Source organism: Amblyomma americanum, chromosome 9 (assembly GCF_052857255.1).
Source record: "Amblyomma americanum isolate KBUSLIRL-KWMA chromosome 9, ASM5285725v1, whole genome shotgun sequence".
In the NCBI taxonomy this organism is placed as follows: domain Eukaryota; kingdom Metazoa; phylum Arthropoda; class Arachnida; order Ixodida; family Ixodidae; genus Amblyomma; species Amblyomma americanum.
The window spans coordinates 139175652-139231471 of record NC_135505.1 but is presented as its reverse complement, the minus strand read 5'-3'; the positions used below and the strand labels follow the sequence as shown (position 1 = coordinate 139231471).

General features: G+C 45.4%; 1 protein-coding gene across 1 annotated transcript; it reads left to right on the top strand.

Annotated features, from left to right (window-relative positions):
* The first annotated feature begins 1378 nt into the window (after nt 1–1378).
* On the top strand, nt 1379–43310 carry Adss (adenylosuccinate synthetase). The gene is made up of 13 exons (XM_077637709.1): nt 1379–1901; nt 16207–16309; nt 17185–17295; nt 17908–17965; nt 19857–19902; nt 21656–21717; nt 24168–24249; nt 26259–26382; nt 31374–31528; nt 32570–32694; nt 33345–33442; nt 37487–37636; nt 40155–43310. The coding sequence occupies exons 1-13, from the start codon at nt 1704–1706 to the stop codon at nt 40205–40207; spliced, it is 1365 nt and encodes a 454-aa protein (XP_077493835.1). The 5' UTR covers nt 1379–1703; the 3' UTR covers nt 40208–43310.
* Nucleotides 43311–55820: the final 12510 nt, after the last annotated feature.

Here is a 55820-nt window from a genome sequence, read left to right as displayed (position 1 = left end):
CGCCCAGCGTGCTACAGCATGCAGTGGCAGCGCTCGCAAGTGATGTATGGCCTCCAAGATTTGGCGACTGACTAAGGATTAACCAAATGTAGCAATTTGAGCACTGCACGGTCACAGAAAATGGGATTTTTATCAGCTTTCGTCAATAAAATTTCTTGATTGACAATTTTTGGGATCCTAACAACCGCTTCGTGACGGTACTCTCGTAAAGAAATCTTCGTAAGAGACTACGTATCGTAGCGTCCAATTAAAACAGTTCAGAGGACTGGCAGAACGGAATATGATGAAACCGATCGCGGAGACAATGCCGGAAAGACTATCGTAGTACCCAATGGGCACTGAAACTCCCTTGGATGTCCTGTGGATGTTTGGGACGTCTATGGGACGTCCAAGATAGTTCCAGTGCCCATTGGGTAGAAGCAGCGCCCGCAGCAAAGCTCGCCGTGTCTGTTACTTGTCGCACTGGCGTTAAAAAGCGCGCGTTAAAGTAGCCGGCGGCGTCGCCCAAAATCCGGCAGCTGTGGACGCAGGCGACGGGCGATAAAATTTATCATGAGAGCAACGTAAAGGGAGAATAAAAAACAAAACGGCGTCTCGTTCCTTCACACTGCAGCGGTCTGATGGACTGCGGCCGTCCGATTGCTCTGCCACAGCGCGATGCCCTCGAACACTAGGATGTCCTACTCGACAACTGCCATTGCACGCTGTCTTCTGTAGCGACCGTCAACAGCAGAACAGCCCAACGCCACACTAGAAATTTATCAAGCGTGACAAGCACACACGAGAGAGCGAGGGCATAGTGACGGACATAGTGTGCTTTCCTTCCTCCATGGCGAGGGCTAAAGTGAGGGTGAGACAACAGCGCCGCAGTCGCTCTGCTGCTTTTGCGGCCGATAGTACGTCACCACGTCATATTCGCCTACTACAGCTAAACAATATACAATGGAATTTGCTTCTCAAAGGTCGTTTGGTTTCTTCTTTTTTAACAAGTGAACAACGGCTGAGACGGCTCTGACCTCAAAGCTGAGTGTAAGTCACGCCAGGTATGAAGACAAACTACAGCGCAGTTGTATCTGACTACGGTAGAAAACGTGTGGCACCGACAACGGCACACGTCGAGCACATATAAATAGGTGCGCATATGCGTCTTCTATCTCTTGTTGTCCTCTTCGCGCCTTTCATGTCGAAGCAATGTCTATTCTTTATCGCATAGGGGCTTACATGTCTTTGTTATGCGCGCTTAGAGTGTATTCAATCCGTGGTGTCCCGTTTGTCTGTTTCGTGCGTTGGCAGTGAAAGCTGTACCATTGTTAACAAAGCTAACATTCGAAACCCGCGCCTATTTTTCTTGTCACATGGCTTGAGTGATGATTGCGATGCGGTTTCTAGTAGGTTAGCAGGCCAGTGGGAGGAAAAAGTTCGACGTTGGTGTTACACGTTGAATGCGAATATGGGAACAATGTTCAGAATATTTGTTTTAAGCGGAGTTAGTACAGGTGTACAGTAGGCTACCAAAACACTTTCATAGTCGCATCAGACACGGACACGTGACTGCGGACGCTACGAAAATGCGACTCGTGTCCGCTTTTCATCCGGCCAACATCCACGCCACTTGCCATCTTTGCCAGGCGGCTTGTGCGGTGCGGTCGGCTGCTAGCTAGGCCCCATACAAGCAGCGGTGAGCTGCTGCAGTGACGACGGTCATGTCGAATTACATAAACAACTACGGCTGCGCAAACGGCATCAACGGCAACAGCATGATACCTCACAGCATGTCCTGGTCTCCGGCTGAGCCCAAGAGCCGGGCCACCGTCGTCCTAGGCGCACAGTGGGGAGACGAAGGCAAGGGTAAAATCGTCGATCTCCTGGCCAGCGAAACACAGATCGTGTGCCGGTGTCAGGTGAGCTCACATTCACGTCGTGTTTCCCACTTGTCGTAACCACGTTCAGCTGCGCACGTGTCGCGCGGTATGTTTTCGCGATCGTTTAAATGTGCCTGCGGCGTGAATTATTTCACTTTTTTCGTTTTGGGCGCCGAAGCCGCCGGCTCTCGGGAGCTCGTCGCGCGCTTTTCACCGGTGAAGGCAGAAACCAAAGCCACAGTGACAGTCCGTCCGTTTTTGTCAGTCACTGTTTGTGGCCGGACAAAACCTGTCTCATTCTGTGGTTTCTGTACTTTATTCAAGCTTGCTTCGACTAGAATCGAGGGTTGAGGATGTTCGCTTGGCGCGCGTGCCGCCGCGCAACTTGCTGGGAAGCCCTCCCGTTCGGAGGTCGTTTTTTTTTTTTTGGCGCTCGAACTTTACTTGACCGTTAGCGGTTGAGCGTTTCGGTCACAGGTAATCCATGAAATGGCTTGTTAGTCGTTAGTGAAAGGAAACGTGTGTTCCTGCCAATTTTCCTTGCCCAAAATCGCCCGGCGGTCGAGTAAACGGCTGTAGCAGCTCGTGACATCAGGGGGTCTTCACGTGACCTTGATTTCGCTGAGCGCCTGTTTGCTGGCTCGCTCGCGAAGGCGCGATGAGTGCACCGGCTTTCTGTGCTTGGGGCTGTTATCGAGTTTCTGCGGCCGGGTTGCTTGCTCGTCGCTCAAGCCGTTCGTTTTTGCTTCTCTCGAGGCAAAAGCGCGGGAACTTCAGCGTGTCAAGCCGCGGGCATCTAGATAGATGCTCATGCTTTGGACAACATACGGAATGCGCGCAGTGTTCGTTGATAAGGCGGCGACGTTTCTCGTGACTGCGCGATAGGGAAGCGATAGATTGTCGGGCACTATGCGCCACATTTGTGCTCGAAGTAGCTAGGATTTGTTTTTGAAAGTCGCGAGCGGAAGTTTGTCCGTGAAGGACCTTTGCGTGGTTCGAAAGTTGGGGCGTGACAGTTCGCGAACCTTCTTGGAGTGTCTTCGAGGTATTGGCTGGTATTGTTGGTAGGCAGACGTCATTAATGAAGTGTTAAACACGCCTTGTCTGTGGCTTTGTTAACTTGCACCTTAATACCTTTGTGAATTTGCCCCTACGCCTGTGACATATCTGTAGCAATTCTTATGCCCTAGATGCAAGTTACCTGTGTAAGCTTAGAGTTCGTCATTTCCGACGTGTAGTTGTTTGACCTCCAAAGAAGTAAAGTAAAATAGGTGCCAGGAAGAAGCAGATTGAAGCACAAATCTGTAGCATTAGGAAGTATGGTAGCTTGCCAAATACTGGTGAAACATACATGCCATCTACATCCGCCTTCAAATGTCAGCAGTTTGTTAATACAGCAGGTGCTTGGCGTAGAAATTGCATCCGGTTTCTGATACTCGGCATAAATTTTTTTTATTATTGGCACTACAGTTGTGTTGTGAGGATTTTTGGGAAACACTTATATGAACAGGGAGGTTAAAGCCAGGGACACAGGGAACGTCGAAAAGTAATCTATGGTTGTAAAGAGGATGCTGTTGGGTCTGGTCGCCAAAATAATATGGCTAGCCTGGTTATTATTTTCAGTTATTGTGTAGGAGAAAAAATAGTATGTTATACATGTGGAAGGGTGTTATGTTTTGTTGAATCAATTTTTCCAATTTCTTGAAAGTGGTCTTGAAATGTCAGCTACCCGCTGCGGTGGTGTCTGTGTTTGGCCGTGAATCCCGACGGCATTTCGATGGGGGTGAAATTAAGACATGTGTGACCTCTGTGATGTCAGCTCATTTTAAAGAACCCTGGGTGGTCAAGCTCAGTCCGAAGCCCTCCACTATGGAGTCCATCAAAGCTCACCTGTAGCTTCGAAGCATTAAACCCCCGCATATCGCCACAAAATGGGAGGTGATCTCTCTGTAGCATGCACTCACATTACCTCAGCTTACCAAAGTTGTATGTGCGTGTCTCGGACTAATTTCGCTTCACAGGCTGACATTCTCATGCCCATGCAGTGTTACTTTACGAAGGTCAGTCCCTTGGAGCTTGCATACAGTTTCAGGATGTCAAGATCCACATTCCATTAAATGTAGAGCGGTGAACTGCGGCTGACAGGTGGTCAAGTTATGGGCGGTACTGTTATGACAGCACGGCCGAACTGATAGAGCAACGGTCTGTTTCAGGCTAATGCATTGTGATGGGAAATTAAAAAAAAAATAACAGGTAATGTCAAGCGATGGGCGTTATTTTGTGTTTTTGTTATTGTTTCAATCACTTGCCTGACCTTCTGCTGTGTGTACCTTATAAGACCACAAGAAGTAGTACTTGGGTTTGATTCCTTATTAACATAAAAGGAAATGTGAATGTTTTTCTTTTTTCTTTGTCATTAAACTGGAGTTTTTTCCCCGTTAGAGTTTTTCAGTTTCTTCTGCCATTGAAGATGGTCACTGTGCACTACATTTTTGTGTCTGCATAGGGTCATTTCACACCAAACATCCCAGACGTGCTCGACCACGTCCGATTTGTAAAAAAAAATTCATGGAAGCTTATCGCAATGTGTGTAATCTAAGCGTAAAATATTTTTGCTGAAAAAATTAGCGTTGCGACGTGAACGCAATTTGGATGTCTTGAAAAGGCACGAAAGCAGGCACTACTCGATAATTTATAAAAAATCCAAATTTTTTAATGACATTTGCACAGATTCTGGCTTTCAGATCACACATTTTTGTGTAGTATATTTATTTTTTTAGAGAGAAATTAAAACGTGAAAGTTATACTGTTTTGAGATTTAAAAAATATTTCAACTCACTCTCGAGAATTAGGAAATAGCCTTTTTGCTTTTGCTGCCCTAGATGTCTGTTACCTCTAAAAAAATCTTACAGCTAATGAAACTGAATGCATTGAAAAGGAAAAATACTGAAGTTCCAGGAAAATGAATTGAGTTGTTAACATTTCACCGTGAGTTGATCCAAGTAAAAATACAAACGATGGGGAGTTCAGTAGAACAAATTATTGCATTTTATTTCCAAAGTTTTAATCCTGATGACTTTTGCGAAAAGTGAGAAAATTTTTTTTTTTTTTGAAGTGGAATCCTTGCGCCGTAAGTTGCGTCGCCTCTTAAAGCTTCTTCACCGCAGAGCACGGCACCTAGCATGACACGACATACATGGCCAGATAACCACCACTACTGTCTGCCCTCGTTCTCAGTCGTGCATCTTTAGGGCTGGAGCTAAAGCAGGTATCGCATGACATTTGGCCATTGGTATGCGAATATAAGCGAGATCGTTTTTTGAAGTTCGAGCGGACCCGATTTGGCGCCAGGCAGCCGAGAGCTGAAGGGTATTCAATATGCTGTCTCGCGTGGATCATGAGGGCACGACTAGCCGAATAAGATCACGCGTAAGATCCGAATAAGATCACGCAGAGCGCGCGCGTCGGGAGTGCACGTGACAGAGCGAAGTCCGCTCCTATGCTTCAAGTAACGCGAGACACGTTGGCTGCTCGCCCGTAGGTGCCTCCATCTCGAGTGACCGAACATACCGCGGGCATGAACACACTGAGCAACAATCTCACTGGTGCATATGACGCCTCACACTCTCCCCCCCCACCTATGTGGCCTCGGCTGATGTGGGAAAGCCAGCTTAAAGGAGTATAGACACCCAATCTTGGTGGCATGTTTTCTTCTCTAGAATGATGTGGGAGACACTACTACACATGAATCATCATGTGGTGTTCATCTACGACCGCTAAATTAGTTACTATCGAGTTTTTTTTTTGTCATTTTGTTTCGGTTTCAACAGCCGAACGCCGGCTGTGACGTCAGAGTGCTTTTGTGTCATGTGAGGCATGGAAAAACGTCTGTATAATTGCTGCTTCATCGCTTTAATTTACTGAGTGCTGAAGGCAGCCTTCCTCAAGAGCCGGAATGGCAACGAATGTGGAAGCAGCGATTATATTGCAGTTTTTTCATGTTTCACGTGACGTGTAGGCACATGTTGACGTCACAGGCCTTATCCGGCTGTTTAAACCAAAACAGCCTGAGAAAGAAATGCGATTATAAATTATTCAGCAGTCGTAGGAGAATACCAGGTGGTAATTCATGTGTAATAATGCCTTGCGCATCATTACAAACAAGAAAACACGTTTCGAAAAGTTAGGTGTCTATGCTCCTTTAAAAAAATTTTCAGATGCGTTGAGTTAAGATTAATAAATAGAACTGCGATCCTGGGCTTGCATTCAGTGTTAATGGCCATCAATTTTGCAACATAATCTTGCTCCATGCAACAAAAAAGGTGATTAATTAATTTTACATAATTATTTTTAATTGCAATCTGGCACAGACAGAATGCCCGTCTTAATATAAACCTACCCGCACAGACCACCTGCGTTGACGTATCTTTCATGGCTGAAAAAAAAATGTGTCAGTGTTTGGGGGAGGAACAGCTGCCATAGGTCAGTTGACAGAGCATGTTACGCGAGATGCAGATGTGTATGTTTCCAGCGGCATGTGTGTGTTTTTTCTGCTACTTTGTGTTGAATTAATGATCTTTCACTTTAAAAAGATAATTACAACTATTAATGTATGCCAGCAATCAATGATACAAAAAAAAACTATCTTATGCTCTCCTTGGTTTCAGTTTAATCTGCCAAACATTCACTTTCTTGTGTCAAAACGTGCTTTTGGCTGCTCCAGAGTGACTTCAGGCAGTCACATTGCTGTATACAGACTAGCTACTCCGAAGTGACTTCAGTCAATCACAGCACTGTGCACAGACTAGCTGCTTCAAAGTGACTTCAGCCAATCACATTTCTGTATACAAACTAGCTACTCCAAAGTGACTTAAGCCAATCACAGCACTGTGCACAGACTAGCTGCTCCAAAGTGACTTCAGCCAATCACATTGCTGTATACAGACTAGCTACTCCTAAGTGACTTCAGCCAATCACATTACTGTATACAGACTAGCTACTGCAAAGTGACTTCAGCCAATCACATTGCTGTATACAGACTAGCTACTCCAAAAAGTGACTTCAGCCAATCATATTGCTGTATACAGACTGGCTGCTCCAAAGTGACTTCAGCCTATCACATTGCCGTATACAGACTGGCTACTCCAAAGTGACTTCAGCCTGTCACATTGCCGTATACAGACTAGCTACTCCAAAGTGACTTCAGCCAATCACAGCACTGTGCACAGACTAGCTACTCCAAAGTGACTTCAGCGAATCAATCACTGTATGCAGACTGTCCATGAGCATGCGTTTGAAAGTGTTTTTTACGGAATACAGCACTCTAATGAGCAATTGTTTGCATGGTGCACGCCTGTGTCGGGCCAGCAGAGTTAAGGTAGAATTTTGAATTAGGGCTTTACGGGGCATGAATCGAGAGTCACTGAGTCAGAAGAATTGCACCGCTAGCAAAACGTGTTTCAGGGCACCTTTCCAGCAGCTATTAAAGAAATGCAGATCTCTGATGCTACCTGCCTCGTGTTGTGTGCAGTGCACGATGAATCTAGACTTTGGCGACGCTATACAGGGTGTTTTTTCACCTAATACTTTCTGCAGTTTTCAAAAATAGGTTTTTTGAGTTAGAAGAGCTCTTTTTCCAGCATAGCGTTGTCAGCAGTGTAATACGTCAAAAGCAGCTAAGATGTGCTGACTAGCAGGATGATGAACTGATATTCAATAGTTACCTTTTTAACTATTATTGTTAGGCTCCTTAATTATTCATTCTGTTTTAATTAAGATGGTCAAGCAGAAAAATAGTGAAGTGCTACGGATAGTTCAAGTGTAGCAGAAATAAGCCTTCCGCACGGATGGCATCGAATGAAGCTTTTTCTCGGTTTGCTGCGACAGTTTCTAGCTGGTCGGCATTCTTGCACCACATGCGGTTTTGCATCTCTTCCCAGCCAGCTGCGTTTATCAACAAAAACATTGCGTTATCACGGATGCTCTTCCACTCTTGCCGTCCAGATAGGCAACAGCTGTCTGCAAGCATTCAAAGCATTGCTCTCGCAGCCATGCATTTTGCTTATGTCTGCCGTGGGGGAGGGGTGTTTGCCAAGCTCTTTTCTGTTCCCCCACTTGGAACCTTTCCAGAGCAGTGTGGAAACGTCCTGCACGTGTGTCTGGCACAAACGGGGTCGTGGGCTCCGTTTGTTGCATGCTCTGTGCCGTGTCACGGATTTGAGCGCACGCGCTTTGTTGAGCTTTGCATCTGTGCCGTGGGGTTGGGTAATTGTGTCCTTTTGCAGCTTGGTTGGTCAGCTCAATTCGGCCCTTACTGGCACGGAATTTTGGCAATGCAAAGACGTTTGCTCTGGTCGCTGTGTTTTGCAGTTCAACACTTTTGTACTGTTGCTGCTATGTAGCTGGTAGTTAGCACAGTAGTTGAGGTGCAAAATAATATAGTTAAGCCTCATTTATTCCCAGCTTGCAAGAAGCAGTCTCAGAGCAGTCTCAGAGCAGTCTCAGACCTGTCAGAGCATAGTCAACCATAACCACTGCTCTGGAATGCACCTGAAGGTTTAGGTTGTGCAGTGTTGAGAGCAGATCTTCAATCTAAGCTACAGGAAATTTTATCTCTCCGCATCTGATTGCAAGGCAGCCGCACTATTTTACAGAAACTTTTATGCACTACAGAGTGAAAAAGTATAAGGCTGTAAATATATTTTAAGTACTCTATTTCTTTTTAAATCTGGCTGTGCAATAGGAATAGTTATCAGCAGAGTGGTTCTTTTTCTTGATGTTTGCACGACTAATTTAAATTGATTTTACCGTTTCGAACTACCTCAATTCGCATTTAAATTTCATTCATTTTTGAAATTGGAAGGAAAAGCTCAAGGCCGGTGTGTCCTCTTAAAAGGCTTATACTTAGCTTCTGCCGGCCTCCTGCATGACATTTTTCTTAACCATAGATTAATTGTGGATGCAAGTTAAGTTTTGAGAATTAATACTCATGATTTGTAAAACACTGCACCAGGACTTCAGCCGCGCCAAAAGTCTGGTTACCTCAGTCTTGCCCAAGTTTCTCCTGCCTCATTATCTGACTCTAGTGCTTTTAATTTATTTGCTCAGTGCATCGCATGAAACTGCATGCTGCAGTCCTGGTATAGTGCTCGCAATGAACTGCATTGGTCATCCTGTCCTCGCTAGCGAAAAGTACAATATGATTTGGTAAGAATTGTACATTTCTCGCTTCACCTTTGTCTGGAACTTTCTGCTGAGTACATAACCATCCTTTGCTTACCTCATCTCTTAAAGAATAATTATTATTCACAATTATTTTTATTGCTGTGTGCAGGGCATTTGAGCTTGACGCAAGGAAATGTGTTTTTGTCATTCAGCGATTAACTGTTTGCCAAACAGTTAACTGCCTCCTTGGGACCTTAGTGCTTTTGCAGCAACGTCAGAATGGTGCATTGACGTGCGACCTGTTGTTGCGGGTGACAGGCGTCCATTGTCTGTCTATTGTTAAGCACAGTGCATTCCTGACCTGTCAGATTTGGTGACTTGAAAAATTTTGCACATAGTTGCTGTTGAGCGTTTCTCTTTATCGGGTATTCTTTTCTATTTTTGAGCTGATGCCCGACGGTTGCTTTGGTCTGGTCTAGTTTGTTCATTTTTGCTTTCCAAGGCTGCTTTGTGAGGAATGATGAATTAGTTGGATGTTGTTTACTGTACGTGCTTCTGATTTTCCCGCAATTTTTTTTTGCAAAAGTTCATTTCCTCTTAGGATTTATGCTTTGAGGCCCTTTCTTGAAAACACTTGAAATAGGAATTGCCTTACTTTTGGTGGAGCCTTTTGTTAATGCGTCTCATTTGAAACGTGCTGCTGCTTGCGGCTGGTTGTGTGAGGAGGTCCTTCTAGCTTTGCTTATGTCACAGGAACGTTTCATCTGCTGAGTTCTTGCGAGGGCTCCTCTGAATGTATGCTCCGAATGCCTTCAAACGTGCAATCACCAATGCAGTCTCAGTTGTGAAGTGTCCAGTGACGCAGTTAGGGGATTCCCGGCCAGATTGCAGTGGCTGCAACCGCTTTGTTATCAGGCAGTGTTACAACTCATTGTTACTGCCTCTTGCATTATCGTCCGAGTGCCCTGCTCTCGAGACCAGACAATGGAAAACCATTTGTGTTGTGTAGTGATGCTTGTATCAGAAGATCACCTGTCCAGATGGCACGTGCCAAGAAACTGTCGTATTTGTGAGATTGCAGTCGGGGTCTGAGTCTTTTGCAACCATCTGGACATCGTAAACAGGATGTGGTATTCTTGCCTAGTTAACTTGGTCGTTGTTTGTTGGAGAGCTTCTCTTGTGAAGGCCTAGCAGATGTTCTGTGGTAAAAAGATTGGTCCTGTTTATTTATAGTGCATTAATAAGAGGTCCTGCTGAGAATTATAATCTTAATAATCTCCATAACGTCGCACTTTCTTTGACAAATCTGACATTAGATGTCATGTGGCTTTCTTGTTCCTGATGATAACATTAATGTCTTTGCTGGTATGATTATTATTAAAGTCATAAATTGTTGGTTTGCTTGCAGTTAATGCATTCATTCAAGATAGAAGTTTCAAATCATTCGGTCATTGTTGACAACAGGCATTAATTAAAATTGGTTGTAAGGCAGGTGAAGGCACAGTAACTCTGTCACTTTCTTGGTAGACGTCTCAACCACGTCACGGGGGAAGGGATGAAGCAGCGAGTGAAAGAAGGAAGGGAGAGAGAGACGCCATGTTGGAGGGCTCTATATTAATTTTTACTACTTGGGATACCTCAACGTGCTCCGACATCGGGCAGCACACAGGGGTGTTTTACATTTTGCCTTTCTACAAACAAAACCCCGGCGGCCAAGATTTGATCCCACGTTCTTATGCTCGGCAACTGAATGCTGCAACCATTAAGGCACTGTGGTAGGATCAATATATATCGCACACTCATTAAAGCTATGAGAATGGCGGATTCTCTGCCTTCCGATCCCCCCCTCTGTTTTGTGAGGAAGGTATGTTTACCATTAGTGCATGAGTAAGGTGTGGCGACTATATATTAGGTGCTGCCCAAAGACAGCTGCTCTAAAGTGCTCAGCCACAAGTTCCTATTAAACTTCAAACCTTCTCTATTAAGAGGAAGCAAAGAAGGTTTTTCTTGATTGATTTTGGGCACTTATGCACTGTATGTGCACTTAACTATGAGGTGCTTTATATAAGTGGCACATAACTACAGTGATCCATAGAGCTTTTCAAACTACCTTTTTTTATTTCTACCTTCAAGATTACAGGAAGTATCAGAGAGGGGATGGCCATAATAGGTCGCAGTACATAATAGCTCCAAGTTTGATCTCACAGGTGGACAGCTGAATATAAATAGTTCAAATTTCATTAAGTATTTCAAAAGGGCATTAACTTATCAATTTTTCTTTCATGTTGGAATACTTGTGCTTACACATGCCGAAGTATACACATTAATGTGTCTTATCTCCTGCAGAAAAGTAGAAATGTTAAGCGTGTGCATGTGCAGTAATGTGTGACAACGTGCATTTAGTAGCCGTTGGCCCCTCGATGTCCTGTATCCTTTGACGTGTACCAGGATCAGTTCCTTGAACTCTTTAAGAGGGGGAAAAAACTTGAACTTTCCCGTGATGTGCGTTTCTTTTTCCTTCATCTTGTTAGCTTCCTGGAGGTTTACTCAGAACTAACGTCGCATCAGAAGTGTGGGTGCCAACTGATTGCTCTGCACTGGAGAGCTCTTAGCGCATGATAAGGATGAGGGGGAAAAACTGCTTTGGCGTGTTTTATCTCAAGTGCTTGACAAGAAATGTAACCTCTGATGTATTGCACCATTTCAGTTGACTTTGTGACAGTACATCATGCTAGGAAACAGCTTCTCTGTTTTGTGTGCGACGCAGAATGAGATATCCTGGAACGCTGATGAGACACGATAAAGCAAAACTGCGCAGAAATGCGGCGTTATGGCTGTACCAGAATTCATGTCAAAGTGAGGAATTTGTTGCTTTGTGTTTGGTATTGCAAGCTTTAAGTGTAGGTATTGTGGGCGTTAACGGCAAATGGGAAGTTCTGTTGGTAAGGAAGGTTTAGCTTTCGCGACGTGTTGGCTTGTGCTAGTTATGTGCCCCGTCTCAAAGCATCTTTACAATGATGAGTTCATTCTTGTCCATTGAGGCTGCGAATCATTATAACGGGCTTACTGAGTAACTTAATCGTTTATGCAATCAGGGTCTTTTTGTCTTTCCTTGGTACCAGGAAAATGCCGGTGCTCCAAAGTAAAAGCTGCTTTTCTTTAGTGGCATTGAAACGTTTTTAAATAGGTGTCTGAAAACGTTGCTGGTTCAGAATTAAATAGGTTTTTTTTTCATATCCATCTGAATTAGCTTATCTATGCATGCATTCTTTCTTGCAAATCAAGGCTTGAACCGTCCAAGTGGTACTCTATATTTTTTTTAAAGAATTTGTAGACGAAAATGCAAGCTTGCTCATCTTTGTGCATTCAGAAGTGACAACACAGTCGCCTGTTTCTCTACATATTTGCCTATTTCTCTACATAACATTTCTCGGTCCTTTCGCTTGCTCAGCTGTTTAATGTTTTCCTACAAGGTAAAGTTAACGAACTAGGTTCGTGGACAAAAAGAACTAATTAGATGGAAGAAGTTTTACTTTTTCCGAGCGTGTGTGTGTGTGTCCTTGTGTGCCTGAGCGAATTAAACAAAAACTTGACACAAAATTCTCTCCCCGGCAAGTTACAGAGCTCTGGCCGGTGGCCTGCCCCGATTTCGTGACACACCCTGCTACTACATTCACCGTATCGTGGGTCGGCACACACACACACGTCTGGCCCTGGCGTCCCAGGGGTTTATTCTCGTCTCGAGGGAGGGGGGTGATTCAAGATGTGCTGGGGTTGGCGGGAAGAGAACGGGGAGTGGGTGTGTGCGTACGATCTCCTGCCGCTCATTGTGCCCCCAACTCCTCGCCATTCCCGCTTTCTATTCCAAGACTCCCAGTGTCCTTTATTGTTTCTGGCCGTGTTTGTTTTTGTCTTTTATGTTGTCTTTTTCCTTCTTCTGTACATTGGTTCTGTTTGTTTGTGCCGCACTGCTGCAAGGTGCCGCGACCTTAGGGACTGTCGGCCTTTCATGGTCATGGTAAGCAACAGAGGAAAATGGTCAACTTGATTAATCCAGTGAAGTGATCAACTCGTTTTTTTAGTGTTAGCTGTTATAGTTAGACATCCGCCGCTTCTGAGATCTTGTGGTCATGGTCTGCATGAAACGATGTCTAAGTTTGTAGCATTGGTCCGTGCTACAACTTGTGTCACATTACATTAACCCTTTGAGTGCCAGGTATTTCGGGAGAACTTGCACTCTGTGTGCCAATTTTTTTTTTCTCCCTGTTTTCAAATATGCATTTCGTGCTAGATGTACAACACGAGGATTTATAGGAAATGGTGGATAATGTTGGACACATTTTTGACCATAGCACTGTATTTGTTCCAAGAAAACATACACCGATAAACGAGAAATGTAATATTTGGTTTTTGAAGGATATGTCGACACATTTTTAGATTTACATTTGCAAGTTGTGAGCAATAAGGAGTCGCCATTGCGTGGGTTGGAACAGTTTGCTAGTGTGTTGTTCAAAATGGGGTACGACGTGTAGTGATATGTTGTAAGTCAGGCACGGACAGAGGACGGTGAACTACACCGCAGAAAATACAACAGCCGAACCTGCCCTCTTTTCAGCTGTGAAGTTACGTGTCAACTTGATTTTTAACAAATGGTCAGTAGATGGCAGGGCAAATCAAATATCTTTTTTCGAACCCGAGTAAACCCTGGAGTTGTAAGGAGTGAGTGCAAGATGCAACACAAGTATTCTCGAGCATTGCAAAGGGGTCTTGCATAGGGTTTACACCCCTTCAACTTATGAGTTGAGTGCGATTTTATTTGTGCATTTATAAGTTTCATGCACGGAGCAAAATGGTGCAGGAAGATCAAATGTCGCTCGAAGTGCAAATATTACGACTGAAATGTAACCACACCTTTCATTGCTGCCTTGACAACCTGGACCACATTTCCATCTGAGTTGTTCAGTGATGCATTGAACTGATAACACTTCTCGTTCGTTTGTGACCCAGTTAGTACATTGTTTAGCTGTGCAGGTTGTCAGTTCAGTATTGTGCATTTTATAAATGGCAATTTCGAGGAGGAAAATTAATCATTCTTAAAATGTGCATTCTAGGTTGATTAACAGGGCTCAAAGTCATGTTTGTAGCTGCTTTATTGAAGATTTGTTGGTGCTACGCTAATGTAAGTAGCAAGCTGCTAGAAAAAACTTGTGTAGAACACCTGGTTGGTAGGTAGGAAGTGCTGGTGGAAGTGTGGTTAACTACTGTCTTTAACGCATAGTGGACGCATCTCTACCAAATTTTCGTTAGTAAAAATTGGTTGCTTGGCCCTTTATGGCTACGCTGATGTTTGTGCAGCAGCCAGACGCATTCGTTTTTGAGCAAATTGGAGGATATGAGAATGAAACATCTTGTTTTCCCGCTACTGGACTCAATCTCATGATGTCAGTATAAAAAAAAAGGACTCTGTGCTCACCTCTTGGAAATGAATTGCGAAGTAAATTGTGGCACAGCCTTGCCTCAATGATATGCTTCCGAAATAAAGTTTCCGGCCATGGTTGTCTCATTTCACTGGAAGCTGAATGCTAGAGACCCACATACTGTGCAATGTCAGTGCACGTTTAAGAACTCCAGGTGGTTGAAATTATCCGCAGACCTCCTCAATGTCGTCCCTCATAGCCTGAGTCACTTTGGAGATTTAAACCACATAAACCTACCTGTGACAACGGCGAGCGACTGTTATGCCTGTATTTCATTCTTTGGCGTTCCTTAGCTTAGAAAAGCTCCGTTTTCAGTGAAAGTAGTCTCTATATCATTGGAATCCAGTGATCTGACCATTCAGGCCAACCTCAACTTGACCTCAGTGTTCCTAAAGAGAGAATGGCTAGTGTGCAACTCGTTAGGAAGTGTAGTCTCTGGAGTTCCGGGATGAGAGGGCTGCAGAGGATTGCATCCATGCCTGAAATTTGGGGGAGAAGAGACCTGGTTTCAAAAAAAAAAAGGCTTAGTTTCTATGCTGCATATCTGAACCGCCCCTTTTCGGTCAGCATATGCCTGCCTGACAGGATGTTTTTGCCGATAAGGCAGCACAAAGCTCGGGCACTTTCTGGTCCTTTCCGTTTCTCTCCGTGCATTGTAAGCTTCAGGCGTGTCTCCTTACAGCTGCTGCCTGTTGTTGGTAGGTTGTTGTCTTTCAAAGATTGCTGCCTCCGCAAGTTTGTTGGCTCCGGCGCAACTTTGTCAAGCAAAAACTTGGCACGCTTCTCAGAGCCTGGCTGTGGGGCACCTGTCAATGGCCATTTGTTTAGTCTTGTTTGTTTCTTGTTTTTATTTTTCGGCATGCGATGCCTTGCCAGGTGATTCAAGACGGGAAGGTTCTTGCATCACTTGTTTATGCAATGTGTTGTATTGACAGCTGGCAGCTTTGCCTTTGGGGGCTCTCTTGAGTGGGCCGTGTCATAGAGGCTGTTGGCATGATGGTCATGTGACCCCTTTCTGTGATGACATCCTCAGGTTAAAGTGCATCTTAGCTTGACAGGGGGACACTTCTGTAGTGTCTAGAAGGTCACTCGGCTTTAAACATCTTTTGCCTTGGAAAATTAAACCAAGACCTTGGAAAATTGTGAGATTTGAGTGAACCAGTGCCGATGTCTTCATGTTGTGGATAGCAGTTTACTAACATTCTTCAAGTTTAAAGCATTTACTAGCAGTTCTTGGCTGTCGGGCTTAGTCTCGAAGACTAATTAAAAGGCCTTAAATTAAACTAAGGGCAGTGCATTAAGCTGCACAAAAAAGGCGGCATCAGGAGAATGTAAGAGCAGTGTGGATTGTGGAGTGAATTTTAGGATATCGTAGCAGAAATGGGGTGGATGAAACTGACCTGGCCAAAGGGTTAACATAGGGAACAGGGAATATAATATTTTTTAGGTTAACAGACTAGATTCTGTGGGAATGGAATTGCATTCATGGGCAGCAAAAAGTCGAGGCGAATGCTCGAGATCGAGAACGCTCGAGAAATATTGCCGTGAGGGTCATGGGAAATTAGCAATTCTTAAGGGCATTTCACGCACTTGGAACAGCAGACAAGAGTTGTGTGTTTGGTAAAGCAAGGGAGCACAGGGTTGCTGGCAAGATTTTGTCGGCAGTGTGGTCTCATTTTCTTTATTTGTCGTTATCTCTGCAGGGTGGCAACAATGCGGGGCACACGGTTGTCGTGGAGAGCGTCTGCTATGACTTCCACCTGTTACCGAGTGGCCTGACCAACACCAAGTGCACGGGTGTCGTCGGTGAGTTATCGTGTTCAATCGCCGCACCTCAGTGTCATCTTGTGCCGCAAACAGTTAAGCCTGTGGAAAGATGCGGGAGGCTTGTCTCCCATTGGAAGCTGCACTTGCCGTTGAAAACCAGTTTCAAGCTAACCAGAGACCTGGTTGAGAGTTTACATAGTTGAACTCACTTATAACAGACAAGTACTGGAGAGGAGTTTTTGTCTGTTATATGAGAGGTCTCTTATAGTTTCCATTACTTACCGATCTCTCGCAGTGTTTATGTTGTCGCCCAGTGACTAGGACTTTCACAGTAGCCTGTTACAGAAGCTCATTAGCAGAAGAGGCAGCTGTTCACTTTTGTTTGATTGGCAGTGGGGAAGATAGGGCGGCCAACAAAGTGAATGACAAGTGTTACTTTCCGATTGTCTGTTACCTCCTTGTTTCTTATAACGGGGCTCAACTGTATATACCCGATGTTCTCCTTTTTGCTTAGTGTGGAATGCATTTAGCTCCTATTGTTGTCATTCACTTTCAAAACTGATTTGAAACTTCACATCAAAACTTCTCAAAGCCTACGCCGTCATGAAGTCTAGCCTCAAAGCAGCATCGAGTCAATTCAGTCGCACACTTGACATGGCGGAATAGCTAGCATGTAAACATTGATAAACATTGATGTGTGCTTTCATCTAGGGACTGAATGACACACACAGCTTCAGCATGTGCCTGGGTATACTGCACTGTTCCGAGCTGCCGGCTTGGCTTGTGTGCTGGTTCTGTGATTAATTTTTTTTACTTCTAGTTAAAGAAAAAGGATATTTGCAAAAATTGCTGGTTTCTCGTTGCATGCCGACGGCTGTGCGTTTTGTGAAAATGCCACTGTGCTTGAAATGCAGGCAATGGCGTGGTCATCAATGTTCCGCAGCTCTTCGACGAGATCAAGGCCAATGAGGAGAAAGGTCTCCAGATCTCATCACGGCTACTTATCTCGGACCGGTCTCACATAGGTTTGTGGAGCTTTTGCCTCTGCTTCTTCTACAACATCAAGCCTTTGACTCCCGGTTAGGTGCATGTGAACACTGAAAGAAGTGGCTTTAGCTCAGTGCAGTTCTAGACTTGCTTTAGCAAAGCAAGAGAAGAGCGGTGTTCAAAGAATATTAGTGAAACTACAGCAGTTGTGATATTGTGATCTTGATAGTGATAAATCATGACGCAACAAACGTTAGGAACGTGTGATTTTGTGGCATTTTATGCATGTACTCAAGCACGGGCTCATGTCATGGATGAGTCAACAACACAATCAGAACTTGCTAATCACACCCTCATGTGATTGATTGTTTTTGAGCACTTGTTTTTTTTGGGGGGAAGGGGGGAAACAGTATATCTGTCTATTTCACAAGTAATGCAGAAGTCGTGCTTCCGTTGATGTGATAAATGGTGGGAGTCGTAACTGGAAGAGAGGGAATACACTAAGCTTAGAGCAAATAGTAATCATGTTGGGAAATATTTGTGCCCGCAGATATGCAATTTATTCGCTCATGTTGGGCTGTATAAGGAAAATGATACTGCCTGGTAATAAAGCTGACTTCCATTTGCTGAGAATTTTTTTCGTTGCACAGTTTTTGACTTCCACCAAGCTGTGGATGGCCTTCAAGAAATTGAAAAGGGCTCCAAGAGGTAAGGTTTTTGTACGAGGTTTATTTTCATAGGCTCTATCACTCTTTTAAAGGTATGCTGTCTGATGTGTATGAAGGCTGACTTCACTTATCTTCTAACTTAACAAGTTAGGATCTTTGCCATGTGCAGCCTTGAAGAGTCAAGTGCTTTCTTGGTTTCATTTCTGGTTTAATGACACTTTCTTCTGGTTGCTACAGTCATAATTGTCTTTGTGTTAGAGCTGAACTTGGTAAGATACATCGTAAGGTTTGTCTTGCAGTGTAAACTTTTCATGCTTCTGGCCTATCTGGTGCAAAACGGAATGCCTCTTTTTACAAGCCTAATACTTGCCGTTAGAATGTCGGTGATACGAATCTCATGGGGTCGCGGAAACATACATATGATCCAAAATGAACAAAATACTTATGCAGAAGCATGGGAAATACGTTCACACAGATCTGTTTGCAGCTAACGGTTTATCTTATCTTCACTATTCGCAGTGCACAGAGTGTGACTGGCGATCGCGATGTCTGCGATATGTGCACTGTGTGCTGCTGCTCGCAGTGTGTGGTGCACAACTAATGATTGCGCTGTCGTTGATGTACGGGGAGTGCTTAGTGTTCGAAGGTGCAGTCACGGCTCGCACGTTCTTATCACCTGTGGTGTAGCATGACAGCGTTCGGAACATCCCGAATTGCACACTGTACACGGTGCACTTTGTCCGTACGGAATTTTACGAATTCATATCATCCCAAAAATTCTATCAACAGTGTTCGTATCATCGCGATTCTGCTGCCTTATTTCCGAGTAATGCATGAAAATTTATTGCGGTGAACAGTTTTGCACAGTCGCTGTAGAGATCGACCTTGAATACAGGACACAGGAAAGTGAGAGTCAGATCTATGTATTTGGCTGTGTCTACTTGTTAGTAGCTGTTTTTCAAGCTAGTAGCTCGGAGAGACTGCGTTAGAGACACTGTGGAGTTGTTTTGTCATTGGTGCTCTTTTGTGTGGATGGCAGATGACAGGAGGTGTACAGTAAAACCTCGTTGATTCAGACTTAAGGGAGTGGAAAAGATGTCCAAATTATTGAATGCCCCCACCCCCCCTTTTTGGTGGCTTATCCAAACTAACCAATGTGAGCCCCGTGGCATCTGAATAAACAAGCTTCTGACACCATAGACTTGCATTGGTGTTTTGTCAGGACTCCGGCGGCAGTCCGAATTTACGAATTAACGGGGACCAAGTTAACGAGGTTTTACCATAAATAAGGTACCAAACAAACTGTTGAACTAAAAAAGATAACGCAAATCAGCATGCAAACAGTGTATCAGCATTGAGTGAAGACACAGGGGTTGCAGTTTTACTGTGATAGCTGTTAAGTGCCCATCCCTGGCTTTCTTGTCGCCGCCGTCGGCGTAACTGTTCGGTGCGTTTAGCACCTACTGGTTGCGCTGGTCAACCTGGGTCGCATAAGCCTACGGGTGGCTCTGTTTGCAACAGCCGCCTGCCAGTGCAGGGGTGCACCACTTGACCACTACAGTAGTGCGCCAGGAATATGTCCCCAAAACTAAACGCCTAAACAGCTATCGCTGAACATCACGTTACACAGCTGTAAACCGTCCTGTGAGTTTTTTTTTACTTAAAACTTTCTCAGGGCTCCTACCCTCTACATGGCCCTATTGGGGATGCACTTCTTAAGTGATTATGAAGGAAGCCTGATAGTTCTTCCATTATTTTTGGCATAAAGCTTTTGTAATAAATTGTGAATGTTAATAAGACTATTAACAGTAATAAAGAGTGAAGGAGACTTGTTACATGAAGTGCCCGTATGTTCACTGGGCCTCTTTGAAAGGTTGAATGTGAACTTTGCCATAGTTTTTCTGACTTCCGTGCTGTCAACTTTGTTGCAGCCTTGGTACCACAAAAAAGGGCATCGGTCCCACCTATGCATGCAAGGTAAGTAGAAGCTTTTGTTCTGATCAGCACCTGGTGTTGCTGCATCTATTAATGGTTCTAAAGCAGCCCTTGATAATTCTGATTGATTGATGGACTAGGTGCAAGACATTGAGTATACTCATTCAGACCTGTCAATTTGAACACCATTAGCTGCACGCTTCAAGAATGCACCTGCTATTTTTTGTTAAAATATGTATAAATCTTTGCCAACATTAGGTCTTGTGCAACAAATACATTGGTGGAAACAAGTGCGCTGATTATTCGCTCATTATTGGAACTGTGTATTGTTGCCTTGTTCATACATTTGTAGCACATTTCATAGCCTAATGCTCACTGATTAAGAGGGCTTAGGATTTGTGAAGCAGTTTTAACGTTATTGAATGACATGTTGCCCAGCTTCCATTTTTGTCATTTGTTGGTGACAAAAATGGCATGGCGAGAAAGAAAGAGCAAAATTTAGTGTACCGTATTTACTCGCGTAATTCGTGCTCGTGCATAATTTGCGCACCCTCAACTTTTTACCTTTATTTTTGAAAATAAAAATAAAAAATTTAGCTCGCGTATTTTGCGCTTTCTGCGGTGCCAGGCCACCAGCATGTACGCGGGTGTGCGCAAGGTAGGCTTAGGAAGATCGACGCGGTCGCGTCGCTTGGTGCAGTTGCGAAAGGTGCGAGTGGCGAGGGCTTGAATTGTCGCCGTTTACCTTGCTCGCTCGCGCTAGCAGTCATTTTCCCAGGTGAACAATTGCGCGCGTCCGGCGGAAACTGCCAAACCGTTTGTTGTTCGCTTTGCCGCTAGTCAGCCGGGCCGCACGCGAGGGGGCCGTTTTATTTTATTGCCTGTTGTCTCCTTTGCTTCCCACTGCTGGCTTTGTGATTGTATCGCTGCACATTTATTGCTTTGAGCTGCTCACGTGCCATCATACCATCCCACTGGGAACTACGTAACGCAAGGCGGGGTGGGAGGGTGTATTTGTCATAAGTTTGTAGCCTCTTTTTTTGTTTTTTGGCCAGTGAGGTGTGCGAAATTTGTGCACTCCCAGTTTGAAGCCTTAATTTAAAGAAAATGCTCAAACTACACGAGTAAATTTGTTATTTGGTTGTGTTTGCTGGAATTAGATTGACTAATTGACAAGCCAACCTAACATTTTTTTTTTTTTTTTCGGACTGGGTGCTTCGTGGCTACTCTTTAGTATAGTGGATTGCATTATTTATCAGTCAATTGGAGATTTATTTAAAGATCTAGCTTTTTGGTAATATGAACCTGAGCTGCCATGCAATTTTTGACTAGAGGCAAAAGGAAGTGTTGCTTTGGGGTGTCTTCTGGGCTTTCCAGTGGACGATGCAGATTTGTCTGATATATTTCAGTTTAAGTGATGCACAACAAAACACACTGTTGACTTTTTTTCTGTCTGTGACGTCAAACCTTCCTCATTAAACCTGACAGTTTGGACTGCTTTTTAATCTTAGGGCAGTGTATGCTTGTTCAGCCAGTAGTTTTCAGAATACTTAGCTTGTTTGAAATATATTTCAGTTACTTTACATTTCCTGAGGATATTTGAGCATTGTGCAATGTACCTAGTTAGTATGCACTACAAAAGTACTTGGCTTGACCTTGTTTTATATGAAAATTTCACCTGACCAGGGTCTGCTAACAGCATTTGCTTATATAAGAGGCTGTATGCAGTTATTTACTTATTTTTCTGGTTCTTTTTTGCTATTTGTCTAATGCACCGTGTGTGTGGTCAATGCAGGCTTCGAGGACAGGCCTAAGGATGGCGGATCTGGTTGGCGACTTTGCGGTTTTTGAGCAGAGGCAAGTCTATCCGTCTTTGAGCTTGTTATTTTTGTCTCATCTTTTCATTCGACGTCATCCACGAAACCTCTGCTAGATTTTGAATCAAAACTCAATTAGAACCCCACTTTTCTGTTCATGGGTGCTACATTTTCATGAGCCTCTTCTGCTCTGGCTCCCATAAAAACCCATGCAGTAAAAGCTTGACTGTTACATAGCAACTGTGGCAGCGTTCTCGCAGGGCGTATACATTTTCTCCTCATGCTGTAGTGCTTCACCGACGACGACACACAGGCCATAGCGGTGCTGCACTTCGTCCGCGCTTTCTTGCACCCATTTTCGGCAGTTTCTCGTGTGCTGCAGCCATGCCTGCAACATGTAAGCTTACGGGCGGCTTGAATTTTGTTGAGGTTGTTGGTGCACTTTCTATCGCTGCAGCGACGTGAGCACGAACAACCGAAGGCGTGAAAACAAAACTATGCATCAATAGACTGCGCGTGCAACACTGTACAGGGTGTGGTTGTGCGCATTGGCGCTAAGGCTTCTGTTTGTGTCATCCTCTTCTCATCATCTGCAGCTTTTAATTGAAAGGAGAGTTTGTAGGTTCCATTAGGGGAATCGTGTGTGCTTAAAGTGGCCGCCATGACAGCAGCGCACATGGACGCTCGTACGCCAACTTCGCGCGTTTCGCGCACCTTTTTTCTCCTGCCTTCCACTAACACCTGCTCAGGCGGGTTGAGAGGAGTCGAAGGCCGTTTATGGTGTTCTGCGTATGGATCACGATCACGAGAGCTACAAATCCTTGCAGATTTCAGAGAAGCGTGTTGAGCACGCAGGAAACAAAAACAGCTGCAGAGAACGATGTAAAATTTTTTCACGCACTGTGTTCGGCTCCCACATTTCCCAGCTGCTACGCGTTTTTTTACCGCTCTTGGGAAAACCTGAAGAGATTCCACTGTACTATTGTCCCATGCTTTTGCAAGGTAGCATTCCATTGGTTGATGCCTTTGTGGCCCTTAGGCTGGGACTGGACCTGACAGAAGACATTATACTCTTCAGACCCGATAAGCAGGGAATTGGCTCCTTTTAACTATATGAGGACGAGTGTGCGGATGCATTGTGTATTGTCTGTCTGGCTGCACGCGCAGGCTTGGCGATAAGGCTTGACGCGTGTCTGTCGCGCGCCCTGCTAGTGTTTCGCAACAGAAGGCACACACTTGCTTATCTCATGTGTGCGCTGGTTATCTCGTCGCAATTGCAGTGGCAAGCTTGCCGAGGGACGTTGTCGGAGCTTCTCTGTCGGTGTCGACAGAGCAATAGCGGCCACGGTGCGCAGTTTGTTTTTATGGACGTTAATGAGGGCAGAGAGTCGTGTGGCTTTGCTGTGCACTCACAGCATTGCAGAGGAGCATTGCAGGGAATTAGTTCGTTTATTGCCACTTTGGCCCGCATCTGCGGGTCTGTCATTTTGGAGATGGAACTTTTAGTAGGCGAGACCCGTTCTGCAAGTTTGTGCTTCTGCTGGGAAGCTTGATATTTATGGTGCTTTGTTTATTATCACGGGAGATGGTTGATCCGGTTCTTCACGCAGCCATGACCACTAGTAAGGGAAGAATTTTTATACTGGCTGCCATGCATTGACCTTGTCAAGGTCATGTCGGTAGACTGCACTAGCATCATGGTTGCACAATGTGGAGTGTGCAGTTGGGCCATTTTTCTAATCTGACATATAAAAACTTGGCTGCCACCCTAGTGCGTGCGCCAGGAATGTCGGGAGTATAAAAGAGCTGGCAAGGGTGAGGAGCTCTGCCCGTCACTGAGTTGCATTGAGAAACTTGCGTGACCATGTTCTGCAGGTGTTGAAACCGGGCGACTGAAATTGCGGCTACCGCGAATTCCAATGAAGTCCTGTTTTAGGAGGATTTAATTGCTAAACGTCAGCCGCAGTTTTATTGTGTCTAATGGCAGCGGCCTTAATGTGCTGCATGAGATTGAACAGCTTTTCGCATTTGCTTTTCCGTTTTGTTTCCATTTCTTGTAATTTTGATACCCATGTAATTTGAACTTTTTGTGCAATCTGACGGGCAGGTTTAACAGTATACTTAGAAGTACGCTGCAGCTTATGCTCACGAAAAGTGGTCTTGTCTTCATAGATTCCAAGTATATTGTGTTACACGCTGCATGCAAATAAAGTGGTCAACATATTCAAAGAACGTCAGTGAGTAATTACTTAACTATAAAGCATACAGTAACAGAAAACGAGCATTTGCACACAAGCCTTGTCTTTACCGTGCAAAGCTGCCTACAGTCATTTTGTCCAGGCTGTGTGCTTCTAGATTGTTGTCATTGCCTGTTCACAACTTTGACTGGTTGTTAAGATTAGGAATTAGGAGTATCCTTAGTGACTTCTGCGCTCCATGGGCCCAACTTTTCAGAGTGGAATGTTTGTCTGCCTACCCTCCCCCTTTCAGATTCCGAAGTCTAGTGTCCACTTACCATCGGCTATTTCCAGGCCTGGAGGTCGACCTAGATGCGGAGCTTGCCAAGTACAGGGTATGTATGTATTCACACCTTCTGGCAATTTTGTAGCACCAGCATAATATAAGGACTTGATTTTGTTTCACGTTGTAATGTGTTGGATATAACGTACCATTCAGACTCTGAAAATGTGAGTAGTTTTCATTTCTGCTTGCAGAAGTATATCATTTCCTTTCATTATTGTGTGGGTGGCCTTCAACATACGTATCAAACCAAGGGTTAAATATCAGTTTTCGGGGATGCAGGAGGCCTTAAGTACTAACCCTAATCACTGAACAGCTGGAAATGTCGACGGGCTTACTGCTGCATTGGCAAATGATAGAATAGTTTTAAATCTTTCTCTAATGCTTTGTAGATTCCTGAGTATATGTGTTGCAAAGTCTTATCGTGCAACACATCGAGCAAATGTTCATAATTTATTAACTTTACTTGCACAATAATCATCTTTCTTTATCCATCTATATCTTTTTACCATTCTGCAATGTATTGACCCCTTGTGCGGAATGTTTTGATGTTCATAACTTTTGTGCAGTGCTTTTGCTGCCTGGTTATCACAGTTCTAAAATGGCTGGGGCAGGCATTTACTTTCTAAAGAAAAGGCCCTCCAAAAACCCCTCTCACATGGCAGTCCTCAAAGGCCTTTACAGCAAAGGGCCTCTTTTCACAAAGAGCAAAGTCTGAAAGGAGCGCAGCGGCACTGCTACGCAGTTCAGCTCAGAGATGGAACAGTCGTTGAACTTCGTACTTTGATCACCCCTAGCATTGTATAAAGAGGCTAAAGTGAGAGCTTCAAAATTGAAGGGGTTTATTTTATTCATTCGTTGCTCTTAGAAATTTATTTCATCAAACTTTCTGCATAAAAGAACTACCGATAGCTTCTCTCGTCAGCAGCAGCAGGTTTTATTTATCACCCTGGCCACCACAGGAACTCAGTCTTGCTGCTACATTTTTACTGTCTTGAGATTGTTGCATACTACAAAAGATACGTCCAAAAACTAGTTCAGGAATTTTTATATCTGTAAGGTGTTTCACAGATCTTTACCTGCTTAGATTTTCTCTTCTCTGATTTTAGTTTTCTATGCTAGGTGGCGCTGCGATCGCAGCTTCTCGAAGACCGTTCCTTTGGGTTTAAAATATCTTGAATCCCTGCATTCGCTTTCGAGGCCAGTTGTGGCAGAGGTGTGACTTTTGCGCCGTGTAGATGCACACTGTGCACCTTTGAACAGAAGGACCCGATTCTCTAAGGCCTTTGCAGTGCCCACGTGACAAGTGTACAAGTCGTGAAGCAGTTCATGAGCAATAACTGCAAGTCGAATGACTTTACACGAAGTAGCTTTTCTGCAACTACTGCTACAGTGAAAAAAATATGACTCACCGTGTTACAAGGTCATGCAATTCCAGTGTGCCCATTGAGAATGCTTCCCGTTTCGCCTAAAATTTTTACTTGGCAATAAGCCACTCATGCTGTTAAACGAACTTCTAATTTTCTCTAGGACGCTGATGGCTTCGATAAATTCAATAACAATTTAGACAGCTGATCATGTTCTAGCCAATATATTTTAAACTCAGTGTGTTTCATACATTAATGACCATAACTAACCTACATTGTGTTTGGTGTATTACAGCTTGCATGGCTGCTGCGTTGATAAGCCCCCCAAATCTCGTTAGAATGCTAGGAATGGGTGGGGGCAAAAGCATCTGCTACATCAGACCATAGTTGCAGGCAGTACTACCTTAAACACAGAAGGGCACCAGGTGCTGGATGTCATGGGGAAGGACCAATGGGATGGAAGGGGAAAGGAATAAAGGCTGTCGGTATGGCAAGCACTTGTGTTTGATTGTGCGTTGTGCCACTGGCAAAGTGTGAGGGCTACTGAATTCAGTATTTCTGCCGAATTGCTTGTAACCCTGCAAACTGAAAAAGTGACAAACAAAGGCTAGCTCATCAACTCTGTTAACAGTGTTTTGGTGGTCGACTCTTCTGGCACGTGACCAACGATGTCTTCTTGTTTCGGCTGTCCCAGGAGCTGGCAACCAAGCTGCGGCCGTTTGTCATCGACACCGTGTCCTACCTACATGAAGCCCTGCACCAGGGCAAGAACGTCCTCGTGGAGGGCGCCAACGCGTGCCTGCTGGACATCGACTTTGGTGAGCATCGACAAATGTGAATTAGAGGGTATGTTGGAGCATGACAATGGGAGGAAGTACCTTCTTCTCTTACATTTATCACTTCTGTGCTGCTGTGGAATCTGTGCTGCTGTTGAGGGGACACTGAGAATTTGAGCTTGGCCTGTATCGACAGATCACTGCGTCCTAGATGCGAAACGGAGATTTTATAAGCCAGAAAAAGTCTCAAAATGAAACACAGCAGGCGTCTCATTCACTGGCCATTTAACAAGCAAACTGCGATCACATCTGTGCAGTCTCTCTGTGCTCATCTCTGAGGCTAGGCTAACACTGTCATCCATTCAAAGTAGTGATTGAGGAGCCCTTTTTGGTCTTGATGTAACGAGTTTTGAAGTGAGCTGCAGCAAAAAGAAAATTTCCGTATTTAAACCAAATTTTTTTCAGTAATAAGTGTGACTTTGGAGGTGGTGCAAACATCGGCATGGCCGCTGAGAGTCAAATTTTAATAGGAGCAATGATTGAATGGAGTGGCCCTCAGTGTCCCTTTAATTCAGCTGCCAGTTTGCTTGACCTCATGCTTTGGTCTCATTAGCATCAAGAGTATTAAAAAAGCTGGTACTTCTAATCCTGTTGCGACCTTTACTACCGGTAGCTGTGGTGCATATTGTTTTCATGGATATTTGTTCTGGTTATTACTGTCGCTATGACATCAGGCCACTAAAACGAACAAAAATGATTGCTTCCAAGGTTTTATTGCATGTTTTCAAGCTCCCAGTGGTTGAAATTAATTTGGTAGGCTGTCTGGTTTTTTGGGTTTTGAGATTAAACCTCCTAAAGTGACTCAGCCAATGAGGGACTTTGTAGTGGAGGGCTGCGGATGATTTCGACCACCTGGGGTTCTTTAACATGTGCTGACATTGCACAGTACACGGGCCTTTAGGATTTTGCCTCCATCGAAATGCAGCCACCGCGGCCAGGATTGAACCCGCGTGTTTCGGGCCAGCAGTCTGGTACCTAACCACTGAGCCACCGCGGCGGCTTAATTCAGTACGATGTGGTGGTTGGGGTTTAACGTTCCGAAGCTGCACGTGGGGCATGAGGGATGCTACATTGAGGGGCTTCAGGTCAATTTCGACCACCTGAACTTCTTAACATGCTCCGAGATTGCACAGCACACAGGCATCTTTTTGCATTTCGCCTCCATTAAATTGCAACTACTGTGACAATGATTTGATCCTGTGGTCTTCAGCCCAGCAGCCAATCGCCAGTGCTACTGAGGCAGCATGGTGGGAGCTGGATATGCAGCCCTCTACTATCTGGCATGCTTTATAGTGTTGCTTTTGCACATAACTTAGGCTCTGCTGCGGTGGTTGAGATGCTATAACGTTCAACTGTTGAGTCCGATGTTATGGGTGCAAAACTAACTATGTGTAGGTACTAAACATCATCAATTAGACCTCTTTAATTTAGAAACCGAATGATTCGGACTGCCAGTGTGCTCCCGGCGAATGCCCATGTGTGTCTGCGGCGTCGGACTCGTTAATTCGGCCAAGCTTGGACCGGCTAATTCAGACAAGCTCCCGGAGCAGTGGTGCCGTGCTGAGGTATACACCAACTCCTCAGGTGATCATCGAGATTTCTCTCCTCTGGCCTAGAGTTTCGAGGTGCTTGGTTGCTTTCGCAGCAACAAGTGCGGGGATGATCAGAGACCACCCACCTCAAGGCTGAGAAACAGTCCGGCCACATAGTTTTGCTTTGCTGCGAGTCACGTATGAGCCAGCTAAGCCAAGCCAAGCTAAAATTTGTGTGCACTAAAGTTTGTGCCTAGCTGCTCCAAACTGCTCCGAAATCTTTTTTTTCTTTAATGTTCAAGAAATTGCTCCAAATCGCAGTTAGGCAGTGGTAGCACTGCAGTTAGCAGTACTGCCTTTACATTGACGGGCGACACGTCGGTGCAGGAAGCATAGTGATTGTGTGGGGGCACCATATTTTTGCTTCTAGGTTACAGATAAGGTGACCTTTTAATGAAATTACATTAGAAGCCTCGTCATGAAAAAAACTCGGCGTTGTGGTCTCATAAAATTCGCTGATTGGTCCAGACAGTTATGACATGAGGTCACGTGGTGTGCCGCCTGCTACGTCCCCCCACCCAATGTTGCCGAATCGTGGGAAAATCAAGCCACTGAGGGAAAAAGGGAATTTTTGTTCATAACCCATTGAAAACGTGGGAAATCTTGGTTTCGCTAAAGACTGCGGTGTTCTAAATGCAGTTTCTCGGGAAAATGTGCAGAGATGAAGGGAAAATGCTGTTATCATGGCGGCCTGACTAGCGTCGCGAGAAGAAATTTGGCTTGATGTTTCCCTTTAATTTGCTGCCTAGCCTTGGATACAGAGCCCTGGCCCATTCAGGTTCATTCAGGCTTCGAGAGCTGCGTCCTTGGATTTCTTCCAGCTATTGTGGCAGTGACCCTTCCATTAATTGCTTCCGACCACTCCCAGCTCTTTAGTCACACAATCCCCTATGTATGCATGTTGTTGTAAAGGAAATCCCAAAAATTTCTACGGTCTATACAGGAGAGGCTAGAAAGGAAATGGAAGTAGCCGAGCTGGTCCGCCTCCCATATATAGGGAGTGGCCTACCTCGAGGTCGAGCACAGCGCTGCGATTATACACCTCTCCCTTCACATCTAAAAGTAACAACGAGCCACGCACGTCCCGGAGCATGGCCTCCCGCCCTTTTATTAAAACCTTATTTTCTGTATTGTGCGTTTTGTGTATATATGTGCCCTTATATTCTATTCCGATAGTTCCTCGTCGTCTTCACCTTGGTTCCTTATAGATATGGCTGCGTTCGGTCGCCTAATTGTACTGCTACATATGCCCACGTTTACTGCCCCTGTGGTGAACAGTAAACAGTTCTGGTATGTGCCTTGTTATGATCGGGCATCTAGCCACGGTTCCCGGGGCTCCTGCGGCGGACGACGCCTGGAAATGAGCGGGTGCCGATGGGCGCCTGATGCCCCTTACAAGCCACGATGCTGCGCCGCATGACTTCGGCGCATTGAGGAGAGGCCTTGGCGCCCCCAGTGCTTGGTCCAGACATATACATACAGTACGACCTCTCCTACACGTGATGAGAACGTCCCGCGAGAGATTTTTCCAGCAGGCGGAAGCATATGCCTTTTAATTCAAACCTCCAAATGCAGAAACTAATAATAATAAAAACGAAGTCATGATTGACGATGATGTGATCAAGAACAATCCAGTCCTGTTGTTCATATTTATGGGCTTTGTATTTTTTATTTTACTCAGTCTTATATTTATTACCTTGGCTGTATTCACTCTAAAATCACTGTATTTTGAAAAAAAAAAAATATTTTCGAAAAAGTGGGAAATTTTGAGCCGACAACTGGGAAAAACCAACTGGCCAATGCGGCAACACTGCCCCCACCCCCTTCCTTCTCTCTACTTGCATTGCCACAAACCAGCCTTATTACAGGAAAAACCCTGGCATTCTGTGCTACTATAAAATTTACGGATATGTCGAGCCAGCACTGTGGTCTGTTATAAAATTTGCTGATTGGTCAAGACTTTTATGATGACAGGTCACATGGCGTGTCACCTGTCACCTGCCCCACGTTGTCTCTCACCCTATCCTATCTCCTCTGTCCATTTGCATGGCCGCAGGCAGAAGCCTCATCGCGGAAGAAACTCAGCATTGTGGTCTGTCAAAAAATTCACCGATCCTAATATCGCATTCCTTATATGTACTGTAGTAGGATACAACTTAAAAAAAAACAGCAGTTGTTAACACTGGGCCACGGTCTGTGGCGTACCGTATTTATACTCTGCTAGCCAGTCACAAAAGTAAACAGAATCAGCTTTTTAGTGTTTGACTTTATTAAACAAACCCAGTATCAAAATTCTAGAGCTCATAACTTCTTTTCTTGTGATTAGCTTCTTTTTTAGGTGACGAGAAGTTTTAACAACGGATTACTTTTTTCTCGTGGAGGAATTCTGTGTGCCGGTCCTGAATGTGGGCGGAGCTTCAGTGCAGACTTAGGTTGTATCCGACTATAAGTGGTGCCACAGTTCTTGCTGCGTTTTGTGTAGTGTATTTTCAGTATTTTGAACATCGCCAAGATTCTATTTGAGTTCAATATATCTGGGGTCGGTTGTATGTAACATGCTTTGCTGTATTCCAGTGGAGCTGAAATGGTTAAGACGTCCATGTGCTGCTGTACGATATGAGTGCACATTAATGAACTGGAGGTGGTCAAAATTAATCTTTGAGTCCTCTAGTATGGCATTTTTTTGCTTCCCATGGACATTAAGCATCGCGAACCACGAGGGAGAGGTGGGCTGTATTTATCTGAATGTAGCATGACCACAATCTTAACGCAGAGTTCCTTTTGCCGAAGCGCAAGCACAGCTGGGAAAAAATTATTTCTGTGCTCGATGATATTAACTTAAAACCTAAAAGCTGCCGCGGTGACTCGGCACTTATGGCTCGGCTGCTGACCCGAGAGATGCGGGTTCGATCCCGGCCCCCACAGTCAAATTTCGATGGAGGAGAAATTCTAGAGACCCGTGTACTGTGCGATGTCAGTGCACGTTAAAGAACTCCTGGTGGTCGAAATTTTCAGAGCCCTTCACTACAGCGTCCCTCATAGCCCGAGTCTCTTTTGGACGTTAAACCCCCATAAAGCTTAAAACTTAAAACGTAAGGGGTGACTTTTGTTTGTATATTATGAGCTTAAGAAAAAATTCTTGTTACAGTTGAGTAAATTTAGTATTTGTTAAGATAGGAATCAATCGTCATAAGTCCTCAGTGTCATCACTTTTGCATATGAATGCTCATCAATCAATCAATCAATCAATCAATCCAGGAAACGGTAAATTGCATTCTCTGCTGTTCATTTTTTTGCTACCACTACTTCGTATTCCTTTCCTGTTTGCCATGTCTGTCCTTGTGTCAGCTGTTGCCTCCTTTTTTGTCACCTCATTTCCAGGGACGTACCCATTCGTCACATCTTCAAACTGCACGGTAGGTGGCGTCTGCACGGGCCTGGGCATTCCCCCGTGCGCCATCGGCAACGTTTATGGAGTGGTCAAGGCGTACACGACACGTGTCGGCGACGGCCCTTTCCCCACTGAACAGAAGAACGTAAGTGAATGGCACTGCTCTCTCGTTCTGGACCTCCGATTTTGGTGGTGCCAAAATGGCATGCCTGTGGCTACCAGCAATGAATTGGGAGCATTGGTCCTTGCTTGTTTGTGGTCACTGTGATTTGTAGCAATGGTAACTGGTATGAATGCCTAGTAGTATCCTCCTACAGCACAGTATGTTATACAGTAAAACCCCTGTTAAGCCAATGTCATTGGGACTGTGAAAAATATTCAAATTAACATTGCCGATGCTGCTAGAGGCACGGCAGATGCTTCGATGCCAGCGCCTCAGCTAGGGTCTTGACTTGAAGTGCCGGCATCGCTCTTCGTCATCGCCTCTCAACTCCGATAGGCCTGCACTTCACTGGGTTCACAGCAAAATCGGGATTGAGCATTCCTGTGTAGCACCCCAAATCTTTGAATTAACCAGGCTTGGCAGGCCGCCGCTTTGAGTTATCAGACAAAATCTACATTAGAAATCACGGGACTGCATGAATTCTTAGAATTATTTGGGAATTCGAATTAACCAAGTTTGAATTATCAAGGTTTTACTGCAGCTATATTGGCTCGCGCTCAGTGGGGGGGAGAATTTCGGGGCTAACAAACAGGCTTTTAAATTTAAGTGAGGACATTAGGTTATGGAAAAAAAATGGTAGGTGTAACATCATGAGACGGGACTGGGAACAGACGTGAGTTAACGATACCCTAGTTGAAATCAAGAATAAATTGGTCGTGGGCTGGCCACGTAATGCAAGGTCAAGATAGGTGATGGACGTTACGTGTATTGGAGTGGATTCCAAGAGAAGGCAAGCACAGCAGGGGGTAGCAGAGAATCAGGTGGTTGTAGCTGGCACAGCTCCGGCTTAATTGGAGAGATATGTGAGAGGCCTTTGTCGTGGAGTCAGCTTAGTTGGGCTGCGGCTGCTGAATTCCTGTGATGGCAGTTTGGGAAGGAAAGGGGTTGTTGGGGTTTGGATAATTTGAATGCCTCATGTGTTGGTAGGCAGCATGCACTGAGCTTTTCCCTTGCACTGTGCAGGAAATCGGTGAGCGCCTACAGACCATTGGTGGCGAGATTGGCGTCACGACCAAGCGCAAGCGGCGTTGCGGCTGGCTTGATGTTGTGCTGCTTCGTTACTCCAACATGATCAACGGATACACTGCGTATGTAATCCTCCATTTCCTGTGCTTTGCATCTATCAGGTTGTGTCTGTCCATCGGTCTCTGCTTGCCAGATTTCATTTATTTAGTGTTTGTAAAGCTATTAACGATGTATCTGCATCTGATTGCCATATTTGCCCATGTAATGAACCCACTCACATATCGAACTGGCCGCGCACTTTTATCGTTAAGAATTGACTTTCCTTTTTTTAACTGTTAGCTTTTTCTAGCAGATTCCCAGGATTCATTCCTAAGAAGACAGCAAACCTTGACAGCACACCAACATGCTGCACGCCTGTAACATTGCGGTGTGTTTATCTTCTGGCAGGGGTGGTGCAATTGGCAAAGTGTACAACAGAGCAGCAGCAAAACTAGAACTGATGAAGTAGGAAAATAGCATTGACATGCCCATTGTAGTAAAACTATACTAATGCTAGTTAATATGCATTTGGGGGAAGTACTTAACCATCCCTATTATAGGAAATTTGCATTCAGTTGCAATGTTTTCAGGTCAGTCATTCAATTCTCAAAGTGCATCAGGATGAAAATGATCATTTGAAGTCATTAGGTTAACCATGGAGTCTTCATAGACTGAAGATTTTAAAAAGATGCCGAGATGTGTTTATTTTCTTTTCTTTTTTTTTGAACTCCAGGCTAGCTCTGACTAAGCTTGACATCCTGGACACATTTGAGGAGATCAAGATTGGTACGGCCTATCGGATAGGTGGCAAGGTGTACAAATACCCACCAGGTAAGAAAAAAAATTTTTTTTTTTTTCGCTGCCGCCGTGGCTCAGGGGTTATAAAGCTCAGTTGCTTGCCTTAAAGACGCTGGTTCAATCCTGGCTGTGGTGGTCGCATTTTGACGCAGGACAAAAATGACCAAAGCTGCCACTCAGTCACCATTTTAGCCGATCGACGCGCACACGATGGGATTTGTGAGAGTATTCGTGATGTGTCGTAGATTGGTCTGCCGCAACGTCATCGTTTGTTGAAAACCAAGTTTTGGTTTCGGTTTCCTGGTTTTTGCTCTATTAAAGTACTTCTACTCGGTAGTTTTTTTCAAACTACCGGAAATTCCACAGTCAACTTCAATCCCATCTCTCTTTCTTTAAAAGTCTTCAGCGCAATTACAGCTGCACGAGAAACATTAAAATCTTTAACAATAACTAGATAGTCATCCATAAACTTCGCACACAAATACGCTCTCCACTGTGATCTAGAAGGTTGGGCTGTGCATGTGTTTAGGTTTCTGGATGACTATGTAGTTGTTCTTAAAGATTTTGATGTTTCTAGTGCAGCTGTAAATGTGCTAAAGACTTTCAAGGAAAGAGGGACGTGATTGAACTAGACTATGGAATTTTTAGAGGCTGGCGTGCTCCGTTTTCGTGATGTTAGTGTCTTGTTTCAGGCTGCTCATGTCTGTTGGCGTTAAAATCCTAGATCAGTGAAGCAAATGCTAAATTTCGAATCTGACCACTCCAAATTGGTCAGGCCAAGAGGGCTACAGCAACGTTATGCCTGAGCATTCCCCTTTCAAGGCCGTGCCCACACGAAATGAAAAACAGTTTTGTAATTCAAGCATCACGTCACTGCAGTTCTGGTTTCCCTAAAATGCTCGTGCTTTCTGTTGTTAAGCAAACTCAAGAAACCCCAAGTGCGCACTTAGATGATGGATCAGGTTGCCCACAAAAAGAAACTAGTCGTTGTTCTGCATGTACACTAGTTGGCACATGGGCTAAAGAATGTTGGCTCTCAATTTGGTTTTAAGGTTCTGCTTATGTTACTGCTAATACCATATATACTCGTGTAAGGGCCGCACTTCTGTTCCACGATTTTGACTGGGTGTGGCTCTTAGACGTGTCAGGCCTATATCTATCCGCAGAAGCGTCACACTATTGCTGTGACTGTTTTGAATAATAATGTATAAACACTGCTGAATGACCACGCATACTTTACTTTATTCAAGGAAATTCCTTGTCGCTTCCGCTCTGGCAGCTACTTGAAGAGTTCGTCCGGAGAGCGCGTTCCAGTTCATAAAGCATTGAAGCCATCCCCTACTTGCTTTAGCATTCGCAAGTGGAATGCCCATGTGGCGAGCGATGGATATGGCTTTCACGTGGATATTCTCTTGGGGTGTGTGAATATTGAAATTTTTGAATATGAATCGAATACTAATAGTATGACGAAAAAATGGCTTCGAATACCGAATCGAATATCTGTTCTGTACAAAAAAGAAATTTCAGAAAGTGATTAACAAGCAATGTTGTTGCCCTTATTTTTCTCAAAATAGTGTATGGTCTTTTCAACTAAAATAAACAAAACTAGACTGCCTCAGTACAGTATAAATAAACAGGATGTGCACAGAAATGTATGCCACTTGATTAGACAGTGTAACAGTATCCGAAATGTAATGAGGTCATGCAAAACAATACCCATAATATGACGAGACTGGCAGCAAAAAATAATGTGACTAGTAAAACCTCATTCACTCGGAATTCAAGCGACCGGAAGAAATGCCCGGTTCATCTGAAGGCCTTGATTTATGAAATTCTTCCCCCCCACCCCCCTCCCTTCCCGAAAAAAAAGAAAGCCTGCCGAAAATGCGAAGATGCAGTAAGGCCTTATGAGGTGGCTCCATTGTGCAAACACCTGTAAGTCTGTGACGAGCCAGCCGTTTTGCAGTGCTGGAAGAACAACACAAATGCAAGCAAGGGGCTGGGGAACACACACTGGCGTCGGAACGGCGAGACGGTTTCTAAAAAGGAAAAAAAAATCACCTGCGATGCGCCAGTCGGCATCCGAAAGCCGTGCGAAGCTGGAATTGGACTACCGGCGAATTCGCGGGCCGACAGTTGCAGTCGTCCGTGGCGGCGGCGAAGCTCAGAAACCGAAACTACGTGGCCAGGCTATTTTTTGATTTAGCGACAGGGGCCTTCCGATCATTGTCATGCCTGCCGTTACGCCCACTAAAGAGGTGCGCGGGTTAAAATGCACCATGCAAAAGGCAGGATTTTTACAGGATTGCTTGCCCTGTTGTGACATCTCTGCGTGCCCCTTCAGGAGGCTTCCCCGAAATTCCGCAAGTAGGCTTTCCCACATTGCGTAGTTTACAAAACGGGATGGCGGAGGTCACGCTCGGAGAGTTATGCAGGCGACAGGACGCATTCTTTTGGATGTGGCCATTAAATATGTAACGCATTACGGAAGGATGTAAAGAAGCGCGATTTCGCTTTGCGATGGTTCGAAGCGGGCCGTCGGCCATCTTGTTTGCAGCACGTGTGATCTGTGGGAAAGCCAACTCGCGGAGGCTCAAGTCTAGTGGCGTCGGAATGCGATCGGTCTGCGTGATAAACGACGCAGAAGGAAGGGAATAGGACCTCTGTATTGTTTTCCTGGAATTTTTAACTCCATCATCGGCTAATTTGCCCAGATACTGTGGTTTTGCCACGGTCGAATTTATGAAAGTCTGCGCAGTATACGATCGGTGGCAAGTATTCAGGAATTTTCGAATATTCGGAAATTCTCGAATGTCAATTTGTAAAATTGTGGAACCGTTCCACATCGAAAAATTGGGAGAGCAGTGCATCAGTAAACCTTCGATTCTACTGCGTGAGAAAAAATATACGTATCTTTACCGCCATATCACTTGAGAGTTGTAACCCTGTGATCTCATTTTCTTGGTTTTTTTGTGACGCCTGGGCATGTGCAGTGTAACATTTGAAAAACACTAACGCAGCAGAAGACGAAGACGAAACAACAAATACGAACACTGAGAGCGCCATGAGTGCTGCAGTGTTTTTTCAGACTATGAACCAACAAGCCCAAAAAGCCATGTTACAGTGTAATATGTTTGTTGTTTCAACGTCTTCCTCCCTAATAAAGTTTCAGTTGCAAGTCTGCTCGTCTTGTCTTCTCTTCCTTCGTCCTTGTTGTTTTCGTGCTGTTAACCACGCAAGCATGTCAATAAAACCCCGAAGTTGCTCTTTAATCATGCTGCTCAGCACGATGAAGCCTTATTTACTTCATCCTCAGACTTTTGTCAGGTGGGAGTTAAGCACGCCGCAGTCCACCATAAGTGGTTATTTGCATGTCGTCACCAACCTTGCTTCAACGCCATATAGGGGGTAGCACGGTGGGTGATGTTGCTGCAGTAACTGTTGAAGGATTTTAGAACGAAAGCTCTACTCCTCGGAGTACAACTTCCGATTTCGATGTGGATAAGACAACGACCTTCAATGCCTCTCAAGGTCAAACCGAACTTAACTGGTTGTAGTATGGCTATGACCATTGGGCACTTGACTTCGACCTTGACATTTGATTTTAGACGGCATCACGTGGTTAGGATGTCAGTGTGTCATATGATGCTGGCTGGTGTATTAAATCCTGCCGCTGTGCTCTGATAGTCACTATGGATCAGGAGCATGCTGGTCCATCTAGGGCTATGTTGTATCATAAACGTCAAGCTTGGTCAAGCCACAGCAAGACAATGATCAACCCTTTGATGTGCAATAATAAAACATTCAAACTAAGCGAACTGTGTCTCACTATGCTTAACAGAGCTTTCGCTCGTATAACTAGGGTCAACTGCAGTGAACCCCAACCCTTTTTTATGACCATTTGCACTCATTCAAGCACACGTTTCGAGTTTCGAGGATCTTCACAAAGCTCGTCGGTTTGCTTCAGTTACAATCTGAGCAGCATTAGTGAAGGTGAATATGTCACCATAGAGTAGTCTAACTCGCCCTATGGCAACCCCTTGTTGCAGAAGTGTTCTCTGTGCTACTATCTTGCAGCAAGCGCAGACGAGATGTACAAGGCTGAGGTAGACTACCTCGTCTTGCCAGGCTGGAAGAAGTCAACATCCGAGTGCCGGAAGTATGCGGACCTGCCCGTTGAAGCCCGCCGATACGTTGAGACTGTGCAGGAGCTGCTTGCAGTTCCCTGTGAGTTTGAACTTTGATGATGCGTTCTAGGCATGTGTATGAATCGGGAGCCAATAACTGACCCCGTTGGGGGTCACCTTGTACTTCCTCTAATATACCTATGATACAGAAAATGAGGCCTTAAAATGCATGAGGTGAAAGTGTTTCATAAATACATGCGGCATCAAATCGCTCTATGCCTTGTGGGGCGGCCATACTTGTAAAGGAAAACAATGAAGTCTAGTTTTGGAGATGTTTGTGTACTCTCAGTGTTCACTGTGTCTAGGGGTTGAACTGTTTGGTTTAAACTGAAAAAAAAAAAGTATTTACAATTTAATTTTTGAAATTTGGTTTTAACCGCAAAAGGGCACTATCCTTGACATGCACATGCCACCGCTAGCAGGCAGTTGAGTAGGAGTTATATTTTTAAAGGCCACTTGCAGTGAAATTTGAATTTGGCTAGAAAGCCTCTTAGGATGTTGGCTGCCTTAAAACTAACCATAGTAATGTGCTAAGCTTCTTAGAGAGTCAGTTCTGTTATAGACGTTTAAACAGCTCTGTAGCAGACGATGCACGCAACTGGCAGTGTATCATGTAGTTAGGCAATTTACCGGACACAACATAGGTATCGACCTCCTAGAGCCTTCCCAAGCCAGACCGATTGAGAATGAACGGATGGTGTGGATTCAAAGGCTGATGGCTGAAATTCAGCTGGCCTGTCCTTGTGTCGTACTCTCGAAAAGTGTTTCCAAATTTATTTTAGGTGAGATTATCATGCTGAAGTGCTTTGCTGTGTAGCCTTTGGGATCACGAACGTGCATGCTGTGGATGAACGTGCAACAGCGTGTATTTCTGTAGTACAGCAAATGGCAAGCTTTTTGTGGTATACGTCACCCTGTTTTCCTTCACATGGCACTCTGATGGAGTCATGTTTTGGTTTGGTCAGGATTGATCGGAACTTCCTGTCGGCTGTGTCCATTCTCTAACAAAAAACAGTTTTCACAAAAGCTGTACTAGCAGCGAAAGATGGAAGCAAAATGAAAAGTGGGCTTGATTGGTGAACATTCATTCACAATGCTATAAATCCATGTGTATCGCATTGATCACTGTACACGATTATAATGCGTGCCCGTCCCACTGTGGCTTCTATGGGCAGCGAGCCACCAGAACGCCACAACTACAGCGCCCAAGTGGCCACCTCGAGTGGACTCGTTTTTGCATCCTTTTCGGCTCTTGGTAGTGGCTGCCCTTTTCCCAGTTTCGGTTTGAAAAACAACAGTTTTTGAGAGCAATTCCTGACGCGCGTGCTTCTATTACGAATGCAATCTTTTGTTGTTACTACTCTCTTGATGTACTACTAGAAAAAAGTTATTTTAAGGGGCAAAAATTTTGTTGTAGTTGGCCTTTAACGGAGAAACTTGACAAAGTACGCAAGACAGGCGTGGTGGGATGGTGGCATTGTTCAGTTAGTTGGTGCAGTCGCACATTTACAGGTATTGTTCCGCTATTTTACGTGCGTCTGCAGACAGGGGGCCTCGAAACTCCTCGCCAAACGTTGTCTTCAGCAGTCAGACACAACTGAAGAAAAAAGTTGCAAGTTCCCCCTCCTAGGAGTCTCCCCAGCCAGTGGTGTTGACTGATTGCACTTTGCCAACCCTTTAGAATATCGGGCTACCAGTTGCAAAGGGATAAGCCACAATGTCATGACAATCGGTTGGCGCGATTGTCTGGAGAGCTTCCTTTGAGGGGCATTTCCCACTTCATTCTTGAGTTGTACCCAATTACTGCGTAGTGCTGTTCACTGTCATTTACAACCTAGTTCAGTTACAGTGGCTGATGTCAACACAGGGCCCAGTTAGCTCTAACCGAGCTTGTTATAACTAGTATTATACTCTGCTTCATCACTGTGTCCGATGACTCAACTGGCCACCTTTGTTCATACCAATGATACGTTTGCAGTTTCCTCAGACAGTTTAGCTGGCATGCTGACTAATCAATTGACTGTGCCATCTTCTGGAAAGCCATTTTTATTTTTGCACATTGACGGCATCAGTGTACTGAGCCTGTAGACAAAGGCTTATGTTTAGGTGAAAATTTTAAAATGCTATATTACTTGCGTAACGTGTGCATTCACATAATGAATGCACTTGCTAAATGGTTTTTTGCCGTGTGTAATGTACGTACCTTTGAGGTTTTGTTGAGGGTTTGTTCTACCAAAATACTATATAGAAGCAAATATTGACTATGTCTTGACATTGTCATAGGTATTGTTGTTTGAAATGGCAGTGTATCTTGGTCTATGGCATGAATTGGGGATGTGATGACATATACTACAAGCTGAAGGTTTTGTACACTGAATGTCATTTCTTGTGCCTGTGTGGTGGAGCTACTCTTCACTGGTAGAGCAGTGTAACAATGGAAACTTGTACTGCATGTCAAAAGCTTGGTGTTGAACAGTGCTTGAGATGTTTCACAAACACTACATATTAAAAAAAAAGGCAATTTTATTAACTGTGGTGCACTACCTTACACATTTCAGTCAAGTGGATTGGCGTTGGAAAATCCCGTGCGGCCATCATCACGATTCCCTGATGAACGGAGAAGACGAAGAAAGCAGTGGTTTGGGAAGAACTGTGTACACTTGCAGAGCAAGCTGCATTTTTGTTTTTCCTTTGTTCGTCTTAATTAATTGTTTTAAATGATAAGGAACATCCACCCATTGTCCTCCAACAGCCATCCTCCTCATTGAGGAGCGAAGGCTTGCCACTTCTGGCCTGTGGCAGAGCTGTTGGTGGCATCGCCAACAAATGGTGTCGCACCATTTCTGTTTGCCATATTGGAAGAAATGGATGCACAGGTGTTTGTCTCATGATGTTCAGCCAAGTGGAGAATGTCAGTGTCATTAGTAGATGAGGGTTGACTGTAAAATTTCAAAGCCTTCACACATAACAAAAACCAAGCTATTTTGACACTAGGACTTTTGCTGTTGAGTTTTTTTTAGTAATGGTTATTGGAAGCATTTTTTGGTAAACAGTGTAAACGGGATTGACGAAAGTGCAGGCCTCAAGGTATAGTTTAAGGGGCCGCTACAGGCAACATTGTCAGGTTTTTGCAGCAAAATCTGATAGTTGAGCCCTTTACGACTATGTTGGCAATTGGTTTGCCGTGAAAAGTGCATTCATTGCTGAAAAGCTTGTGAGTGAAAATTGGAATAGTTTTTCTTACGACTCGGATTTGAACACGTGAATTGTGTGTGGATATTGGGTGTGATGGGTCTGTTTAGTTTAATTTTTGCATTTAGTTTTTGTTCTCTGGCTTACTTGCATGATAAAATTGTGCAAGCGGCAGCGGTGCAAAAGTTGCCTTACTATGATGGCATGTAATCCTTTATTTTGTATTCTACTCTATTACGCACAAACTTTCCTGACCTCACTGCAGTGTACATAGAACAATGGCCACTCATAATAACACCAGTCTTTTCTTTTTATTGTTTTCTTGCTTGTAATAGCCCTATCTTTTACATTAAAGTGGCTTGCACAGGGTCATTCACATTAGTCCATGCTGCAGGGTTTTTTGAGTGACTGGCTATGTAGAGAGTGAAAAGCAGTGAGAAAGTTGTGGTACTACAGTCGAACCTCGATAACGAAACTCTTTATGACGAAATAATGAATATGACAAGGGAATGACGATTTCCCCTGGAAGCTTAGTCAACACGGACTAACGAAGCTACTGCTCTAACGAAGCAATCGCCGAGCCCCCTCAACTTCATTACACCGGGATGTATCTAACCCAGATATTTCGAAATATTAGCTATATTGAACACACAGATTATACCTTTGAAAATAATCTGTAAAATTATTGAAAAGTCCCGGAATATTGTGAACTTCAATTTTCTTGGCCATTTGATGTATGGAATGGCACACCGTGCCCCTGCAAGTGGCGCTTCTTGTAATCGCGCTCAAGCACTTTTTATGCGGAAAGGTCGATAGCGTGGCCTTGGGCACTTGCAATCAGCTTTAGCGCTGGGAAGCCGCATGAAGAGCTGAAAGTGGGGTGTGCTTGAGGGTGGCCTTCTGTATCTTGTATTCATTTTCCATGCCTCTTTACTGTCATGCTATGAAGCAAGCCTAACTAAAGCTTAGCGGCAGCTTCACCTGCATGCTTTGCTGCCGAAGGCACCGCAGAAGGCAGCTGTACCTTAATTTTTATCAATTATTGTACTTAAAGTGTGATGGTTGAACGATTAGATATCTTATGATAAGCAGTGGCTAGCTCCAGTGCAGCAGCAATGCGAAGCCACTTAGGCATAGCAACGCCTAGTGAGTGATGTGCTGCCAGTATGCTGGTGGGCTGCATGTCACTGCAAGAAGTGAATCACTAGCGTGGGTGCGGTTTTCTTCCTTCTAGGTTGTAGCTGAGCTTATCTACATATTTTATGTATCGAATTATCAATGTATTGAACTGCTTCATGATCCCCTTCGAGTTCAAAATATCCCGGTTTGACTGTGTAGATGGAACTTGTGAAGACACTGAGGGATACGCACACACACCTTTTTATATTTTTGTTCTAGATGCCTCGCCACAAGTATGAGTCGGTGGAGCTCCTGTGGATATGTTTTGCTGCCACTTTTCGGAAATGATTTCGTCAGTGTCAAGCCAATGAGCTGTTGCTAACACAATTGGCGCACATTGCAGTCCAAAGAGAAAGGCGCACTCCTGGTGAATCCCGTGATGGTTAATGCCAAACACGACTGCACTGACGTAGTATAACCGGTTCCCGAATTATTATATCCATGTAAACAAGATTTCCCACTTTGTGTTGTCCGTTTTAGGTGTTGTTGATTGTTAGAGAGGAAAAAAATGGTTTGCCATGCTACTGTGATGTCATTACAGTGAGAAGCCACCTAGAGCCTGTTCTGCATCTGTCATTGTCCTTGTGGCGTTGATTTCTTATTGTCTTTAATCATTTTCGCATGTTAAGTCGTCTACACCAGGGGTTCTCGGTAATCTTTGCCCCTGGGAAATCAGTAACACTTCGGGAAGGTGATGAGGAACCCCATATATCTTAGCTTCCATCCTTTCCTGCCCGACGTACATGCAAAAGAGCATGCAGATTGTCAGCCCCTCTAAAGGTTCTCCAGTTCAGTGAGTAATGACTGGCTGTATGGTGTAGCAGCTTGCCATAAGCAATTGCGCTATGATTAGTCTTAAAATAAATTGTGTGAAGGAAAAGTTGGGGTTGAGGCATGAACGGATTTTTGTGCCAGGGGAACCCAAGAAGTGTACCAAGGAACCCAAAGGTTCCATAGAACCCAAATGAGAACCCCTGGTCTACGCTATGCTTTTAAATGCTTAGCGTGCACCGTGTAGGGCCAGAAACCTGAAGGCAATCTGCTCTCATTTCAGAAAATGACTGTCCACAGTGCTACCTTGTGAACAGCTTATGCAATGCATGTTGCCATCGTAGCTGCCTCGAGAAGGAGCTCGCGAAATAGCTGTGATGATTGCCATTTCTGACGTCCTCGTCTCAGACAAATGACAAGGTTTTCAATGTCTCATGCTTATTTTTTGTGTTGTGAATCTAGGAGTGGATGCACCACATTTACTGTGGCTTCTTTTGAGGGAAATGTGTTGTAGCCTTGGTCGGGGCACACATGGAAAGAAGAAAGTGTATATAAAGACTGTTCTTTTATTCCTTGAGTCTGCAGCGTGTTTTATTTAACACTTGAATGGTACAGGCGACTTCTAGTACGCAGCAATGGGCTGTGACGTAGAGGTGCGTAGAGCATCTGCCCCACATGCAAAAGGACTGCAGTTCATGTTACAGTGGTGCCAGAGTGGTCCACCAGATAAAAAAGAATAGTTCGTGTGTTAATGAGATTGATTAATTAGGCCTATTGTGCAGCCTGATCACAGTAACCAGAACTGACAACAGACCCTCTCACCAGACCAGGATTTGGCTGCATTGGTGTAGTACATTGCAACCATTTCCTATATTCTTTTCCCTACTACCACCTTCATCTTGCTGTTGAGCCTGTGAGTAGTGTCATATGCATGCATACAAGGCTGCCCTCGGACTTGCAAAATACTCAAGCACTGAAAGGCTTCTTGGGCTAGGAATGTATAACACCGAGGGAGTTGATTATGGCTCGCAAATCAGCGCAGAAAGAGTGGCTTTCTGCACTATTACGGAAAGAGATATTTTGAACAAACTCTGTATCAATCCCATAATGGAATTGGGAGGACGACTGACACACATGGGTTTTGGCACGATTTGGTTGTCAAACCTATAGCCAGAAACGCTTCGGGCAGGCATGACGAAACACTGATAGCGACAGCTAACACGTTGCGGAAAAGTACGACTGTAGTCCACATGTGGTGTACCACAGTGGGCAAAAGTAAGAAACCCCCCCTTTCAAAGTTTTACCTGTGCAACTAGTGACCCTACGCAACTCTGCGTGAGTGCGCCACCCGACAAAGCACTTCTGACAGGCCCACTCCGCTGGTCTCGACACCAGAGGTTCTTTGTCAGGGGGCACCCCCATGCATATTGGCACGGGTCGGACCTTGGATGTAGGCTCTATTACTCGTGCTTACGATAGTACGCATAATCAGCGAAACTGTCACCAGAGCTTTACGGCAGGGGCTGAAGTTTCTTATACCTCCCAGCGGCCACAAATTAGATGGTAGCGCCAATTTCTCCTTCAGTTATGATCGTAGCAAATGGGGTATGAGTTACCCCCATGGCAATGAGCGAGCGAAACACGTGGGCGCGGGGGGTGTTTGCAAGGCATCTGCTTCATGCGTGGACTGGTCCAAAATGGGACCCACTAGGGGAGGTGGGTATCCGCCTGCCACGCGGCTTCGCGCCGCACCTTAAGTTTTTGGTACACCAGTTCTTTGCTGTTGTGGCATGTTAAAATTGGTTGTGCTGCTGATCGACAATGGTAACTGCAGCGCTAGACCAATGTATGGATAACAGAACATATTTATCGTGGTTTTATTGACACATACCTTATATCCTTCCCGTTTTAGTCTTGAATAATTTTTCAAAATACACTATGTGTCTACGTTACAGCATTTTGTACAGTACAATGTGTGTCGACGCTTTATCTCGGATGGCGTAGCTGACATTTTCACTAAATCATTTCGTGCATCATTCACGCAGTATATGTGCGATCATTCCTGCAAGATGTTTACGAATACAAAATGATCTGTCTCTGCACAGTGAGTGCACGCATTATGTACCTTACAATCGCAGATAATTTTTTAAAAATTTGTATTTATCTAGACGCATGAAAGCAAACCATTATTGTCTTGTCCAAGCTGATTTATGCGACACCAACAAAATTCAGTTTACATACAGTTGCTTAATCAGTTTCCACAAGGTTTTAACTCTTTTCGGACCAAATCCGATGACAGCTTCGTCAACAGCAGTGACTGTATCATTGTTCATGACCCACGGTGCCGAAATGAGCGGTGGCTTCTGACAAAGCGAGCGTAGGTTGCGGTTGTAGGTCTTGCTGCACTCTTCGCAGTTTAGGAAGTCACGAGCTCAAAACCAAACACCACCACAGTTGTCGCAGCACCGACATCACTAACACGTGAAGGAACACTACGCGAAAGTGTCTGTGAGCGGTGCCGCAAAGCATGCGACAGCGCCCGAGATAATGCAAGTGACAGAGTTCGTGAAACACGCAAAGGATGTGTGGCGGTTGCAGTGGCCGCGAGGGTCAGAAATTCAAAATGGAAAGAGCGAGAGACCTTTTCTCCTTTCAGAAACTTCTTGTGTTTAGATCTTGTTCTTTACAGACGCTAACACCAATTCCTCCTTCGGTTATGCTCACAATGGATAGGGTATGGAGTTTCGGCTTCAGAGGAGGTTTCTGCAATTAGCCTGGATGGAAGTGGTTCTCACTTTCCTCCCTCTAACGGTGTGCGCCGTGACTGCGAAAGGAAGAATAATAAATGCGGTAGTGGTGAAACCACCGCAGTCGTAGAAGCCGAGGAGGTCACAGTGGCACTTGCCATCGCGGATTCCTAAATGCTCACTGTAACTCTAAACATACCCTCGCAAACTTCTTCGAAGGCATGGTGGCCAAGGCAGCTGGTCGCATCCTGTGCAACTGCTTTTAGTGGTACATTTTTTTCCGCAATGATGTGGACAGTGGCGCAAATCTACGTGAATTTCATGGGGGTATAAGGCTCTTTAATTCACCCCTCGCTGGCCTAACAAGTGCAGGTGCGAGTATATCCCAAAGTACACGATGCAGAGCTGGTCATCAAGTTCGACCGGCGTCGCATTTAACGCATACTGCTGATTTTATGCGTGGGCAGTACCGGGAGCACCAGAGCAGTGATCGGGCAAAAAAGCAAGTCTTTTAAGGGGGCACTGTATGCCTCTCAAGGTCATGAAAGCGATTTCCTGGTCCATGCAGCAATGGGTAAATGATTGTGGAAGATTATGAAACAGTGGAGCAAGCATTTCCACGTCGTTTGCAGAAGTGTATCTCTTACATATGAGTCACGTCTACGCCGGGCGCCTTACAAGAGATCGGGAGAGGAAATCGCAAGATGCTGGTAATGCGATCTTTGCTGTCATTTGAGACGTTTCGAAGGCCCGCATGACATGCTTTCATTTGCCGTGCGCCGGTTTTTTTAACGTGGGCCAAGTTCCATGCTATTCGGACAGGAAGTTTCCTGAAGTTCGCTTCAAGTTCACTCTGCGATTCGGCGTTAAGTTTTCCCTCAATGTCATGGCGTTTCGAGTTCTATGCTTGCCTGAATTTGAGTTCGGCAAGAATGTGGTGAAAGCCTTTCATACTCAAAGAACATTGGGTCCTGTACCGGAAGCAAAGGCCTTCACGTTTTTGTTCACGTTTCATTTGACTTCCAAATGGTTATACTTCCATACAGCTTTTTGTGGCTCTGCTGCTGAAGCTAGGTAGGAAAGGGCAGGAGAAGGGCCTTTGTTGCCGTTCCGTGAACAGTGTTCGCTGCTAGGGCTAGGGGTGCATACTGGTGAAGGGGGAATTGGAGATGCAATGCAGGGTCGCTAGGGCTAAGGTGTAACACTTCCCACAGCACGGGTACAAAGACCTGTCTTCTTCCCTATCCTTCTCAGCCTTCTCTGCAGAGCCACAGAAAATTGTTGGGCAGTCGACGGTGTGTTCCGCAATTAAGCTCGGCGTACAATGCTACTCTCAGCTAAGTTGGTGAATTGTTATAATAATAATTGGTTTTTGGGGGGAAGGAAATGGCGCAGTATCTGTCTCATATATCGTTGGACACCTGAACCGCGCCGTAAGGGAAGGGATAAAGGAGGGAGTGAAAGAAGAGTTTTTGGTCGATTCAGACAAGTACCATAAGCAAATAAAGCATAAAACAGTTCTGCTGACCGAATGTCATTTCTGTGCGAAACACTATCTTGAACAATTCACCAAGTATACCTGGTGAATTGTTCAAGATCGTGTTTCGCACAGAAATGACCTTCGGTCAGCAGAACTGTTTTATGCTTTATTTGTTTATGGTACTTGCCTGAATCGACCAAAAAATGTCGGATGTCCGCATCGTTTGCGGCGATGACTACACAAAAACCGTTATCAACGATTCCACCAGTGACGCCATCTCGATTTTGTCGGCCGTTTGTCGGTTTGAAGACACGTTTTCAACTGCTTTATCACAAAAAACTTGTTTGACAATGCGCTAAATTTCAAGTCTTTCGCAAAAAAAAAAGCGTCTTCAAACCTCTCGCTAATCACCCCCACCCCCTTTCCTCTGTCGAATCTCCACAGCCGTCAAACAAGATGGCGCCACTGGCAGTCGTTGAGATAACGGCTTGTTTTGTTTCGTCGTCGCGTTTTTGGTTGATTCAGACAAGTACCATAAACAAATGTCGCATAAAACAATTCGACCAGCCTAATGCCATTTCTGTGCGAAATTCGAGCTCGAACAATTTGGCAGTTAAGCTCAGAGAAGCATTCTACGGCGCGCTTTCAACGGCGGAACACGCTGTATATTAGGGGTACAAGTCTGAAAGGCAGCGGCAAGTGCTCCTCTTGCCGTGGGGAGTGGGCTCCTCAGCACTAGTTGCCCTGCACCCTCTCTCCAGATTCTTCCCTTGCCCGAACAACAAAGAGCCCGCTCCCCACGGCACGGGAGCAAATGACCGTCTCCTCTCCCTCCATAGCCTCTGCTGCATTTTAACCGCAACGCCTGTAGAACCGGTCGACGGGATTGGCTGGAGGGCATCCTTTGGGGAGGGGGGGGGGGGGGGCATTTTCAGCAGCCTTCTTTTATCCGACTAAAGCGCCTTTCTCTTGCGTCCATCCTTCATAATTTCATTGACGCTTTCGTCATTTCGTTGGTTCATTCATTCATTCCTATTGTCTGGATCTTAACAGTGCTCCATTTACGCCTTTGTTGTGTTCCGTCTAAGGTCATATATACAGCAAGGCGGAAATTTGGGCGAGTTGGTAAGTGTTCATTTTCGCTCTCAGCACAACACGAACGGGACACAAAAAAAAAGTCATATATACAACTGTATACGGAAGGAGCGAGAAGCCATACATAAAGAGCTCAGAAAGTAAAGAGAATTCTCGCCATCAGGAGAGTTCTTGGCAACGTAGTGTTTACACATCACAACTCATGAGAATTGATCAAGTTCATTAGTCACTGACCATAGTAAAAAAAATGCCGTGTCGGGAGTGCTACAACTGCCTTGTTCACACGAAAGCAAGTGGAGAATTGTCTGGAACATTTAAAGCTTAATGCAATTCATCTTGGCTTTCAAATCGCTGCAGTTTATATTTTTGTCCTCCCCGTCATACTCCTATTCACAGGGACAACACCGCATTTTCCCTAGCATGCCGGTGCCGCGTCGAGAATCGAACCCCCGCTCCTATTCTGGCCTAACGTTCCGTAATACAGGTGCTCAGTGAGAAGGTACTGTCTGTAGGATGGGCCGCAATAATGAGCATAGTTGTCAAACTGTAAGCGAACTGCCATCACGCAAGATGCTCCGGGTGATGGCGAAGTGTAAATTCCGCGTATTGCACTCAAGTCGTCCCGTGCTTTCAGCGTAGCAGTGCTGCTAGTCGCAAGGAACGCAACCCGTCGGCCCGTTGGTCCTGCTGCCCCGATGACAGCGAAATGCACCACGCATGATCCCCCCATGCTGTCGTCCCTGCAGAAGCCCGTCGTGTTGCAGTATTCATAGACAGATGATACAAATATGCCGGCTCCAGGGGTCACGGAACCCGCTCCCACAGTGCCATGTGTAGTAAATAGTGCCATGTCCTCAATCATGCAGAGCTGGTCGAGGCCAACTCGCGGGGCGCCCCGAGCGTACCGTTGGATGTCCGCGTGGAGTGCAGCAGTGACACGAGTGCAGTAATCGGGCGAATAAACAGGACCAGGGGGGAGCAGCCTTTGCTTCCCGATGAAAAAGTAGTCAACCACATCAGCGACGTTATCCACGAGGGGCTCGTAGCTGGCTGATGACGGAAACATGAAGGAAACGATGTTCTGGCCCATTCCGTATTGGCGAAAAGATCTGCGTAGTGTGCGTAAAATAAAAGCCAGAACACGGTGGTCATCGCTGCTACCGCAACCCCTACTAGGCTGCACCCAGTCTACGTTTACCCCGTCCAAGCGGTAATCTATCATGGCATCAGCGACGCTGCGCATTAGGCGGTGCATCGTAGCAGGGTCCCGACCTAGCCTCAAGAAATGTGGGGCATCTTGCTGGTAGCCGCCTAGCGTCAGCATGATCTTGATGTTCGGAAATCCTAGACGGTTCGTGATGTTACGCAACTGGTGAAGGCCATGCTGCTGGTCGAAGCTGGGTATTCGGCTCGTCAAAGATCCGTTGGCAACAGCCGCAGACCAATACACGACGTGAGGGCAGAGGGCGAACGGCAGCGTCTCGAACATGAAGTGCCACCGAGTTCTAAGGGTGCCTATGATTCGGCTGTCGTAGGCGCAAAAGAAAGGCCGCGTGGGTTGAGGTGGCGGTGTGCCGTTGTAGTGAGGGCCTACTCGGAGTCTTGCCGGGGGCGATATTGTGCCGGGCGGGATTAGACAGTGTCCAGGCACCCCGCTCCAGACATCAACGGTTGTCGCCGGCGTTGACCTCGATGGGTATGTTCGCGTAGTAACTGTGGTCGTTAATGTTGACACTGGCAGCGTTGATGAGGGATATGCCGGCAGCGTGAATCCTCGTACTCCAGGTAGAATGGCTCCAGTGCTTCGCGCCAGGTAAGGAACCAGCAGCAGCCACGAAGAGAACACAAGTGGGAATGTCAGGGCGGCGCACAACACCCAGGCTTGGATGCACAGTCGTTCGTCCTGAGCGGTTTCTTCAACGCGGGCCTGGAACCTGAGCTCCGGCGAAGTCGCCGTTTCCTGCTCTGGGCTGGACTGGGGAACCACGGGCGGATGCTCTGCAGTGGGGCCTATTATGACGATGACTTCTGGCGCCTCTGGCAATTCTCCATGGGGCAGTCGGGCTGCCGGCACTCCGGCAGTCGGGTACACGGGGATGTTGCTGTTGAGGTCGTGGAATTTCGGCAGCAGGCCACCGGTGTTCGGTGGCGGCCTGTGATGCCTGCCGGTTGTCGTTGGATTCTTGCCGATATGATTGGCCGCGTTAGGCATCATGCCGGAGCAGAAACGGGTCAGGCGCCAGCTTTATCGAGTTCTTCTTTCTTCTCTACCGTGCGCGCGTGCCAGGATGTGATGATGGTGGCACATACCCACGGCGGGGGATTGGCCAAAGTGCATTGCCACCCTTGCAGTTCTCTACTTTGTCTTTCTCAATACTCTTCTAACCCGAATGGCCCGATACTCTCAGACACCCATCTCCTGCTTGTCCACCTGTGCTGGTCTTCCCATTCCAATTTATCTCATTGTCTTCAATACAAAATTAACTTACAAGTCGAAAAATACAACTGGAAGTTTTGTGTCGAGAGAATAAAGATTTTGTGGTATTTTTGGGCAAGAAGTTCCTGCCATTTAAGTAATTTTGGAATACAATTTTTTTGTAGCAGTTGAACATCGTCATAAAGAAACAGGTTATAACGAAATAATGGATATTACGAAGGAATGGCGATCCCCCTTGGCAGCTCTGTCTAAACGGGCTGTAACGAAGCTGCGGTTATAACGAAGTAATCACCGGGCCCCTTCAACTTCGTTAGAACGAGGTTCAACTGTATTGGGCAGCTCCTTGTCGTTAGGACAGAACAACAGTAAAGGTGGTAAGCAGCTGGTGTGGATCGGCTAACAGCAGATTTGTTGAACGACGGACGAAATATTGTGCTAGAAAAACCAGCCATCCTGTATACGCAACACCTTATGGCCTACAGCGTATCAGAACCTTGGAAAAACGCTAATGTCATTTTAATCTATAAGAAAGGAGACGTCATGGACTTGAAAAATTACAGACCGATCAGCTCACTGTTCGTTGCCTATAAGGTATTCACTAAGGTAATCGTTAGTAGAGTCCGGAGAACCTTAGAATTCAATCAACCAAATGATCAGACAGGCTTTCATAAAGGATACTCGACAAACGACTATATTCATACCATCAATCAGGTAATAGAGAAATTAGAAGAATATAACCAACCCTTATATATAGCCTTCATAGATTACGAGAGAGCATTTGGCTCAGTCGAAACCTCTGCAGTCATGCAGGCATTACGGAATCTGGGTGTAGAATAACTGTAAAAATACTGGAAGGCATCTATAAAGGCTGCACAGCTACCATAGTCCTCCATAAAGTCAGCATTAAAGTTCCAATAAGGAAGGGTGCCAGGCAGGGAAGCACGATATCGCCAATGTTTTTCACTGCCTGCTTACAGGGGGTATTCAAAGGCCTCGATCGGGAGCAGTTGGAGATAACAGTTAATGGAGAATACCTTAGTAATGTGCGATTCACTGATGGCGCTGCCTTCCTAAGTCACTCTGGAGATGAAATGCAAAGCATGATCAATGATTTGGACAGGCAGGGCAGAACGGTGGGTCTAAAATTATGCAGAAAACCAAAGTAATGTGCGACAGTCTCGGAATGGAACAGTTTACAATTGGTAGGAAGGTGCTGGAAATGGTAAGGGAATTCGTCTACTCAGAGAGGGTAGTCACCGCAGATCCGAATCAAGAAAGCGAAGTAACTAGAATAAGAATCGGGTGGAGCTCATTTCTCAAGTTCTCTCAGATCATGAATAACACTTTAGCAAAATCCCTCATGAAAAAATACATGACAGCTGTATCTTACTGCGGTTATCACCTACGGGGAAGAAACGTGGAGGCTAAGTAAAAGGGTTCAATTTAAGTTAAGGACAACGCAGCGAGTCACGGAAAGAAAATAATAGGTTTAACGTTAAGAGACCGCAAGCGGCCAGAGTGGGTCAGGGAACAAACGCGGGTTAATTACATCCCATCTGAAATCAAGATGTAGAAATGGGTTCGGGCAGGGCATATAATGCGAAGGCAAGATAACCGATGGTCCTTAAGAGTAGCAGACTGAATTCTAAGAGAAGGCAAGCGGAGAGGAAGGGCAGAAGGTTAGGTGGGTGGATGAGATTAAGAAGTTTGCGGCGTTGCGGTGATAGGGTAGCCTCAGCTGGTACAGGGCAGGATTAATTGGAATTATATGGGAGAGGCCTTTGCCTTGCAGCGGGCGTAGTCGGGATGACAACTACAAAAAACTATCGTTACGACTGAACGAGAAAACAGCAATTTGACATCAGTATTTGAACTGCAGACATTTGGACTTTCAGTTCAACACGTTAACCTCTAAACGCGGAGAGCATTTCTTTTTGTTTATTGCGTGTTGAACTGTCGAAAAAGGAAGAAACCGAATAAACTCGAGCCCCGGATCACCGGGCTGCATAATACGAGCCCGCCATACCCTCGCACTTCGCCACCATCACAAACATCTACGTTCGGAGAAGCACGCACATGCGTCAAGATAATGCTGCCAGCTTGAAGGGTCTTCCAGCGCACGCAGCGTACAAAACCCGCACCAAAGCCCACATATCTCGGGATATAGACTTGGATGACCGTAGTGATTCGGCAGGCCTGTCCGTCGCATGGCTCTTCCAGACTAAATAGTTCTGTCAACACAAAGAGATGGGAAAGCACAGCACGGTTTTCCTCCACAGGCAAATATCCAATACTGTGCGGTGTTACTTCAAAATCCCACGGCTTCCTCAACCCCCTTACTCTACACCTTCTTTCGCCCTACCTCCACGCTGGGGTTGAAGCGTCCACTGAGAGTAAGACAGTTCCGGCGCGTTCCCTTTAATCATAACCATTTTATTATAGTGGCCTGACTAGTACTAAATGCTTCTAAGCGCTAAAAGTGTATTTCATATGCGGAGTGGCAAAAAAGGGGGAACGAAAACGAAATTATACGCGCGTCGCGTGTTCCTTGCAACCGCCACGTCCGCTGAAGCTTAAATAACGACTGTGCAAGGTACCCTCCTCCGACATCACGAAGAATGCCCTGGTGCCCTTCTTAGAAACGCGCATTCTAAACACTCTTCCATCGGTGGCAGTTCAAGAAATTTTATTTATTCCGTTAATGATATGCCGAAATGAGGAAGGCAGTGAGACCAAAAGCGAATCCTCATATCTAAGTTTTCACTGAACTCACTTAGTTCTCAGCAAACGCGATAAACGAGCGTTCAGCCGAAGTAACTAAGAAACCAAGTCGCACAAGATTTTGAAATTTCTCTTTCTCGTGCAATGCCATGCTCGCTTCGTCCTTCTACGCCCTCATCCCGTTCCATGTGCCCGCCATTCGCATGACCAACCGAAAATTCTGGGCGAACCATGCGTAAAACACATTATGTTAAAGCTTTGAAGTAAAATTAATGCCCGATGTGGCACCCCTTTTCCAGCGCGCCAGAAAACGCGTGTTTATGGATTATGGGAGTTTAACGTCCCAAAGCGACTCAGGCTATGAGGGACGCCGTAGTGAAGGGCTCCGGAAATTTCGACCACCTGGGGTTCTTTAACGTGCACTGACATCGCACAGTACACGGGCCTCTTGAATTTCGCCTCCATCGAAATTCGACCCCCGCGGCCGGGATCGAACCTGCGTCTTTCGGGTGAGCAGCCGAGCGCCATAACCACTGAGCCACCGCGGCGGCTCCCCAGAAAACGGAACAGATCATGAAAAGCATTAGTAACGAGTTTTTTTATTTCTTCCATTAATGATCTTCCTCGCCTCAGCCATGATGCTAGACGTCCATTGCCAGGCCACCACCGACTGCACGTCTGGGATCAGGTCCAGCGTCGCACTGCGTCGACTGAAGACCTGTGTGCTGGAGCTGAAGGTTTTCCGCCGGTAGTTCTCGGCCCAGGTACGCATGTCCATCTTGTGCCTCGAGTAGGTGTGGCACACTTTATCCCCGTGCTTTGCAGAACGGCGTTTGTCCGCTGAGGTCACGACGATCTCTTCAGCCTCTGAGGTGCCCTCGGTTGGAAGCGGCAGTGACGTAGAGTCGTTAATGAAGTTGACGGCTGCCCCGGCCGCCAGCAGCTCGAAGGCTGTGCCGAGGACGTCCACCACGGGCGTCAGGACATTGGCACCACTGCTGGCGACCAGGTGCTGCAGCAGGCTTGGCCATTGAGGCAGCTGGCTGTGCGATCGCGACCGCCCCCGGAAAGCCGGGGATAGGGGTTCCGGGGGTGAGACCAAGCCAGTGCCACCGGGTTCCCCCGACCGAGAGGCGTTCCGCTGGCCGTCGGTCTGGTCGCGGTCGCGGTCGTTGGGATCCAGAAACCGCGCGGAGGAAACGCGGCTGCCCATGGCCAAGGGTTCTTCTTCTCTGTCGCGTGCTGCCGCGTGGCTGGCGAGCCTCTCGTTTCTTCGTCTTCAGCTATAGAGAACACACGCGCCTAATCAGTAAAATCAAGTCCAGTATTCATTCGATTTACCACGAAGTTTGAAGGACGAGAAACAAAAATCCGTTTTTCTGTCTTCAGAGTTTGATGGCACCCCGGGAAATATAGCATTACGAAAAGGACTTCAGAGGTTACATCCGCATTTTAAATAGGAACACGACAGATCCATAAAACTGTGAAAAATCCTGTGCACGCTACGTTCATTACTGGAGTGAACTCTAAAGAACAGTACTGTGATGACGTCTCGAAGCGGGCCGAGTAACGGTAGCCGAGTCTCACGGGCTGGAACTCCAACCAAATGTTTAAGATTAATTTCATCAGATGCGTGCGAAGTGATAATAATTAAAGCTGTTAGCCCCTCATGGCTAACAGTAGAACATTTTAAAGTGTAGCAATAAGTCTGGATTGAACACATGTATTCAAGAAAGCGTTACCAGGGATTTCAGCCAATTCCTAGCTTACGCCGCTAAGCCTTGTAGCCTATGGCATTTCAACATTAGTCGCCTCTTTTGATATAACTAATCATTCTGATAACGGCCTGGATTCTGCAATAGGAATTGGGGCCGCAGCGGCCTAAAGTTTATTAATGGGACGTCTGCGGAAATTACGATAATGTTGAACCCTTTTTGATGAAAAAAAAACACGAATTCTGAAGAACCTGCTCCTCCATTTGCATTATTTTAGCGGCTTCGAAGAGAACACGAACCGGCCTTTCCACTCTTCCGTCTGGTATTTGTCGAAACAGATAGGAAAATTGTCAAAATTTCGCACTTTTACACCATGCTTACCTCATTCCTTTCTTTAAGGCAATGTGTCCACACGTACAGACGTAGGCAAAAGTAACGAGACCCCCCCCCCCCCCCCCCCCCACTTCAGTTCCGAAGCTTGTCGATCTGCACGGGGGCGCCACCTCACGAAGCCCTTCGGCTGTCGATGATGACTGATGCTGATCTTGAATGTCTTATGGCGCAATGGCATCCGGGGACAAAGAGCGCCATGGCACAAGGTGTTTTCGTCTTCGCAAGGCGGAGTCAAAGACCAATTTCCCAACCATTTGTCATTCGTTTTGACACCATGCCCCCTTAAAGGAGCTGTTTAAGGAACCTTTAAAAAAGGTTTAGATGCTGTTTTACTGAGCAGATCAGCCAGGCTGGCTTTGAGTAAATTTCAACATATGCCAGATTTCGAAAATCCACCTCTACACAAATATTTCTGTGCCTATTGCGGTGACTGCAGCTGCAAAGATCTCCGATTTTTTTTATGTAGGATATTTTTGATATATTGCGCCAAATAT

Bases quoted from the DNA above. Each gene is read 5' to 3' on its own strand.
- Adss (XM_077637709.1), top strand. From the start codon at position 1,704: ATGTCGAATTACATAAACAACTACGGCTGCGCAAACGGCATCAACGGC. The intron at 21,718-24,167 runs GCAAGTCTATCC...TCCCCCTTTCAG, and splicing joins TTTGCGGTTTTTGAGCAGAG to ATTCCGAAGTCTAGTGTCCA. The intron at 26,383-31,373 runs GTGAGCATCGAC...CCTCATTTCCAG, and splicing joins CCTGCTGGACATCGACTTTG to GGACGTACCCATTCGTCACA.